General features: G+C 35.4%; 3 protein-coding genes across 6 annotated transcripts; all 3 read left to right on the forward strand.

Moving 5' to 3' along the window:
* The first annotated feature begins 20,050 nt into the window (after positions 1-20,050).
* On the forward strand, positions 20,051-23,463 carry LOC120775792 (kelch-like protein 17). Of its 3 annotated transcripts, XM_040106132.1 has the most exons (8): positions 20,051-20,118; positions 20,173-20,429; positions 21,044-21,489; positions 21,553-21,927; positions 21,991-22,307; positions 22,649-22,853; positions 22,906-23,007; positions 23,059-23,463. In XM_040106132.1, the coding sequence occupies exons 3-8, from the start codon at positions 21,109-21,111 to the stop codon at positions 23,236-23,238; spliced, it is 1,560 nt and encodes a 519-aa protein (XP_039962066.1). In that variant the 5' UTR covers positions 20,051-20,118; positions 20,173-20,429; positions 21,044-21,108; the 3' UTR covers positions 23,239-23,463. The 3 variants fall into 3 exon arrangements, with proteins under 3 accessions (XP_039962066.1, XP_039962067.1, XP_039962068.1); XM_040106133.1 differs by lacking the exon at positions 20,173-20,429 and having other exon boundaries at positions 20,079-20,118; XM_040106134.1 differs by lacking the exons at positions 20,051-20,118; positions 20,173-20,429 and adding an exon at positions 20,563-20,646.
* Positions 23,464-25,293: 1,830 nt separating this feature from the next.
* On the forward strand, positions 25,294-32,096 carry LOC120775814. Of its 2 annotated transcripts, XM_040106168.1 has the most exons (8): positions 25,294-25,571; positions 28,349-29,070; positions 29,140-29,225; positions 29,831-30,516; positions 30,762-31,582; positions 31,641-31,667; positions 31,729-31,802; positions 31,884-32,096. In XM_040106168.1, the coding sequence occupies exons 1-7, from the start codon at positions 25,385-25,387 to the stop codon at positions 31,777-31,779; spliced, it is 2,580 nt and encodes an 859-aa protein (XP_039962102.1). In that variant the 5' UTR covers positions 25,294-25,384; the 3' UTR covers positions 31,780-31,802; positions 31,884-32,096. The 2 variants fall into 2 exon arrangements, with proteins under 2 accessions (XP_039962102.1, XP_039962100.1); XM_040106166.1 differs by lacking the exon at positions 31,884-32,096 and having other exon boundaries at positions 31,729-31,851.
* Positions 32,097-45,225: 13,129 nt separating this feature from the next.
* Positions 45,226-48,037, forward strand: LOC120775820 (circadian clock-controlled protein daywake-like). The gene is made up of 4 exons (XM_040106174.1): positions 45,226-45,401; positions 47,139-47,373; positions 47,459-47,707; positions 47,794-48,037. The coding sequence occupies exons 1-4, from the start codon at positions 45,302-45,304 to the stop codon at positions 47,993-47,995; spliced, it is 786 nt and encodes a 261-aa protein (XP_039962108.1). The 5' UTR covers positions 45,226-45,301; the 3' UTR covers positions 47,996-48,037.
* The last annotated feature ends 24,052 nt before the right edge of the window (positions 48,038-72,089 follow it).

Consider the following 72,089-nt stretch of genomic DNA (forward strand, 5'->3'; position numbering starts at 1 on the left):
CAGCAAAATAAAATTTTTTTAAAAAGCTTTTTCAAAGCTTTTAAACTTCAATCATCTGTTTATATATTTTGTTCCTGTTTTATGAAAATACTTCTAAATTTTTGGTCGCACAGCAAAATAAAACTCTTCTATGAAGCTTCACTAAAGCACATGACAAAACTTGAAAGCTTCGCTATGACATTCAAATAAGAAAAGCTGTCAGAGATATCTTTCACTCAAATTTAACCAAAGTGGTTCTCTCATGCTCCATAATTTATAACTTTTTCAAATCTTTGAGAGCTTTTTCAAAGCTTTTAAACTTCAATCATCTTTTTTTTTATATTTCGTACTTGTTTTATGAAAATATTTCTAAATTTTTGGTCGCACAGGAAAATAAAATTCATCTATGAAGCTTTATTAAAGCACATGACAAAACTTGAAAGCTTCGCTATGACATCTGATTAAGAAAAACTGTCAAAGCTAACTTTCACTCAAATTAAATTCTGTTTCCAACACTCTTGTAACGTGTATTGAAATGAATTGCTGCCCATTTTCTGCACTTCCCTTTTGCTTTTTATCAAGGAACCTCCGACGCGCCACAAAGCATTACGCAAATTTAATTGTTATAGTTCTTATTAGATTTTACGATTCTCATTTGGACACTTAAAATGAGCAAAATTACGCGACGGACCTTAAGGCGCACACGCTCTGCCATTTTTGGCCTAAAACTTTAGCAAAAACTTAGCTTTTCAGGCACTCGGTGGCCGAAATAACTGTACGTGTTAGTGTGTGTATATTTCGTTGGCCTGGTTGTTGGCTTCTGCATATTTATGTATTTCATTAAGTGATTTTGATTATTCGCCTACTAAAGTCTCGGAAATTTTTCATTTCACCAAATAAAAGCCATAAAAGCGACGCGAACGAAAATCTACAAAAGAACACACATTTTAAGTGAGTTGACGACTTTAATATAAAAAGGGCAGCCGGTTGTTGTGTATTATTTATGTGCTTGGGTCGGAGAGTGTGTGAGAGGGTATACAATAGTGAATTGGCCTTGCTAAGCTTAAAAACAATATGCTTAAAGGAATTTCACTCAGCAGCACGGCAAAGGAATGAAGAACTTTCTTAAGGCCTAATTAAAATACGCGCAAAAAATTTATGATGCTGAAAATTAGGCAAACGGGCCAATAAAGTTTAGGAATTTGAGTAAGTAGTGTGGGCGCGCTGTAATGGGATAATTGAGCCAATTCTGCTTACTGCCAAATATGCAAAGTGAAGAGAATAGCGATGTGATGCGCAGGAAAGAGAGAAACAATCAACACATAGAGAAAGATACCACAAAAATTGAGTTCAAGTCTGTCACGTACAGATAGCTTGTAAAAAGATTTAGACACCGCAGATTTCACTCTTCGTAGAGAGAGAAAGCGAGAGCGACTACAAGAGTATAGTTCAAATAGTTTGTAAAAAGGTTTAGAAATCAATCTTAAAGTATGTTTTAGTGGACGTATGGAGATAGTCAGAGAGAGAGTCTGTCTGTGAAGCCAAAAAAATTAGCTTAAATAGTTTGTAAAACGATTTAGAAACTAACCTAAAATATGTTTTAGTCTTCGTTGACAACAACTAGATATTTTTAGTAAAGAGTCGCAAAACAGCTATAACTCTCAGATACCCATCTATCTCCAATTTAACATCACAGTTGTAGTTGAGACTCAGGGAAACATTTGGCTTAGTGAAGTTCAAAACGTTTTCAGAAATCAGCTGTAGTTTACTTACTTTATTGTGTGATAGAACCACAACAATATCTCGGCAACCTTAGACAACAACCAGATATATGTAAGTCAAGACATACTCCCTTATTGATAGCTAAAGAAGATACCAAATAGATATTAACGGAAACTCCCTCCTTGATAGCTAAGTACGATGCTAGCGGGACGTTCAGATAGCCTTGAACTCGAGTTCGTTTAAGTTTATGTTAACTAGTCCTGGCCTAATTATTAGATATGGTTTTCTTAGTAATACTTCCAGCTAAACGTTACCTCAACCATTCATATGACAGTACTTACTCTCTTCATTTAGTTCACTTTAAAGTTCTTCTCAGCATTATGACACTCCTTTCATATAAAGAGGCTGCCTCAGAGCTAAAAATTTCCAGCAAACCAATCAACACTGTTATTGCTAGTGTCAACCTCTTACTTTTGAAAGTAATCCGAGCTCAATTAAAATGTGTAAAGGCACTATTAAAGCTTAGTATAAAGTCTTGCAAAAAGAAGCTCATAATTTTTTTTACCAGATTGTAGGTTATTCAGCATAGTTAAAAAGTTTTTGGTGGAAGACATGAAGAAAATTGGCATACAAAATTGGAAAGAAACCACAAATTACCTAGATATCTGAAAGGCATATGTGCGCCAGGCTAAAATTAACAAGGAGCTGTGGCGCCAGAAGATAAAAAGTGAGAATAATCCAATTGAGATTTAGAAGGCATCGCTTTGTAATATAACTTATTAATGCTTTGAAGGTAGTTTCATAATGTCACCTTCATAGAAACCCTCGTCTCAATCAGCAAAAAACTGGCGCCGTCGATTGTCACCAGCCTCTTTAGAGATACATAGACCGGAACCAATAGTAATCACATTGTGCCACGTGTGGACAACAAGGTGGATGCAGAAAAGCCTCACAATCAAGCTCTCTGAGCTTCTGGTGAGTCGCTAGCAATGTGTGTAGTTAGGCGTTGTCCTGACGGACCTCCCTTATTGGTCAAGCTGGCCGCTTCAAGGCGATTGCCTACTTCAGACGTTCCAATAGCTGAAAATACAGCTCCGTTTCAACAGTTTGCCGTAGGAGAGCAGCTCATAATAAAGGATTTCCTGACAAGCTCACTAAAACACAAAGTAAAACTTTACTAAACATGGCTTGGTCTGCGTTTGCGTCAGTTCACGGCTATTCGAGCTCAACCGTTTTCATATGACGTTGTCATAAGTGTTCATTTTTCAGCACACGTACCACATCTACTTCAGAAGTTGACCGATGCTGTTGAGACCTATCAGCGATTCGCTAATAGATACCAAAAGGTTTTTTGCATAAACTCGTGTGGCATTCACACATCGGCTTCCTTTTTGTGTACAGCCTTTCTTAAATAGTTTTAAATAATTTTTGTGCAATTTTTAGTTCCTCAGCGATCGAAGCAGTGCTTATATGGTGATCGAACTCGACAATTTCCCGAATGTGGTGTGACGTTAGCATCAAAATTACCGGAATGGAATCGACGAAACTGAATTGTGAGATCTGGTAATAAACCTTTTCACATTTGCAAAGCTTAAATATGAATATATTTAAGTAGGAACTCGGTCCTATGAGCTTAACATTGTAGCTAAGGATACTTAAATCAGTTTCATAAAAATTCTGTAAAGGTAATAATTTACTAAAACGCCTAAATTTGACTGCTAGGAGTTCGATATAAATCTGAGAACGTAAATATTCAAATCCTTATCACCCTTCCTCTTTTCTCACTTTAAGTAATAATTGAACTCTAATGGACCCAAGCAGAAACAAACACTTTAAATAATATTAAATTAGCGTGGTTTCAAGTGCTGGCAGTATTCGTATTTGCTTTTGCCAAGAATATTCAAGAAATTAATATTTTCAACCAAATTCACTTAGCCACTTCAGGCCAGACCGCAGAGCGTCTGACTTGTGTGAGAAAACTTTAGCCATTTAAGCTGTAATTGCCATCTTTGTTTTTCCTTTGACAATTTTTTGCCAAATTTTTGTAATATTTTTTGTTGTTGGCTGTAGTTGCGCGCTCTTGTTTTGGCCTTGTTTTTTCGTATACGAGCACAGCGCACAGCCGTCGTTTGTATGCCCTCATTTTCATAATATTTCTCTTATTGATGTTGCTGTTCTACCCGTTGTTGTTGTTGCTCTTATAGCTTTTGCTGCTGTAGTTATTATTTTTGTTGGTGTTATTGTTGCTTCAGCGACATGTTGTTTATTTGAGCAGCCAGCAGCAGAAACTTTTAATCGGATCGAACGCATTCGCATACAGCTGGGCGTATGAGTAATGTGTTGCTGCCAGTATACACATACACATATGTATACACAAACAAGCACAGCCAATTACACATATACTTAGGGCTGTAAGTTCGCATACTTGTAATATAATAAATATGAGCTTTTGTTGTTGCAGCGATTGTACGTCTGTGTATTTAAGTTTTCGAATTTTCAACGTAGTTGGCAATACGTGCACTCGACTGGGAAGTGTGGTGTTGCCAGACCGAAATGTGGACGCATTTTAATTTTGATACTCTTGCCACATGTTGTATACAGTTGTGTACGTCTAACGGCTGTTTTGATATTCGTTCTACTGGCAGAAAAAATATGTTTAGAAGAGAGTCAAGAAGGGTTGAGCGATAACAAGGCGCTAGACACGCCTGTTATAAAGAAAAAGTCAGTTTATGCAGGCTTAAGAGGTAGAGATTCTATGACCGAATCTGGACATAGAGTACCACATACTAGAGTCGGGACACCACTTTATTTCTACAAGAAAAAGTATTAGGTTATCGACGAGCAAAATCTTACCTCAAATAAAAGTCTCCCACTATCCCGCCACTGTTTACCTCGACTATATATAACAAATTTCTTTCCGTCTTCCACCTTCCGACCTTATTTAACAAATTTCTTGCCGCTTTCTATCATATACTCGTACAGCGTACTCGATCTTTTATAAAGTTTTCGTATAGATCTTCAACTAAAGCATTACATTCTGTTATACACCAAATCCCCCCAACATTCAAAGAATCTCCTTAAGTATACATTTTCATCTCACACCGAGTTGTTCTTTCTACGGATTCGACTTCGCTGATAGAAAACACAAATATCTCGATACTAACAGTGAGCTCCAGTCTACCATCGAAAAGTTCTTGTCTAAGCATTGAGTCTTCAAAGGAAAGGATTTTTTATTTCCTGCTTCTAAATATGCTATGTAAACAGTCTTTCCACTACAAGTCCGGAATCAAAATATATCTTTTCTAATCAATCCGAAGAGCTTTGGAACTTCTTGGAACATCGAAGTGACGACGAAGTGTCTAATGCTTTTAGATTCCGGGTTCTGCTCTCCACCAAAACCATCGAAAAATTCTGGTCGGAACATTGATCTAGCCTCCAAAGGAATTCAGTTTGCATTTCCCGGCTCTAAAATACTCTCTAAAACTGTCTATCCATTCCTAGCCCGGAATCAAAAAACGTACTTTCTAATCGAACTAAAGGTCTTTGGAACCTGTTGGAAAATCGAAGAGTACAGAGAATCGTACTCCGAGTTTCTGGTCAAAAGTGAATAAGAAGATAAAGCGGGAGGGCTATTTTTTGTAGTTCTGTAAACAGGGTATGTTGAGCAACATTTACTTCTAAGGTGAAAGACCACAGCAGTTATTAAATTTGGCTCTAAAAATGCTCACTACATAGCAAAAACAAGCCGAACCGACTAATATGGTTTATAATTCATTGAAAAAATGTGATGAGACGGATATTTCAATTGTTAGTATAGAGGATTGAGTCATATGTAGAAGTTCACGCAAGTGAGGAAAGTTTTCTGGACGTCATTCACTTGGGAGTTGCCAGGAACGATTCTTTTACGTATGGCACATGCAGCTCACGACTTCCGGTGTTTAACCTATGAACAACCGATTTGGAGGCTAGCTAAAGTGAGAAGGCGCACCGTCCCTCCCCAGAGATGTGCGCTAAGTTTGGAACTCGCCAAGGGGCTGTTGTTAACTCGGCTAAAACCGCGTAAGCTATCTAAGATTGATATCTTTCTGCATGATGTTTTACTCTATAATGGACCTCCAAATCCTTTCCGGCGGTCTGACTTTATCAGGAAATCTATTAGCTCACATACCTAAACAGTTACAGAATTTTAAGGTAAATTAGATCGAACTCTTGAGTACAGAAAGTGATGCACGACTAGCCCCATCTCTAAAGTTTCCCCTCGCCGAAGTTAACTTTGGCTTGAACCAACAAATATGGCAACACCACACGCGCGTACACATCACTCGCTGGCACATGTGGGTGCCTCATATTACCGAAAGCACAACAACATACAATCATAAATACACATGTGCATAAGTACAGCCTCAAACAAGTGTGAGTAATGAGTCTACGGTGTACGATTTTCGCCGAAACTTTACAACCAACGAGTTTTGAACGATGTGCGGCAATGTATTGTAACTTTCGGAATGGATGAGTCCACAGCGCATGCAACTTAAGTACAGTACACACTCACTTGCCGACATGTACACGCTGCCAAGTAATATGTCGTGCCGAATGCAAGTTATCAAGTTGGCAGGCTGCTTGCTAGCTTTACAACAACGACACAGTGCGTCTGTGGGAGCAGGAACGTCGTTACAGCAAGGATGTGAAAGTTTGCACCAAACGCGAAAGCGTAGTACAAGGATGAGCAACTGAATGCAGGAGGAAAAACAAAAAGTGCTGGTAAACAAGATTTGCCGAAACCGATAGCATAGTTTGGCTGCCAAATGTCCTTGTGGTTCAAAAATGGCGGACAGATGTTGGATCTACTAAGTGGTAGGATGGCGGGTAGATCGGTTGTTAGCTGCATTTCTAATTGTGTGTGTTAGCAACGGAAGGCAACAGAAAAGTTTTGGTCGCACATTGATTGGAAATTGACAGTTGGTTTGGCAAGGATCGAATGAGAGGGTAAGCCAGAAATTTGGTCAAGGTCATGCCGCGGTTTTTCACGTTGTGAGTGGGTAGAAAAATAGTAAGAGGGACTTTGGGAACTACTTTATAAGTGGAAAAGAGTGGATACAGCAGTCTACTAAGAAACATCACATGCCAACGAAATAATTGGCAGGAAGGAAACCATGAAAGCTCACAGTTTCGCATTGAATTCACCACAATAAGGGTTTCAGACCTTTCTTGAGTACAGTTCTTCCTCCACATTCCAAAAAAATGCTAGAAAAAACGATTCAATCTTAAAAACTAAAAGAACGAGTGAAGTTTACCGTAAGCAGAACAGAAAACTGTTACGATTATGCTGGACGTATTTATTGTTCTGAAATACTACGAGTTACCAGAGCTCAGATCGCCAAACCTGTGAAGGAAAAGCGCTCAATTTCAATCTGACACTTTTCTACTGAGGTTAAAGCTAGGAAGCCTTATTATCTAAGAGATTGGTCTCTCCACTCACGTTTAGACTTTTGAAAATTGGCCGTCATTTCATTCTGCGTCGATATAGTTCTCCCAGCGCGATTTTCAAGTACTGAAGGCGTCACGGAAACATTTTCCAGAACAGCCTTGAGAGCCCGATTGCATGCTGCTTGAATCTCCTCTGTCGTCTCAAAATGCTTGCCTTTTAACTTCATACTCAAAGATCCATGACCTGACACCTGTGATTACGTTACTCACAAATTGGGTGTCACCTTCACACAAGTTCAAATTTTCTTAGCACACTTCCACTCGCCGCAATTTCTGCATTTTCGGCTTGCACCACTCCCAGAAACACGAGGCGCGAAAATGTTTTTCCAGACTCTTCAGCTCGGTGAGAACTGACCAGCCGCTCGTTCATTAGTTGGGAACGCCTTCTACCGAAACCAGTCGGTGCGCGCACGTTCCGAAGTACGGTAGCGGCGGAAGAAAATCGGTCGTATTACTTTCCAAGCAATACCCTGTACGACGACATTGACATAGTTCAGCGAATTGAGAGACACCGGTTACGCTGGCTAGGTCGTGTCGTCCGAATGAATAAAAACACTCCAGCTCTTAGAATATTCAACGCAGTACCCGCCAGGGTAAGCAGAGAAAGACCTCCTCTCTGTTGGAAACACTCAGTGGAAAAGGACCTGACTGCACTTCAAAATCGCCGATTGGAGCCAACAAGCGAAAAGGAAGAACGATTGGCGCGCTGTTGTAAACTCGGCTATAACCGCATAAGCGGTATCTGCGTCAATAAAGAAGAAGAATAAGAGCCTATATAAACTTCAAGTCGAAGTCCACACCACAATTTAATTATATTGGACTGAGGTCAGATTTATAAATATGTTGACCAATGATCTGTACTTCCAGGCAGTTAAAATTGGGTTTACTAACTTGGATAGCTAACTACAAAGAAATATTAACACCATTGAGAAAAATTGAACATCTCGCCACCAATTGCTCACGGAAATCTTTCGTCCATCATACAAATTTATTTGCTCAACTCATTGCATGAATAATTCAACAGTCAATTATGGAATCTAATATGAATTTAAATAAACTGATAAGCTAGGTGTGCAGTAAATATGCTAACTATGCAGAAAGGATACCTGCGCATGTTCGGCAGGTCCGTAAAAGCTTATTGATAAGCTGCTGAAATAGAAGCCACGAGCAATAAGGACATATGAAATTGATAGTGCGCCATAGGCGAGGTTGAAGCATGAGGTTCATCACCTATACACAATGCACAAAAAAGAACAGATGTTCAGCTACACACACATAAATATGTTCGGCATAAAAGTGATTTAAAAATGTAATTGGGAAAAAGCATATTTTTTCGTTTTACTTCACACCGCTATTTAACTATGAAATGGGCATTTCACTGCATATTCTCTAAAGACTCGTAGATTGAAAAATGCAAATGAGCCGACGAATGCCCAAATGAAAAGTAAGCCCGCTATGCATAGCTGTGTTTGTATGAAGGTTACAGGTATTATTTCTAACTGTGCTATGGTCTTCATTTCATAAGCATATTCATTGTATGCAAATCAATCTTTTCAATCTCCTCCGGCTTGTTTTGCTTTATTATTCGTTTTCAATTTCGTACACTTTTTATTCCTTATGCACTAATTTCGTTTATTTTTTAGGTTTACTTTACTCATTGGTCTATGTTAGTTTGCAGAGGCACTATGAAACCACAGCAGCGGGTTTAAAGTCTTTAATGACGAAGCAGTTTGCAAACAGCATTGCTTAGTCAACAATTTAGGGGTCTTTAGGATCGAGACAGATGGCGTCTCTGATAGTTTTGATGGTTTTGGAAAACATAGACATTTTTGAGAAACTGAAAAACCACGGAAATGGAATCCCAAATCCTCTGAAAAGCCAGTTCTGTTCCATACCATTAACGCTTATTAAGTTCTTGCGAGGATAGTTCATGAAATATTCAATAAAACACGCTTACTAAGTTCAATCCCGCATGAAGTCCAAAACAAAATCCTTATCAACTCAAGATTTTGTTGCAAATATTTTCGTAGCTGAATGTTTGGGTTAGAAAATGCTTTGTAGTCATTACGGTATATAGAAATTCCATAGCGAATCGACGAACATTGCAAAGCCGATTAGTTTGCAAAAAAAAGCACACATACATAAATGCCAACAGGCTGGGAACCAGCAGAGCTTAACCGGTCTTCGTGCATTCGAGCGCGGGATTTTTGGGCTTCGTGCGAGCTCAACAAGAGCTGGTCAGCAACAAGCACTTGTAGGATTGTGAAAGCCTTCTAGTACAGAGTGAAAATTTAAAGACAACCACTATCTTTTAACAAAACTCTCATCCGTTCCCACAACAGTTGGGTCTACGTAGCCGAAACGAACCCGGATTTTTTATCTGGTCAAGGACTGACAACTCGGCAGTATTTTGCCACTACAACAAAAAAACAAAAAGATTCACATCGCCGCAATGATAGGTATCCTAACGGGATCATTGGGCTTGGCCTGGTAAGCAACCAGCATTTGTGGGGTTATTAAAGCCTTGTAGCGCAGAGTAAAACGTAACAAGACTCCCACGACAGTCGGGTCGTCTAACCGGAACGGACCCGGATTTTTTATCGGGTCAAGACTGTCAACTAAAGATTATGGAGGACCTAACTTTTAAAGTGCCAATGAGGAAGATGAGGTGAAAATATCTAGATACTTTCACCATCACTGTTAATATTTCGCCAGGCCAAGATTGATGCAACTTTGTCGGCATACTTAGTACAAACCCGTCGAATTGGCTGGAATCAAGCCGTCTCACTAAATTTGTGGCAAGCTCTAGACGTTTTGACGGTATGGGACGATACTTTTGATCCTAGGAGTTCTGGGCATGACAACGGACAAGCGTCTCTAGCAGTTCAAGTGGATTATTCGTGACCTCCCGCGAAATGAACCTATTTACCTACCTTTTCATCAAAATCTTTTCCGAGTACAGGAAATAGCTGTAGGCGGTCAATTCCCAACGGTTTTTCTGGAACTCGAGTCCCTAAGCTACTCAAAGTTAAACAATCGTTTTCAAGAAAATGCGACCAAAGTTAATCCAAAATTATGACAGAACTACAAGTTGTAAGTATATTATACTCTGGGTTATAATTAAACTATTTAGGTTAGGTTGGCTTAGATATTAAGGTTGATTTTATGACGCTCTGAGAATTAATGACTAAACTTTCTATGTTAGCTTCGGCGTTCAAAACATAAATGTTGTCGTGTTCGTAAATAGATAGGCAGTTTTGGGCATATAAAGCAAGGAATTTTGCGATCTGAAGACACTGTTCGATAACTTTAAAAAGCCTCTCTTATATTCGTAAAGTAAAGTCTCGAAAGTTCTGCCTTTTTTGCCAAAAACATAAAAAATTACAACTAGAAAAGTAAATATGGTAATATCTCTGTTTGTATTTCTGACTCACCGACTGCGACTGCTGCATGCTCTCATATATATATATACATACAAGTATATCAGTAGACATATAGTTCACACGAAAATTCACTTCTCATTTTTTGTCGTAGCACACATTCACATCATCCCTTTGGGATATTTCATAGCCCCGCTTAGCCATTCGTGCAGCGCTCAAGTTTATTTTTTCACGTTATGCATTCATTGCTGACATGTCCACAGAGAAATCAATAGTGTTCAATGATGGAGTGCAAAGTTGACGACCTCGATGTCATGCCTTTTTGCATCTATTTTGATTTTGTTATTCTGAAAGTAAAAAAGTGGAAATTTTCAATATTAAATAATGTAGTGGTAAAGTAGTAAATAAAAGAATACTAAAATAAAAATAAAAATAGTTGGGAATTTTTTTTGAAGAAAACGAATTTACATTGCTAGTTGTACATTAATTTTCAAATGGAGTAAGTTTGGAACTAAATTTTTTGTTTGCTCAGAATGGACGAAAAATGTTAGGTATAAATAACGAGTGATGCAAGTAGAGGCACTTTTTTCAATAGACTGTTTTTGACAGATCACGCGCAAGTCCTGTCAAGCTGTCATGTTATTTTTGATGAGTATTTTTTAATATTTCATCATGGAAAGTCTTACGGCTGAACAATGTTTACAAATCGTTCAACTTTATTATGAAAATTCAAGTTCTGTAAAGAATGTTTTTCACGCGCTTAGCTCATTTTATAGTCAACATAATCCATCAACCAGAGAGACCCAGCAATCATTATTGGATAATTTTCGACCAAATAGACTACGTCCAGCAGTCAGTGAAGAAAATCGAGCAGTCGTAGCTAGGCGTGGTTTTCATCTGATTTCGTTTCGAAATGTCAAGATAATATTACGTACCGGATTTGGTTAAAATCGGTCGAGTATGGCCCGAGATATGGGTTCTCACTTAAATGTGTGCGGTGCCACACCTCTTGTTCTGTTTCAGATATAAAATTTAATATCTCTGGCGCATTTAATTATTGACTTATTTTACAAGAAGTTGGATCGTTCAGTTTGTATGGCAATTATATGCTATAGTGAACCGAACTGTACAATTTCAACGGAGATTGGATCATTAACTTTGTCTAATGTCACAATGGAAGCAAGAAGATGGCGCTACTTCTCACTATAAATTCCAAGTGTAGCCAGGACCATCTCCGCTTGGTCTTTTCATGGAGTCTTCCTCTGATTTCCACGGCGGGTACTGCGTCGAACACTTTCAGAGCTGGAGTGTTTTCATCCATTCGGACGATATGGCCTAGCCAGAGTAGCCGCTGTCTCATAATTCGCAGAACTATGTCAATGTCGTTCTATATCTCATAGAGCTCATCGTTCCATCGATGGACGGAGCCATGTGTAGAAGTTCACGCAAGTGAGGAACGTTCTTTGAGCGCCATCCACTTGGGAGTGGCCAGAGCCAAGCAACTCACGACTTCCGGTCTTGGACTAAGAATCATCCGGGTAGCCAAAAAAGATCCGTTTGAAGGCGTGCTGAAGTGAGAAGGCGAAACATCCCTCCCCAGGGTTGCGCGCTGGGTTTGCGGCCTGCCACGTAAAAAAACACACCCAATGAAAATAAATTATATACATATAAATGATCAGGATGATAAGACGAATTGACATACGGGTTACTGTCAGTCAGTCCGGCCTTACGTGTGAGCTGTAACTTGACTAATACTGGAGTTAGCTTGATGAAGATTGGTATGCAAAATCTTTACACAATTTATTGAGAACGATTTTAAGTAAAATTGTTTTTCTAAATTTTTAATTCACCAGTAGATGTACACATGGTGACTGAATGGCTCAACGTTGGCTTCTTATACCCTCGTATGCCGGTAGCTACTTTGAAGTAGCTCTAACTAAAATATGATATTCCAATTAGTTTGCGCTGCCAATCAATGTAACCGTAAGCTCTTGAACTCGGCTGGCGCAATGTCAATGTGTGGTCAGCAAGGACTAAACCAAAATTTACGCAAACGAAGTACCCACCGTCAAGCTCGTCTGTCGGCCAGTCAGGCAGTCATTGAACCACGCATGGTCGAGAGGGCACAAACGCCAGGCAAAACTGAACCTAACGTCATTTGTGAGGTGTATTAAGCCACTATCGAAAGCGATTTTCTAATATTAAACGCCCTCAAGCCACAAGTACTACAAACGACCGCTAAGCCGGTGAACGGTAGCGTGTGCTTAGGGATGACGGCGTTAGGTGTTATGTTAACATGACTTTGATATGCAAATTATGCGGTCAATAATGAAAATAATTGCACGGTGACAAGCCAAGCAACGAGCTAGATAGAGATATACGGCTGGTATGGCTGGCGGCAAAATCACCGACGGCGTTGATAAACGTGCAAGGCGTGGCATTTCGCGCAACAGCTGTTCGCTGCCTGACCTGTCATTTGCATACGGCATACAGTGGCTTTGCAACAATAGCAACACAAATTGCAGTCATTTGCGCTCGAATGACGTTTTGTGACCGGTGGCTGCATTTAATTGCAAGCGTCATGGCGTAGTGGTGCAAGGGGGGGCGATGACGTCGACGGTCAGCTGTGCGGCGGCTTGTGGGTGAATGAAACAAATGCGAAGTCATTGCGCTAACGAAAACTGTTTGGTCTGTGTGTATCCGTGTGTAGTCACACAAAGCAGTGGCCAACTGGCGGCGACAAGTCAATTAATCAAGACACAATAGACGAGCCAAGCCAAGCATAAGGTAATGCTATACTGCTGTTAAGGGTTCACAGGCTTTCTTTACTGCTATATGAGTACACAGGCATACAAAGAAACGTAATTTGTCCGAGCGGTTGCCGGTGTCCGCACAACACGTTACAGTGTGCCGATCTAGAGGAACACAGGAAGGTTCTCGGAAGATTTGTGAATTATGAAAATCTCAAAAGCTTTTTGATTTTCTATGTCTTCTCTTCAAGCGGTATTAAAGCAAGCTCGGTCTCGAAGAAGAATCGAAAATTTTGACCCACATTTTTAGTGAACAATCTCAGCGACTCAGAGAATTCGCGGTTAAAATTCTGCAACAAAAAGTAGATGAATCCAAAAACAACGATATCTTAATATTTAGTCAACGTATTTAATTAGCGTTGTTCCACCAAAAACTGGTCTCAACTGCCTTCGGAACTTTTGGTCGTGGCTGAATTCCAAAATGTCTTCACTTCTCTTCTGGCTCAAATTTGAATTCTAGTTATGTCAGCTTGGAGTTGGTAGAGGTGTTGCGAGTCAGCTGCCTTGGTCGCTTATAAGACCAGGTACTTTATGCAAATTTCAAATCAGCCGCCGAGCAATCAGGTATGTTACACGTTTACCGAAATTATATAGAACTGTTCGTGAAAACGCTGAAATCTTTATGTTGGACTTGGTTCGATAAAATATGAGTCGTAGTAAGATTACAAAAAAGGAAGGATTCAGTGATAAGACGTAGGGACTTTATAGTTTCGATCAACCATACTTAAACAGGAATTCCAAAGCTCTTACCATTTTGAAGCGGTAGAAGAGATAAGGGCTAGGTGGCTCTGGAAACGTTATCGCATCAACTCCCTTCTTTCCTAGATATACTAATTGATCACGCCGAAATGACTATAACGACTGAGTGTTAAGCTTGTCGATGGATTTCTTGTGAGTTTCGAACTACTGAAGAATAAAACCAATGCCTTAGTGTCATAGTGGAGTAAAGTAAACTAACCAGGTGAGATGAGTTATACATATATCTGGAGTAAGTTGTTTCGAGACCTCCATTCAGGGGCATCTAAAGAAAGCACATAATATCGTTTATAATATTCTTAATACGATCCACCTTGAGAAGTTCTTCTAGCTTTCTAAAAGGGTCAAATTCTGGGATTCCACTTAAAAAGATCCGAAAATTACATGGAGTTTTCCCTTTGTTAGAGGATACTGGAAATCCTTACACTTCACCGATTTTTGCAGCCCATGAGCTTATGCGGGTTTGCTAACATATTTGCAGCTCTGCAGCGACCCACTGTTTAAACTGTGTCTGCAAGCTGCAGCAACCAGCGTATTTGCATTTCATTTAATTGGGTTAATTTCACGACAAACACGGCTGAAAAGCAACCGCACCAGGTGCACAGATTCCCCGGCTAAGTGGTAATAGGGCTTGGGTAATAAGGGAGTAGACAACAGGTAACAAAAGCAAATGAATATTAAGGATTGCAGCAACACAAAAGGTATTCAAAGCGATGAACACACATACAGACCCGCACTTGGCACACTCTATTGAGCACTTAAGTGTTGGAAAGTAGTTGTGTCCACGCCCGATGACAACTAATAATATAAATGTTGTTGTTGACACCTTCTGCGGAATCCCTGCTATGCCACTTGTTGTTGCCGGTGTTGACACTACTTAATGATCGGTGGATTTGTACAGAAAATCAGTGTGTTCAACAAGCAGATTAATTATCGCGCTGAGAGCAGCTTTGGATGTAAGGACGTCAGCTTATGGATGGACAGGATGAGTCGGGGGCAGATGGGTGTATAAAAACTGAAAGAGAGAAAACTGAAGAGCTGAAAGATGAAAAAGGAAGTGTGTATGAATTTTGTGACCAAAAGGATCTTAGAAAGAAATTTAATACTAAAAAGCTTTGAATTTGCTTTTTACCGAAGGCCAATATATGTATGTATGTATGTATGTCGATTCCAAAATCCCAAAATTAAAATATAATTTCTTAAGAAAAACTATTCGAAGCCATTACTATGTACCATTCTGTTGATAATATTTATTATTTTTGAACTAAGAAACGTTTGGAATTTGTGAAACACATTAACGAAAATGCCAGACGGATTCTTAAAATATTTCTGCACAATAAAACATTCGAAGTTAGATTCATGTATGTACTTATGTATCACTTTGCATATATATATATATAATATATATATATAATATTTTCGAGGTAAGAAACGTTTGGAATTTGCGAAACACTTATATTTTTCTAATTAAATAGATTGGCAATTTCATTTGTGCCTAACTAAATTTGAAGGAAAAAGAAAATTTAACATCAAAACGGTACGACGGAATGTTTTAAATTTTCGAAACGCCACCATTGACGTCTACGAAATATGTATGTATACATTTCAAAGTTATATAAAAAAAAATAATGCATGCATACATACTTGTATGTATGTATGCAAGCGAACGCAGTGAATTGTATTTTGCTTGAAAAATGTTCGCTTTTCACATATTGATGGAAAAGTATGTAGAAACCTTGAAATTTTGAAATATGCTGTAAATCTCAAATGTGGACTTTAGAAAAAATAAATTAAAGTCGTGGGAACTTTAAATAAATTTGCGGTTGCAATAAACGGAAATGTATTTGGGGAACATTTTGGAATTTTCGAAACACACTGCATACAGTTTAATTACTGGCGTATATGAAAAATACCTTAGCCCAAATATTAAAAAAATACTACATACCGAATTATATGGGTATGGAACGTTTCAAATTTTTCTATATTTTATAATATACAAAATATGTATGTATAAACGTTTTAAAGAAATTACATGAATTTTATGTTACAATAAATGTAAATGGGTATGTGGAACAATTCGGAATTTTCGAAACACACATAATTAAAGATTAAAGATTCATAACTTTACAAAATTTTATTTTGGGCGGAACGCTTTGGAATTTTCGAAACACACATAATAAAATACAAAATATGCATAAGCAAGTTAATATGGATTAAATTAATATAAAAACGCTTTTGTATTATATGGAACTTGTAATTTATTGCTTTTAAAAAACTTTTAATTACAATCTATAATGTTAGTAATTATTGTAATATGCTATAAACTCTCTTTGTCGGTATTTTAAATAAATATTCCATCACTCAAGAGTTTTTAGACATGTGTCAGCCATTAATATACATACATATGTACATACATATATCATGCAATTCCAATTATGCCCACTATTTCGCTCACTTCCTAGACACCTTAATAAATCTTAATTACGCGTCGGCTAATAAATCAAAAATTTACCTGAAGACCAAACTATTTAGGGTTATGAATATATGCATATACATACATATGAACATACATATATGTATGTATGTAACTAAGTATGAGTATCATTGAGGAAATTTGCAGCCAGCCACCAAAGAATGACTTTTATAATAAATGTAATAATAATAATGCCACGTGTGCATTAAAATAAACGAGAATGCATAAAAATGAGTTACCACAAATGTGTGCTGTACGCCTCTTGGACTGGTATACACCATCGATGTGCGGCGCCTACTTCAAAGCCAGCAAAATCCTGACCAAAAGTTCGTTTTAAGCCCAAAGCATTCGTTTGCGCATAATTTATTGTTCATAAATTCAATTTATGCAAGAAAACTACACCCACACTCACACATACTCATTTACGCTCCTACACTCAGAGCAAGAGTAGATGCCTATTCACACTCAACGCGTTAGGTGAAAGATAAAGTTTTCCCATGGTGATGTCGTTGAACGGCGAACGGCCTAACTGAGCAAAAGAACTAAGAAAATGAGAGCAAAAAATCTAAACAAAAACAATAGTGGCAAAGGACCAAGGAAATCGCTTTCCAACTTCAGCCAAACACTCAAGAAGAAAAAGCGCGAAGGCGCGTAGAAAGTTGTGGCATAGGGAAATTTCATCGGTGCTGAAAATGTCTTGACTAGTGTGGCAACCGCAAGGTGGCGATGGAGCACTTAGCAAAAGATGTCAGTAGGAATTTGATTACACTGACATTCTTTAATAAGGTCGGAAGTCATCACTGTCTAAGCCTTTCTAGAAAATCAGAGTTACTTATTTCATTCTTCTTAAAATAAAATATGTTGACAGGACATTAGAGAGACTATATAGACATATTTCATTAGCTGGTTGAGAATTGTAGACAAATTTTCACTTTGAAAGGAAAAAATTATATATAAATACAAAACTTATCAAATGATTTAGTACAACATGATTCTCCTCTTGAAATAATGTTAAATATAATATTATCATAGGATAAGGGAAAAAATCCTTTCCGAAAATGTCTAGGCTCTTGTCTCTTCATTTAAAACCTTTGCAGTACCAAAATTTTCTAAAAGGACTACTCCTATGAATAATTCGAAGGTGGCAAAGCGAAATGGTTCACTACTGACATTATCCGTTTTCTGACGGTCTTTTTGATCAATACCTAAGGGTTCTAGGCATCTCACAACGGACAAGCGTCTTTAACAGTACAATTGGTATTATTCGTGGCCTCACCAATAATCAGCCTATTCACTTAATCTAACCTAATCTACTTAGAACCTCAGAGAAAGTTGTCTATTTCGATTTCTCCTTCTGATTGATAACTTTCCTGTAATAATTTTCATTACTGGCTGATTACTTTACAGTTTTTGCCCCTTTTACTCTTAGCCTAATCCTTTCTTCACAACACATAAGCTTTCAACAAATCAGAAGCTTAAAAATCCAGCTTAAATGGAATAACAGAGAACAGTGCTTTGAGGAGTGAACTTCTGACAGTCCACTCACTTAGGCATTTGGTAGGTCTTGACGATGACTCCACAAAACTACCAAAAACAAAGCTAGTAGGTTATCGAGTAAAATTACATTCAAAAACTGTTGTGGGAGCACAGCTTCCACTTTTAGACTGATTCCTACTCCCATCCACAAATGCCGCTATATACTAAAGTTCCAGCAGAGCTTTTATCATTTCCCTACCACGTTATTTCCGCTCACCTGTCTCGACTGGTTGGTTACACACACGCTAATGGCTTAAACGCGCTCAATGCTTTATGGGCTTGTAAAACACAATAAATGCATTTATTTGCGCCAAAGTCGAAGCTCTAACAAGTAAATGTAAATATTTATTTATGAGGCGCCCGCACTAGGTGAGACTCCTATAGGCAAGCCCCTACATATAGGCAGATAGTAAGAAAAGTGGGTGGGTCCAAGCGCATATATTAGAAGTTATTGTGTTGCTGTTGTTTTATTACTTTACTCTGCTCTGCTTTCTCGCATGAGGGGACGACTTAGATAAGTAGACGGCTTTGTTTTCCTTTAGATATTTTGTTGGTGGCACCAAAAGATGTTAGAATGCCTTGATATCACACTGATAATACCCTCACTTATTGGAGGGATAAAAAATATTTTTTTATTAAGCCAAATGAAAGCAAGCGAACATTGCCATATCGAACGGATACCGAAACGAACTGATCTTTATACTCTTGGTCACTTCAGTCCCCCTTCTGTTCATACTAACTTCACCTAATAAGATCAGTCAGAGTGTGCACCTTTGTGCAAATTTTGCAGTGAGAGACAAAGAAAAAGAGATCGAAAAATAAAGGGACAGATATGGTTGTATCAGAGAAAGAGAGAGAAAAAGAAAGAGAGCTGAAAATAGAGATATTCAAGTGATAGGTATATATGTACATGGAGAAGAGAGTGCGTTAGAGAGGAAGGTTATAGACCGATAGGTAAAAGAAGGGTACATTTAGAGTTGGAGATAGTAATTAGTATAAAGTTCTAAACCGAATTGGACTTATAATAAGAATACAAGACGAGTTTATACTTGTATATGTCTATTGCTGGTCAACAACATCCGAAACCTTTAAATAAATCTACAGCGAACCTCAAAATGTAAAACTTGAAATTAACACCCTTTATTACCTTAGCAAAAAAGAGTTCTAATTACAAACGTAATAAAGTATTAAATATGCATATGAGAGTTAATATTGAAGCGGAGACTACAATATAATGAAATGATATGAATTTTATAGTAAGCGTATATATGGTTTAGTGGTACAATGTGGAATTTTCGAAACACACTGCAAAAAAATAAACATATAAATTTGATAACTTTTTGCAAAATTTTGGGGCTAAGGAACGTTACGGAATTTTCGAAACAAACGCAATAAAATAGATAATATGGATATGAGAGCACATTTGATTTATATAGAATAATCCTTAACTTTAAAATTTAAAATCTAAATCGAGCACCCTTTATTACCTTAGCAAAAAATAGTATGTCTCAATACAATCAAACGTATTAAAGTAATAAATATGCATATAAAAGTTAATACGGAAATAGTGGCTAAAAAAGAAAGAAATTAAACGAATTTTTGGTTACAACAAGAGTATATGGGTATGTGGAACATTGTGGAATTTTCGAAACATGCCGCATGAAAGTAAAAATATAATTTCTGTAACCCTCTGTAGAATTATGTGGCTAAGGAACGTTTTGGAATTTTCGAAACAAACATAATAAAATTAAAAATATGCATATGAGCCTAAATATGTATTCTATAAAATAAAACTTAACTGTAAAATTTATAACCCGTATCATACACCCTTCATTACCATAGCAAACCAGAGAGCTCATTATGAATTACCTAGAAAAACACAAACCCAGCATTTCATTGAGGCGAAAATTGTGTCTACAATACTTGTTAGTAAGAGTTCGCATGTTAAGCCGTCAAGTTGTGTACGCTTTGAGCTGTAAGTAATTATTAAACTATTATAATGTCACGATTAAATTAAAAAGTAATAAAGCATTGCAGTGCTAAGGCATTGTGATGTAAATTACAACAACACAAACCGGTCTGAAAAAATCCCCTCAAGCTGCAAACGCTGTAAAGTGAAGACTGAGCTGCTGTATATAGTTGAAGATTCCGCGATTGGCGAACGTATTGTGATTGACTAACGGCAAAAACGTTTTGAGCGTTCTTATCTAAATTTAGATTTTTCTCAAAAGAAGCAATTTATACGTATGTTAACTCCAAAGAGGCGGGAACTATATAATTTTAAATGTAAGTAGTTGTCATGGGATGGACTAAAGTGACTTCTTATAGGTTTGATCTGATTTTAATAATTTCATTAACTTATGTAATATGAATAAGTAGCTCTATCAAACTACACTATAGCTCGCTAGTGCCAGCTTAGAGCTTCAAACAGCTACTTGTGAGTCAAATATCGTATCTCTTTGACCCAGAAATCATTCCTACACTTCGGCGAATAGGAATTTAGGTGAATATATTCCACTATCAAACGTTGGCGGTTAAGTTTAGATCAGAAATTCACACTAAATTGAAGGTCGAAATTCTCCATTAACATATCTCTGGAGAGAGAATATATTTAGACTACAATAATTAGACTACATCAATGCGAGTAGTTAGTTATCATGTATGGAAGTATGTGAAACATTATTTGTACATATGAAAGATTTTATCTGTGAGAGTACTTGGAACAGCAGTGGTGAGAAAAAATTATACCTCCTGAGCTCCGGAAGTATTCCTTTTCAAATTGAGACTGCAGAATTTAAGGAAAAGTTTTTTCCTCTCTCAATTTTGATTTCAGGCTATCTGTTGGTAAAGCTTACCAACTGACCTATATATCAAGCTCTCTAAACTTCTATTTTTTCTAGATTTTTTCGAGCATATATCAAAAGTTCCGTTAATTTAAACTTTCACTGAAGCAACATCACAAATTATGAGCAGTCCATTCAGTGAATGCTCCAGTCACAGTCCTGTGTCTATGTCTCCACGTTTACTTACGCACTCATGTTCCTCGGATGCGGCTAGTACAACAACAGTAGCAAGCTCGGAAGAATCTTTGAATAACTTTATGCCATCGCCTCCTACGGACTCTGCAACATCGGGCATATACTGTGACGGAACGCAAAGCTTGCTGGACTTAAGAACATCTACAATTATATATAGCCAAAAAAGTCTACAAGAAGCAGAAATCACTTTAACTACAGCACCTTCTACAGATTACAGCTTGGCTAGAGCGGATCTACTTGAAAGCGAGGAACAATGCAACATTTTACGACAACGAGTTACAGATTATGAAATCAAAAATTTCATGCAGGTTAGTACATACTGAACAGATTTTTACGAACTCACACACTCCCATTCCAACAACTGTTTTCAGGTGTGCAAAAGTCCAGAATTCTTTGATTTCGACGTCGAACACTTGCTGCGTTTAGTGGAGCATGACGAATTAAATGTGAGCGCTGAGGCGGATGTCTTCTGGGCCATCCGGCGTTGGTACAAATATGACGAGGAGGCACGGAGGTGCCACTTACCCGATTTGGTCGCTTGTTTACGGCTGACACAACTTGATGTCGACTTTATATATTCGCATATCAACAGCCTACCTGGTTGTGAGCTCCTGGTAAACAAGGCTGTGGAGTGGCTGCTACGGCCTTGCGCACGTGGTACAATATCACTGCGCTACACGAAACCGCGCAAAGTGCTACGAACCGAAGACGAGACGTACTGGATCGTGGTGCAAACACGTGGAGATGTGAGTAAATATAGATTTATCAAGAATGTAGGAATAATTACAAAATTAATCTTCACAATACAGCACAGGTTCGCGGACAAATGCGTACTGCGCTATAGCAAAGCTCTTAATGAATGGCAGAAGTGGACCGATATAAAATTGGAACGCAGTAACTTTGCCATAGTCCAATTGGAGAACAGCATCATCTGTATTGGCGGCTTGGGTCGTAATACCAAGCCGATCAATCATGTAAATCGCTATAATTTGCATACACAAGCTTGGGAGCCAATGCCATCGATGCAACAGCGTCGAGTTTACATGAGTGTTGCGCTGTTGGACGGCAAAATATACGTCATCGGTGGACAGGATGAAAAATACCAAGCTCTGAACACCGTGGAAGTGTAAGTGTTTTCCATGATAAGGGCTTATTTATTTTGTGCCCGATTTAAGCGACCAAAGGTTCCAGTGAGCTCGCACTACCATAAGAGTCAAGCGAAGTCAGGTACACGTACCAAGACGTCTCAATTTTTGCTCAAGTTGAGAGAGACAACCGGTGTTCAATTCTCTCGTCATTCTGGTCTTTTTGATACATATATTATTTATGCGGTTCGAGTACGCATATAAATTAAAGATACGAAGACTAACACCAAAAAATTTAAGGAATGCTGAAAAGCGAGAACGTCTCAACTCTACTCTATTTTTCCATCGTTCTGCTTCCCCTTTACTACAATTTTTTTTCTAGGTTCGATACGGTTGCCGGACGCTGGCAGAATATGGCTAATATGTCTGTACGTCGAGCCTCCACAGCTGCTGCAGTTTTGGATGGCAAACTTTATGTGATCGGTGGCTTTAATCGAGCGCATTTACGGTTAGTTGAACGGTATGATCCAGCAAAAAACATTTGGACACAGTGTGCGGAAATGAATGAGGCACGCGGTTGGCCTGGAGTGAGTCCAAAGAACACAAAAAATATATAACATTTTTAATACGAGACTTTAGGTAGCTGTACACAATGGGCATATTTATGTGATCGGCGGTTGGTTCAACGGCGCAATGCGGACAGTCGAACGTTATAATTTATCGGCTAATAAATGGACGACGGTGCGTTTTGTAATACAGGACTTTTTCAAATTTTATAACGCTTCTCTACAGATATGCTCCTTGAATGTGGCGCGTGGTAGTATTTGTGGACTGTCTATGAATGAGACACTTTGGGCGGTCGGTGGCTACGGTGAGGGCATCCTTAGGGACACTGTGGAAGTTTACGATGAGAAAAATGATAGCTGGCTGGAAGAGAAAATATTACCAGAAGCTGGGCGATACGTACGTTAAGAAATGTAAATAAGTATTTTTAAACACAGGTGGCAACACTGAAAAATTATTTTAAGATGTTCTCGCAGTGCGAAGAGCCCCAATTCTTATACGAAAAGTAAACAGGGAGAAAGAAAATTATTTTGTGATATTAAATGGCAATCCTATTCATATTTCTTTACCATGTTTTTAATTATAAATTATATTACCGGCGCACAAAATATAATGATGTATGATAAACTAATATTACTTAACATTATGTTTTCATTTATGCACTAATGGCAACTCTATTTTATGAAAACAAGCAAATGTCTTGCCAAGTTTCTCAAATAACCTTTTTTGTCTAGCCTTTGCTCTTTACAATTAGCAATTAAAATTAACAGAAAGACAACTGATCACAAGAAGTGGGAAATATTTCCGTTACTCGCGCGCTATGTGGTTTAAAAAGTTGCCAAATTGGAAAAATAAATTTAACAAAAATTTAGTAATTCTTGGCTGTGGGAAAAGAAAATAAGAGGGTGGTCCGGTAAATGGTTAGACTCACCGTTATAGAGAAATTTTGGCTGCATTCTCGTAGACGGCTGTTAGAAAAATTCAAGACGAATCGGAGTAACTAATACATATCAGAGACCAAGGAACATTCCAAACAAGGCAATTAACACTTTGAGAAAAGCGAAGTTAGTGCTATCCGAGGGAAAGCTGATCACTACCGTTTTCTAAGATTCATAAGATTAGATCTATATGGAGAAGGGCGAAACGGTCAAAGGACTCGAATTATTGAACCGTTTCGACGACGGATTGCAGTAAAATCGATCGTCAACGTCAGATTGATCTAAGTAGGCTACGTCATCTACTAGTATTGACCCCATTCTCTAGTATTGACCCCACAAGATATTTAATTCCAAACCGAAGTCACCAGATTTGACTGTGTGTGACTGTTTTTGCATACTTCAAGGGCTTTGTATAAATATTATATTATTGGCTAAAATAATTATCGAAGGTCTGTATAAAACAAAAATATAAGAATATAAAAGAACTCAAAAAACCTACCACTAATTATTTACCTAATAATGCTTCAGGTTCTAGCCAGTGTATTTGTAAGCGCTCGCTTAGCAACAAAGAAACAGGAGAAAACGTAATAAAGGGTGATCCAGTTCGACCTTTCCCTTTTTTTAATGAAGAAACACAGAAACTTCAAATTTAATGGGGAATGGTTATTATCATTCGAAAGACCATTCTTTAACATTCATTTTTTTAAAGATTATCCCTTTCGAATGTTGACCGCGGCTACGTCTCAGAAGGTCCACGCGTTGAGTTCAATTTTATCTGATCAGCGAAGTGTTCTCTCGCCAACAGTCATCATTGACGGTTACGTTCTCACCACCATCATTTTAGAAGAAATTTGGACCGATGATTGCACTGACCCAAAAATCACACCAAACCGTTGATTTTTTCTAGATGAAAGGGCAGCTCTTGAATTCGGTCGTTCTTCGTCACAAATGCAGAAATTTTACTTACTTGCATACCCATTCAGCCAGAAATGAGCCTCATCGCTGGACATATGTAATTTGGCTCGGAATCGTCGGATGTTCTTGGAGCTTTTCACGTCAGTCCAAGTTGCTGCGAACGGCGCGGAATCGGCTCTAAACGGTGTTCATGTATACTCTCAGCTATGACTGCTATATTTTCTTCGCTACAAGAACTTCATTTGGGTCGGTCTGTTTGCATGACAGCTATATGCTATAGTGATCCAATCTGAATAATTTATACCGAGGTTGTAATGTAATATATATTTTACAGTGTAGGAGACCACTTTCTTCCTGGATATTACAGGCTTCGCGACAAACTTGTTATACCCTGTTCAGGGTATAAAAAGAGAGCGAGACAAACGGAATCGGAGAAAGAGAGTTCGCCAAACAAAATCAAACAACTTTATTCACAGCATTTTCTATTATAACTCACTTTTTCTAAGCTCTCACTGAAATCGCGTTCATGTTAAATAACTCATTTAAAGCTCTTAGCGCTAGACTCTAGCTTAGTTTTAGAATATTTTACACAGCACAGCGTTAAATTTCTTAGTCGCTAACGAGCTCTTAAACTTAACGGATTGCAATGCTCGGTTTTTTATTCAGCTAGTACTACCATATTTACAGTTGTTTTAACGAGTATGGAGCGTCGCTGTACAAGTGAAAATAAACCGATTTTAGTGAAAAGCGCTTTGAATTCCAGCGATGGCGATGAGACGGAAACTATTATTTTAAGCAACTGTGATCTAGAACAAAGTGATATTGATGTGATAACGACACATTTTGCTTATGCAACATATTTGGATGTATCGTATAATGAGAAAATTGGTAGGAAATTGTTATGAATGTGAAGTGCGAAAGCGCAACGAAGCCTAGGCAATGTATAGTATATATGGTACATACATACATATATATAATGCTAACGGCATCATTGCAATTAAAAAACAAAAAACAAAAACAAGTTTCATTAATGCATATAGTTAGGTTTTAGGTGTATAAAAATAACAATAACAACAAATTTAATTCATTCAGTGTGTTTATTTTAATTGCGCTTACAAGTTTTATTGCTTTCGGTGACTTTTTTATTATCGCTGCGTTAATTGTAAGGAGCTTACTATCGCTGTTGTTATTACTTATTTGGATTATTTGTTTACACTAAGCGCTTTAATTGTTTATTGCTGCTGCATTAATTTGTTGATAATTATTGGCGGCAAAAATGCCGGTACATATTTGTTGTTGAAAGAATGTGCTTAGCGAAAATATTCAAGCGCAAAATTTTTTTTTTTAATTGAATGTGGAATAATGAATATTTTTTTTAATATTTGCATCACATAAAAATATAAATAATTCATTTAAAACAAATTTTTTTTAATGAAGAAATTAAAACTAGTTTGATTAATTAATTAATTAATTTAAAATTTAAATTCTATGTAAAAAATATAATTAATTAAAATTTAAAGTAATTAATTTAAATTAAATTGATTAATTTAATTTATTTTATTAATTGCATTTTTTTCACTAATTCACATTTAATTTGTACAAAAATGAAACTAAAATTAAATTAATTTAACTTACTTAATCTATTTTAATTAAAACAAAATTTTCTACAAAACTTAAATAAAAAAAAAAATTGTAAAAAACTAAAATAAGTTTGAAATGAATTAATTAAAATAAAAATATTTTATAAAAAATTTATAATTAATTTTAATTTAAAATTAATTAACTAATTTTTTAATTTAATTTTTCTATTTAATTAATTTGTAGTTTAAACTACTTTTGCAAGTTTAAACTGCAAATTAATTAAATAGAAAATTTTTATTAAAAAAATTAATTAATTAATTTTAAATTACTTTTGCAAGTTTAAACTACAAATTAATTAAAATTTAATTAAAAAATTAATGAATTAATTTTAAATAAAAAATTTAATTAAAAAAAAATTAATGAATTAATTTTAAATTAATTATAATTTTTTATACAAAATTTTAATTTTATTTAATTAACTAATATAAAAAAATTAATTAAAATTAGTTTTAAAATTTTTATGAAGAATTTCATATATGTACATATATTTACATTATAATTAAAATTATGTAAAATATTTTAATTTTCATAAAATCAGTTTAATTTAATTAATCAAGTTTAGTAAAGTAATTTAGCTAAAATGAATTTAGTACAATTTATTTGATCAATTAAATAAAAATTTCCTGCAAAATTTATATTACAAATTAAATTTGAATTAGAAAAAAAATTAAATAATAATTAGTTAAATTATTTAATTACATAAAATTGTTTAATTAAATGTACTAATTTCAGTAAACTTAAAATTTGTATTCAAAAAAAATTTAAAATAAATTTAAAATTTAAATTTCATAGAAAATTTTGCTCTTCCGATCTTAATTAAATTAATTAAAATTAATTTTAATATTTTTCTGAAAATTTTGGTATTCACTTTGTAATTTTAATTATGTGAAAATAATTTATTTTAAAGAATTTCATTAGTTTAATTTAATTAATCAATATAAATATAATAATATATTTAAAATGATTTTAGTTTAATTAATTTAATGAATTTTAATTTAATCAAGATTTTCTGCAACTATAAATTTCAAATTAAATATGAATAAGTGAAAAAAATAAATTAATTTAAAAAATTTAATTAATTAATTAGTTAAATTATGTAATTGGAATTGATTAGTTAATTAAAATAATTAATAAAACGAAACTAGTTGCAAAACTGACTTATTTCGGAATTAAAATATTCTATGAAAAGTTTTCACTCATGCACTTGGTTCCGATCGTTCAGTTTGTTGTCAGATATTTGCTAAAGTGGTCCGATATGTGCTGTTGTATAGTAAAACTTAACTCGATGTCAAATCAGCATAATAATTTGACATAGAGGAGATCTATGACCCGTTTGTCCTCTTATCCATGAAAATCAAACTTTGTAACCCCGAACACGGTGGCATTTCCGGGTGATTGAACTACCCATGACCTTCTTCAAAGCAATATATTTCTTCGTCGGTTGTGAAGCAACGCAGAGACGTCTTCGCATAAGCAGCATCAATCACAGTTCTGAAGTGATATCATAGTTAGGCCCGTTGTCCGGATTAACCAACGCGGTAATATCCGTACATAGTGCATTCTCATTACCCAAAGTGTTCTCTAAGAACTCTAGTGTCTCAGTTATCTTAAGCAATAGACCGGTGGGTAATAGAAAATCATGAAGTTTTGTCACGTTATCTTCAAATGTAGACTTTTTTCACAGTAGCCGTCTACATCACAGTAAATTTGTTAGGCGATAGACGCGTCGTCGTGCGGTGAAACTAAATACTCATCGGATCACGCTCTTATATTCATATACATATATTAAATTAGCTTGCGTCGTCTTAATCCTGGCCGAGTATGGTATACTGATCCTTTATAATACGTTCAAGATATCGCCCATCTTAATTTTATTTTTATTCTAAACTCCAGAACGTAAACAGTAGTTTAATATCAAGCACAACATTGAGTCTTGATTGAGTCACAAGAAGTAACTAAAACCTAAGTCGACACAGATAAATATTTACAAGTGCTTAAACTTTACCGTATGCTTCTTCTTCCAGCATTCATTAACTTCAAACTTACTCCTACAACGCTCTACCTTAAGAATTGCACAAACTTGCATGAAATAAAGTACAGCTTCAGCTCATGCACGCTGAAAATCCTAGATATATCAGGCTGTCCAATGGACTATGAGGAACACTTCATGAACTATGACTTTCCGATGCTGGAAACGCTCAAACTCAGCTGGCAACCGAAAGCGGATTGGCGAAAATTGCTCGGCAAACTAAAGGCGTTGAAAAGTCTAACAGTTGAAGACTTTGACAGTCGGAACACACAAGTAACCGGCGCTAAAGGAACCACACAGAGCTATGAAGCGCTGTTATTGGCGCTGTCCGATTGTAAACACATTAAAGCTGTCACTTTAGGTGGCATGCTTGCCGTGTTTGATATCAGCCATTTAAGTAAGTTGGCTGACCGAAAACTGTCATTTCATATTAGGCATGAAAGCGGCTCGCATTTAAACAGATTACATAAACTACAGAACTTGGACACGGTCTATCTGGAGCACGTCAACGATGTTACGGACGTTGATTTGCTAGACTTGATAAAAAGTTGTAAAAACTTGTCAAAACTAACGTTGGATTATTGTAATGGGGTCACGAAGGCTTTCATATTTAGCGCTGCCGAGTTCTTGCGCGAGCGCGATAAAGACGAACCACTGAGGGCGCGCCTTAATCTGGAAATGTGTGGCTGTGTTGGCATTACGGAAAGTATACAGGAGGTAAAACACGAAATATTACAAAAGTACATATTAGATTTAATAAAAATATTTATTTTTAATTCACCCAAGGATCCGCAATATGCAAAAGCTGAATCCGCATTGAGCTTGATTCTATTCTTCGAGTGCAAACATCCGATGACCAGCTACAGAAACGAGTGAGTATATGATTTTTCAACTGTGAGTGGCTAGAAAATACACATACCTATTTCGAACTCAAAAAACTCAGAGTTTAAACCTGAAAAGGAACTTATGCCAAAGGTCCGAACTATTTCACTTTGAGGTTCTTACACCCGCCTCCCAAAACGAGAGCCGTTTTCCTTGGAGTAAAAGCTTTTGGAACTCTGTAAACTGGTTTTAAAGATTACATTATCGATCCTTAAGTGCCAAGTCATATTTTCGAAACAGCTTACTACTTAAGAACGCTGCTCTAGTAGTCTGATTAAAACCATTTAGGAAAAGTATTTCGAAACTTTCTAAAGTTGTATCCAAATACATAGGCTACCACAACCAGGTTCCGAAAGATGCAACAGATATACGAAATATTGTGACGCGATTCCCAAAATGTTATCTTCTGCCTACATTTCAAACCACACTTATGGCAGAGAAGGTCGGTGTTCGGGTTGGTCTCCCATTTTCAACGAAACATATTTACGACAACATTTTGAAACCCTAGTTCCGATTCTCAAGATCTTGTCTCCTAAGGATTATTTAACTCTTTTATTGAAATCACTTTACAACTCGCCTCCTTTTCTGCTTTCAGCCTCATCATACCCTATCCACCACCAAATGTACAACTGAGCATTTATGTACTTTTCGAGATCTACAAAAGGCTCATAAACCAACCAGTTTCACAGCGATTCGCTAGCGTTTGTGAAGATTTTGAAAACGCTGCCATCGAAGAAGAGCGACATCTAAAAATAATCGCTTGCCGCAGAGCGAAAATTGTGCACAATGACATCTATGATGCTTACTTGGAGATCACGTCTGAAAGAAAGGACTTTTTCAAAGAGCTGCGCTGCGCAAACGCTACAAAAATGGTGCTCAATAATCGTGCGCTCAACTTTGATACGATACTTGAAGATTTTCCAAACCTGAAACGTTTAAAATTGCTAAATTGCATTATTGCCGAGGACGAGTTTCCGAGAAATAAACAATACAATAATATAAGTGACTTGGATTTATCGGGTGCGAATGCATTTTGTCTATGGCAAAGTATATCGATACTTTTTCCACATGTCAGAATGGTAAACTTAACGGATGCTTCGCTCGAGAATCCTTTAGGCATGGAGATGCTTAGAATATTCCGTTTTGAAGACAGAAACGTTTTTCGAAATATCACAAGGTTCTCTGTAGATGGCACCATTTTGTGCGATGAGGACGTGGAGTTCCTAGCTAATCTAACACGTTTGGAAAGTCTCTCCATTATAAGGAACTCAAAAGTTACAGGTATGTCACTATGTTCTCTCCCTCGTAGTTCGTAGGAAGTTCTGAAAACAGTAGACTGCTTCTTTTTTCGGAAAGTGCTCTGAACTTTATTAACCAATAGAGTTCAGTCCTCTGGTACATATCCTATAGGATAGTCCAGTCTAATTTATTTTAACACAAAGCTAAACTATAAAGTTCGCTCTGTCTTCAAAATATTTCAAGCTTCTTAAACTCACTTTTGTTTCTAATTCACCTTCTTATTTTAGGCAAACATATCGCCGAGCTCAGCAGCGTTAAGGAGCTCCAACTGAGTGGCTGCGAAAATTTAAGCCACTACTATTTAGTAGACATACTGAACTCGTTATCACTAAGCTCGCTTGACATACGTCACAGCACGTTCACCGATGTCGCTATGCACCTCACGAACCTCATGTGGTTGCGCTGTGAAACGCTTGTTACACTCAAACTCGACTGGCGGCTGGAGCATACAATTACGACATTACAAACTCTTCAATCATTAAAGGATATAGAAGTGCGAAATTTCAACACGAATCCCTGTGCTGCTTGTATACAAAACGAACTGCTACCGGTACAAGATCCGAACTTCCAAATTCCACCTCCGCGCTGCACATGTGCTGACGAACCCGAGACACGTTTGATACAACGTTTCTTTCGCACACTCGCCGCGCGTATCAGCATCACGAAGCTCACACTCGAAGCTGAAGTTTTGTGCCGAAATCTCAATTACTTGCCGCATCTGCAACAGCTAACGCACCTCAGTATCATTGCGAAGAAAATTGGACGAGATGGTCTCTGCGTACCACTGAATTTCCCTCTAATTATTGGACAGCTTGCGAACTTGGAGTATTTATATTTATCACGGTTTTACTACTGCTTCGACTACGTAATATACATCGTGAGCAGATGCAGCAAACTAAATGAGGTTAGGCTTAAGCAATGTGTGGGTTTCTCGGACGTGGTGGCTTATGATCTAGTCGAAGTTTTGAAGCGGAAGCGTACTAAGGATCAACTGCCGTTCCGATTTTATATGCTTAACTTGAAGGACGACTCAAGTGAGACGTGCAGTGTGAGTAATAATGATTTTGGCCAAAAAGAATTTTCTATTGTGTCGTTTGAACTTTCAGGAAAACTCGCGGGATAGCCAACAGGAAGTAAGTTGTTTTATTATTCTTAAAAATGTATCTAATAACACTGCTTTACCTTATAAAACAGGTTAACCGCTTTGAGGATATTGCCGATTATATCAAAGTGATCTTTCTTTAAAAATGTGGAATGAAAAGCCCCGAGTAAGAAAATAATTGTATAATAAATGTAAATTTTTGACTGAAAAGACTATAAGACGTTATTAATTTTCATTTGGAGCTTAGAGGACAGAGTTGCGACATTCTCTTCGTCCATGATAAACTATTCCATCTGGACAAACCAGTTTTAGAGCTATATCTGCGGACTCAGTTTGAGTTAGCTCACTTATGATGGAATTATGCGGTGAAGATAACTTTCGGTAGAGCAATATTCTTAAAAGTTTGGCTTCCATTTTAGATTAAAATAATTCAAGATTTTGGCTCGGATGAGATCGAGTTTTATTAAACTAGACAAATGTACGATTCGGTCTCAAGTATTTGATGGAAACAAAATAGATAGCTATATACGACTATAAACAGAATATGATTTCGGACAACCCAAGCATTTTCTTCTTCACGGGTCTCAAGTCCTCCACGTTGGAATCAGACTGTCGTAAATTCTGTTCGACGCACGATATGGTATTGTGAGAAAACTAGTTCTACAACGTTAGTCCCTCACGAGGGAATGTTAAGGCTTCTGAAGATCGGACAGCAAGAATTTAATGGCGGAATGGCTTGGTTTGTTGAAATATGAAATTTGCAACGGAACTAAGATGTTCCGTTCTGTGGCTGAGTTCCAGTGCATTGGAATGGTTATAAATAAAGCTACTGACAACTCAATGATCTTGAGCTTCAACAGCCGAAAGTCCTAAATACATGACTCATACTGAGATGAGACTGGCGCAAATCCTGACCTATGCACAATGTGGAATTGTGAGAAAACTACTTTTACAACGTAGGTACCACACGAAGTAACAAAAAACTTTTGGAAAACGGTGTGCTACGATCTGTAGCTGCAAGCAAAGTTACAGCCAACCAAAGGATCTTGAGGTTCATTAGCAGAGGATCGTTCAGAGCCCAGCCAACCAAAACAAATCTTGATTTATTCTCAATGAGTTTAAGATTTTCACAACGTTAGTCCGTCACCAAATCGAAAATTTCTGCAGATCGGATAATCAGCATAACATTGATGGAAAAGCTTCACCCTTAGAAAATCTGTTTTGTTCATTCGTCGAAGGATTATATTTTCTGAGAATACTGCTGGACACTACGATTAAAAAGAGATTACTTTTTACAAGCTGCTGAAAATTTTAGGTATAGTCTTTGATAATATGTGGTCAATTTTGGGCTTGAGCTTCTAAAATGGTAGTCAATCTACGGAAAACGAAACCGTGATAAAACACTAAACTTTCTCTATCTTTTTCTCTCTCTGAAAGTGAAGAGTGCAATTTTTACAAATCTACAAGACAATTTATTAAAATATAAATTTTTCTAATACAGTTGCCCGATATAAATCTTCTTTGTCAAACATATATTCATACAAATTTGAATATGAAATCTCATTACTTTACTATCTGGCTTCACAAGCCGAGGCGACGACAGTATATTTTCCACTTGAAGGCATTAACAACAATAGCAACACGCTAAAATGAATGAAATAAATCTTCAAAAGGTGCCATGAGCGAGACCTTTCAATTTACCTCATCAATGAATGGGTTAACAGCAATAAAAAGTATACGCAATAACAACAATAAGGGAAGAAAGGCAAAACAAAGATTTACATCTTTTTATGTCACTCATATGGAAATGATATGTGTGAAATTGGTGTGACTCATGCATAATATATTATGCACATATCCTTGGATACCGTGTCAGAAGTGCGTCACCGTCGTAATGTGTGTTCGGAGAGTAAATCTACTTATATTATATTTTTGTATAAATTCGAGTTCACGCGGTTATTTATTGATGCAAAACATGAAAATAGAATTATATTAAAGAAAACATTTCGGTAAGTGCATGTTGATGCATGAGAGATCTTAGAAATAGCGCCATCATTTCTTAAAATTTAAAATTTTTGTTTGAATAAATTTCCAGCTCAAACTTAAATTCAAAATTGAGATTGGATTCATTAGCAATCAACAGGAAATCGAACGATCAACAAGGAAAATAACGCTCAAGATTTATACCCGATAAGAAGTATGCAGAACTGCTTTTCACTCATACTTAGCAACTCCTTGTCTTTAGATTTGTCGAATACTGCTCCTCCGTTGAGTATTCTTTTCGAGTTTTGTGAAGTCAGTTTTGTATATTTATTATCCAACATATTATTGGATTATTCTAGAAAGCAGCAGGATTTTTACCTTCCATTGAACGACGATCTAATGGAAGCAACCAACTAAAGCTAAATAGGAGAGACCTTAATATATGCGTTCACTACACCACTGTACGTCTTCTTCCGAAGCCCCAAATCAAGTGCAGATAAGTTTTTATTCAACTAACCAGATTTGAGACTGATAAAGCGAGCCACATTCAATACTAAGACCTAAGAACTCTAAAGTACATCCACACTATCAATATGACTTATTGGTCCAGAACGAAGTTCAAGGATTTTAGGACGCGTAGCTCATACTCATTTTGAGAGTATAGATATTCCTGCAGTTCGTGTAGTGAATCGACAGTTTTGGCTCGAAATCAAAGACTATTGACCGGAAATATCTCTAAAAGGTGTAGCCGTACTGTCTATAGTTTTAACGGAGGGAGATATCTCATAAATAACATGTAGCCATCTACCAACTTATCGACTCTTGGTACTTTGCCTTAGTTTAAAAGTGACTACTATGTATATAAGATACAAATATGTGCCAAAAGACAAGCGACGAGAAGATAAGACACTCACTCTCACATTGGATCTACTGTTTTAGCATGGTTTATTTAAAGGTCACCGCATTGATAGACGTTAAACAGACTTTCAGGTCGACAACCGACAGCTTCAGTACTATAAACAATCGATAGCAAAGTCTCGCACCCAGCAAAGAAATCATATCGAAGACGATACTGGGAAATGCTTGGATATAGAAGTAAAAAATTATTCAGAAAAGTATGAACGATGTTTTCCTTTCAGTCATCCATATTGAGTCCAAACAGCTAAACTCAATAATATTGAATGAAAGGACATAAATCAGATATTCTTATTTATTAGCATAGACAACGCTTACGCGGTTATAGCCGAGTTTACAACAGCGCGCAAGTCCTTCTTTCTTTTCGCTGTTTGGCACCAATTGGGGATTGAAGTGTAGCCAGCCTCTTTTCCATATAGTCATTCCAATGGAGTGAAGGTCTTAATCTTCCTCTGCTTCCGCCGGCGCTGTAGATGACATGACCTAGCCAGCGCAGCCGCTGTCTTTTAAACCACTGAACTATGTCAATGTCGTCGTATATTTCGTACAGTTCGTCGTCTCATCGACTGTGGTATTCGCCGTTGCCAATGCCTCTGCACAATATGCCAGGACGGGGATAATGAGTGACTTTTAGAAACTGGTCTTTATTCGTCGAAAGAGGACTTTACTTCTCAATTGCCTACTCAGTCCGAAGTAGCACCTGTAGGCAAGAGTTATTCTGCGTTAGATTTCAAGGCTATACCTTCTCAATTCAATTCTCAGCTCTGCAGCTCGAAATTTTTCTCCAGCTGTAGATTGAAGAAGTCGCAAGATAGGGAGTCGCCTTGTCTGAAACCTCGATTGGTTTCGAACAGCTTGAAGAACTCCTTCCCAATCCTGACGGAACTTTTGGTATTACTCAATGTCAGTTTACACACCTGTATAAGTTTTGAGGGTAGCTCCAGCTGCTGACAACTCCTTTTCGTGCTATCAAAAGCAGCTTTAAAATCCTCCTCTCGATCCTCTTTTCACGGGTCTTTTCCAAGATCAGATTGGTGCATATAAAATCTTCGCGGATATATTGAAGATAACGAGATTTGTTGAGTCAGCTACGATGGTAATTCATCCATGTAAGAAAAGTCAGCTACGGCTAGAAGACACAGCCTTTGGTCTTTTTACTGATCTATAACGACAGTTAGTTTGCTGGTGGAAACCGGGAGACTAGAGTGATAATAAAGAGGGAAGGCTCAGCAGATTTTTGGAATCTACAACATTTGCAATAACATTAATACAGGATGGTTTAGCCTTTCGGCCCTTTGACCAACTTTAGTTAACCTTAATAAGTGAATTAATATCTTAGTAGATGAAGTAATATCTACTAAGATTGAAATGAGATCTACTCAGATGGACCAGAGGACTAATCCCTTGGAAAGATGCTTCAACAAAGTGAAAATAGCTCGGTCCCTTTCAAATATAAATCTCCGCTAAAGACTTTTGACAGACTTCTTGGTATCGGCAATGCAGTCGGTGACCTAATATTAGTTATCGACTCTGATTCACGACTAACTGGATATCCGAAACTCATGTAACGACTCCGCTAAGTGGAATATCAGTCAAAGCTTTGAAATAGTTAAGATAACACCACCCATTCCACAATCGAGAATCCAATCATCTACCACTCATAGCTTTCCACAAACTTAAGGAAGAGCAACCCACCCATATTTGGTTATAAATTGTCATTTCCTGCGAATGCCTAAATAATTCACACCCAATTTAGCTATCACCAACTAATATGCGCCTGACAGCCCATCATAAGCTGTTCAGCACTCATAGGCATAACTATTTTCTGGTCAAACGAATGCGAGTCTTACTGCGACTGTATTAGTGCTAAGATATGTGGCATGATGGCTGGGTCACTATGATAGTTTAGGGCTTATAAATATCTCACTCAAGTATGACTCATAGGCCTGTTTTCGATACGATAAACGATGGTTAAATCTCCTGTCAATACACATAAGTGGTCGACAACAACAATACAACGAACAATAACAAATAGTATGCACAACAACAAAAGGCATAACAAAGTTATGTCATGAACGCTTAGAATACATAAATTAAATCAAGTGTTTCATCACTTCAATGCGATCAATGGGTCGGACGGTCGGACGGTCGACCGGTTAGTGAGTATGTGTGTGTGTGAGAGAGAGTATGTGTAGTTGTGCGCTCTGCAGTCGTGCTATCTGAAGTAAAGGAAATTTCATTGCATGAATTTGCGAAAATTCCATAAACCAAAATGAATGGACACTCGGCAATAACAACAAAGCACCTATACCTTTACAAGTGCATAATAAATCAATTGAAGTTGTGTGTAAGCAAGAAGAATGAGCGTAAAAGGGAGCAGAAAAAATTATGAATATATCAAAGCAAATAGTTTTCATGCAACTTGAAACTTGGTGGATTTTTTTGCTTCATACAAAAGCAGTTACACACAAGCATGCAAATGTATGTGTCAACAAATAAACATTAGGGTGGTACTTAAGTGTCCAAAAAATATTTTTAGAGTTGGTTTGGCAAATCTTAAACCTTAGCTTTGTACACTAACAGATACAAATATGCATGAAAATATATGTATCTACAAGTGAATATTAGGGTGGTGCACAAATGACCAAAAAATATTTTTAGAGTATCCTTAGAGAAATATTTCGAAAAATATTATTACGGTAAACAAAGAATTTAAAATTTAAAAATTTTGGCTATATTAATATTAGGGTGGTTCAAAAGTTAAAAATAAATATTATTTTTATATATGCAAATATTTGTGTATTAGAAGGATTCGCATACGAAAACTGAAATATTTTAGATTATATTAATATTAGGGAGGTTCTAAAGTGTACGAGAAATATTTTCAGATTAATTTAACTGCACACAAACATCAGAATGTATTATATGTATATACCATTATTAGTTAAATTAATATATACAATATGTATTATAAATAAAATATATTCGAGGTAGGGTGATCCTAAAATATGTAATAATTGATGCGTTGCAGTTAATGGGAAACCACTTTAGTCACACAAATGTATACATCACACAATACAATATTGTTTTTCATTAGAACCAGGGTTAAAATTTCAGACAGCCCTAATAAAACTCCAACAAACGGCATAATTCGTTTTTGATATTTTATTATTATTTTGATACTACATCAGTCGCATGAGTTTTACACTTATACGAAAAAAATTTTAATTTTCGTTTTCTGAAAGGGCTAATCTTCATTTTGTACCCAATATGTCACACCCTAACTTTGCAGAATACAAAGCAAAAGTAATATATCATAGCTTCAACGCTTGCTTTAACAATTGCTAGAGTGAAAATGAAACTAGCAGCTTATATGACCAATTTTGTGCCACCCTAATATATGTAAGAACTACTTTTGTTGTTCGTTTTTCCACCTATTGTTATAACAAAGTATTGGCATATCCTCGGTTGATATTCATGCTGAATACACTAAACAATCAGTTGGTTACAAAAACAAGCAAGAAATCAGAAATAACAGAAACCAACAACAACAAAGTGATATACATATGAATAAATTATTTGACGCAACCAAGGACAACCATATCATATTCTCACAGAGGTATCATCCACAGATCCACTGCCTTACACATACAATGTACTGCACAAAAGAGTATTTTCTTTAAGTGTATGGCTGTATGCACTTCTTTTGTATCCTAATCATGCTGAATGGACATAAGTGTCTGTATATTTGGCAATAAATAATAAGCGTTGGTAGGACCAGTAGCAGCTTGGACTGCTTACCATGAACAGTAAGTTGGCATATGTATGCATGCAGCTGCAAGTGAAGCATACTTGCGAGTAGGCTGGTCTAAGTTGAGTAGTTACCGGAAGGAAGATAAGTCGGCAACTCAACGAAAAGCTATTAACATTGATATCCTTGATGTCCTGCTGAATGAAATGTGTGCAAAAAGTTTTTTGTGTAAAGCTTTCGTTGGATGATAAGAAGGAAAAGAGTCTACTGTGACTCATATTCGACTACGTATATTCATGGGTTCCAAGCCCGACTGATGTAAACTGAAAAACTATAAAGAGCCAGCCGCCAGCTGGTTCTATATAAGAAGATAAGACACAATGCCTGGCCGCTATTACGATGACTCTCACGCCGCGATGGGATATGATGCTATTTAGAAGTCACAAAGTGACTTCAAGGGCAGCCGGCTGCCAGCTGGCTCCATTTAAGATAAGCTAAACCTACCCTTAGGCAATTTAATATCAAGGAGCTCAAATCAATATTGAACAAGGCAATGAATCAAATCGTCCGGTAATTTAATATAGTGAATCAAAAACCTCATAAAGCAGGTGTCTCTCTCATAACCATACTTTAAATAATTGAAAACCCGTAACCAGAGCTCCGCAGAGACGTCTAACGGATATTCTCAGAATTTGAAGCAAATACATAAACAGATAGCCGTGAACATCTGACTAACTCAGAAATGATCCCATTGATTTTAATTTGTTCTCTGTCTCTCAGTCGGAGCCTGTGACTCGGTGAGTTTGGATCAAAGAGACCTCATAACACCCATAGTGTGTTCATTTAATTGAAGTTCATATAATATTGCTACTCGGAATCAGTTCTAATTACTTTATTGCCCCTTTGCTTTTAAAGTGTATTATCTCAGAAGAAATGGTGTCTAATACTATTGTTATCAAAGCTTGGTTGGTGGAACGGTTTACTGTGAGTAGGTTTCTATCAATTCCAGCTTCAGAAATTTACTGCTCCGGAGTATAGACTCCTTCAGAGAAGTTACCATCTACTCAAATAGCAGAGCAGCGATACTAGCAACTCATTGGTAGTGCGTTCAGGGTTGGTCAAAGAGTGCTTAATTCCCCTATCAATAGCATTGAGTGTCTTTGTGATAAGACTGGTATGGAGGCCACAGATGAATCGCAGGAAATTGTAAAGCTGATGAGCAGAGAAAGGCATCCTAGAACCGCTATCGGTGGAATGGGAGCGGGTCGGCGCTCCTGTATCGTCTTATGTTCTACTACTAGATAGCTGGGCTACGCGGAAGCTTGACCAGCGTTTGGGCCATCAAAGTACATGCGCTGTCGCAAAAGTCTTGTGGCCCAAAATCGATCGCCAGAGATGTAGTGATCTCTTTGCTCTCAGTAAGGCTAGCTTCTTCCTAGTTCTAGGGCATTCAACATTGCCCAGGTGACGTCTGTGCTGTAAGGCTGGGGATCTTACCAGACGCCGTCTGCTGTATGTAAAAAGAAGCGGCGGAAACAATTCAAAACTTCCTTATTGACTGTTCCGCGTTTGGGAGGTGAAGACTTAAACACTTAGAAGCGCATACCTTCAAACAACCTACCAAGATGGCGAGAATGGATATTAAACGCCTGTGCAAATTTGTATTGGCTACTAAAAATTTGCTAATTTATAAGTTCGAACATAGGAGTTCATCTTTTCCATTACGCAAAGACTACATATAGCAGTCCACCTAAGCTAACTATCATTGAGAACCCACAAAGAAGCAGTATAAGCTGCAGATAGAGGTCTTTCTACTGAGTTTGAGAAACATTACTGGAATCTAAGAAGAATGTTGCTGGAAAGTAATATCCATCACTTATCTATGGAGGTCCTATAGAAGGAAGAAACAGCTGAAGTTAGAGGTTTTGAGCACCACTGAATTTGAGAAGTGCCAATTTTTTTTTTCATTTTAGTTGAATATCATTTAAAGCGTATAAGTAAACAAGAAAGTTTAATACTCGAAGTCTACAAAGGAACTTAACGGTCTGATGTAATTTCCTATAAGCTTCCTCCAAAAAAGGAGATATTCCAGCGTAATAGATGGAGTACGTTGGAAAAGAGCGCAGAAATAAAATTGGCATAAAAGAGGTCTTAGCATCCTTTAATGACCTTTAATGGATTGTTGTTAGTTTCTAATTGAGCAGAAAACGACTTATACGCTACTTAGAAATCAATCAAATTTACTTTAACAACTAAATTTTCAAAGGAGAAGTGGAAGAATCACAATCACATACAATTCCTTGAACTCCTTCCTTCTCCTTGAACAAACTGCAATGAACAGTTTACGGCTCATTAAAACTTTCGCGGAGGATATTAATTATTGCCAGTATTTAGTTAAACACACAATCACACATACAGAAATCGTTCAAAATTATTTCAATTCGTGCACTGACATATATACATACACACACACATAAAATTCACATACCACTCCCTCATACTGAAAACGAATAGGTATATGCCGCGAGTGAATGTCTTTCATTTTGCGGCGCTGAACAGCTGTGCGCACTCATACACTCATACTAATACTTGTCATTACATATATGCACATTTGTACAAACATACATACATAGTATATATGAAGCTACTTTGCATAAAACACATTCACTGCCGTTTAGACTCTTGGTAATTATAATTTTGTATATGATTATGCAATGCAAATAATTAATCAGATTTATGACATTTGATATGTTCTAACAGCTCTTCAAAGTTCACTTACACACACATACATATTTATAATTACACAAAATGACATGTTTGTAGTCTTATGTATTATGTATCTGTTGTGCTGATTTACATGCAGAACATAAGGGAATATGATATACGTTTGTATATCTATAACATATGACTGTGTAATTGTTATATTTACACATCCAAATATGTGCCTGTAAGTCTTTATGTGCTCATAATTGTAATAAGTATCACTCTCACTTCGAAACATATTGATGATTTAGTTTAAAAAAAATTCCATAGTTTTTATACCCAGAACACTAAGCTTGTAGCACCCAGAAAGGAGCGTCGGAGAATAATAAGACCTTTTTCATAATTTTAAAATTCCTAATTTGTTGTTCAAAAACTATATCGCCCCCCCTCAAATTAACCCCTCTTAGCCCCAATACATTTGTGCCAACGTTTTTTCCAATCCTCGAAGAAACCTTCGGATCCCTCGAATCCTTGTTAAAGTCAGCTCCCGGATTAACCTTCAATGCATATAGCGATTCGAGTTTAATGTCCTCAACTGACTCAAAACAATTACCCGAAGCAGTCGTTTAAGTTTGCTGAATAGCTAGAAGTCACGCGGAGCTAAATCAAGCGAATAAGGGTACGATATTGGCTACAAATTTGCCGAAAAACTCACGAATAATCAATACAGTATGCAACGGTGCATTAGCGGAGTGCAAAAACCAAGAGTTGTCGGCCCAAAATTGCGGCCTCTTTTTACAAATAGCTTCGCGTAAATGACGCATAACACTGAAATAGTATTCCTTGTTGCTAGTTTGGCCGGTCGAAAGGATTTCAGAGTGCACCACACCTCGCTTACCGAACAAAACTGTCAACTTAAACTTGATTTTAGACCCGAATTTTTCGGTTCCGGGTCTTCTTTGCCACGATATTCAGCCGATTGATCCCGGGTAGTCGAAAAGCATTATTTCAAAGACGATAATGTACCCTGCTTCTCGAACAAATTTAGTGAATTTGGAACCTACCGTGCTTTCACTTTTCTTGAGCCCAAATCATCTTTCAAAATGGTTTTCACTGATCCTTCCGATGCCAGTAAGACCTCTGACTGTTAACGTCGATTCTCAAACACCAATTCCTTTATTTTATTGGCGTGTGGATCATTAGTTGATGTTGATAGCTATCCTGGACATGGTTCGTCGTAAAAACGTTCGCGACTCGCTAATTTATACCAATCAAAAACGCATGCTCGCGACTATCACTGTCATTTCCAACATTCTGAAGGTTTCGCCATCAGAAATTTGATCTCGCAGACAAAAGTTAATGGAACTTCTTTCACCGACAATTGTTACACCAAACCGTTGTTTTTTCTAATTGAAATGGCAGCTCTTGAAGCTCTTCATTAAGCCAGACATGCCCCTCATCGCTAAACAAAATTTGGCTCAAAAAACGTCGAGATTTCTTGGGATTTCGATGTCGCTTGTGAAGTTCGAGCGGCTTCTGTTGCTGTGCAAGCTATAGTTTGTACGCTTTCAATCTATGATATCAACGAAAAATGCACCAAGTCGTTCCAGACGTCAGTCAGAGTTGCTGCGAACGGCGCCGAATCGACTCTCCACAGACTTCGTGTACACTCTCAGCTACGGCTGCTATATTTTCTTTACTGCGAGTATCATATTATCGTCATATTATCCAGTAATGAATGCTACGTCTCAATATGGGTGATGGTGTTGTGAATTGTGCGCCCAGTGGATCGGTAATGTTGAGCATAAGTTGAGCGAAAGACATCCTTTACAGAACGTAAATCTTCGTAAGAAAGTTGATTTGTAAAAGTTGCTCAGGCGTAAGTCTTTCCATGATGAAATGTCAAACAATATTGAACAAAAATAACATGACAGCTTAAAACAACTCACGCGTGATCTCTCAAAAATCAGATAACGGGTGGTTTTCAATATATTATTGCGTAATTCTGTTTAGCATTTTATGTGGTAATAATCCATCATCTCTGAGAGAGAGATTTTCAATCTGAATTTTATAGTTCTAAATATGTTAACGCAAGTTTTATAGTTTTTAGATTATATTCTGCTCTTAACTTCTGTTTCACTCATATTACAGCTTACTATTTTATAATCATTCGTCTGCCTTAAGTTCATGACCCTGGTATAAAATAAAGCTGCTGTTAAACAATGAAGTACAATTAAAAACTAATTGAAATAATAACCCGAAAGTATGTATGTAGTGCAGTGTCTTTGAGCGAGCTTAATATAAATCACTTGCACCATATGCGACAACTAGCACACTTTGACTCCAGCGAAACCGGTTTAAGTGATTCCCGTACTTTATGCGTCATCTATAGTATATGTAGTACACTTTCTATTTCCGATGTAACAGCGCGCTGAAACATACTTAAACGCTTAAGTTACAGTTTAAATGACAACAAAGTTGCAAATTATTACTGCATCGCGCCATTTAAATACAGGCTTAGGTATTGAGGCTTGGTGAACCATTACAAATAGCTTACGTACCAGATTTATGATCGGTTATTGAGTAATAAAAAATTTTAGTAGCAATAATTTTAGAGAAGAAATTTGCAATTATTTTTAGGAAGAGTTTGCAATTATTTTAGACATGAAATTGGCAATAATTAACGTGAGTAAATGAATTACAAGTGTCCTAGGAAAATAACCGGTTTGCAACACACTATCTTTGCCCTACCTTGTATGACCGTATGACCACAAGCTCAAAATTTTAATAAAAATCATAAACTGATACACAAACAGGTGGCAGCTTAATAGAAAAGCGCTCAACCCGAGTTCAAGCTGTGTTTTTAATATGCATGAAGTAATTAATTGGTTTGCAATTCACAAGACTACCTTTAATTATTGACATACATATACAAGCGGTGAACTCAGTGAGAGAGCATTAAGATAAGAGAAATAAATAAATGCATACAAAATTAAAGATAGTAAACTTCCGCGTGAAACATCAATTATGTGCAATTGAAATCGAAACGCAGTAATCAGTATTTTTATACCCTCAACAGGGAATATTAAGTTTGTCATGAATTCTATAATACCCAGAAGAAAACGTCGGAGACCATATAAAATATATCGTCATCTAAGAAGCAAAATAAAATTTTCATAAGTTTATAGGTGAAGGAAAAACGCTATAATACATAGAAATCACGCTTTCAAAAAAAAATGTAGTTTTGGTTATAAAATGGTTATATATTGGTTATGTGTTGGTTATATATAATGGTTATATATATTGGTTATGTGTTGGTTATATATTGGTTATGTATAATGGTTATATATTGGTTATGTATTGGTTATATATTGGTTATATGGTTATATCTGAGAGCTAGGGATCGTAAGCAATAAAAAATTCTTAGATTTTTTTCATGACACGTTGTTTTGCATTTTAGTTGACGATATTTATAAATGATTAGCATGACGAGCTGAGTCGCTTTAACTATAACTATCCGTGTGTCCGCCCGACCAACCATCTGTCTGTCTGCATACATATACGCGAACTACTCGCTCAGTTTTTGAAATATCGATTTGAAACTTTGCACACGTTCTATTCTCCTCTAGAAGTTGCTCATTTGTCGGAACGACCGAAATCGGACCACTAAAGCATATAGCTGCCATATAGAAAACTCTTTTATTTGACAAGATATCTACACGAAATTTAGCTCGGTTTATTATCAAAGACAACGGGTATAATCTGCGAAGAAATTGTTCAGATCGAACTACTATAACTTATAGCTGCCATACAAACTGAACGACTAAAATACAGTGCTTGTATGAAAAACTTTTCAATGCGACGAGTTATCTTCACTAAAATCGGCAGGGGTTATTATCCAAAACCACAGCACAACATCTGAAGAAATTGTTCAGATCAGACTACAAAAACATATAGCTACCATACTTACTGAACGATCGAAATTAAGACAGAGTTCATTGTATACCCGTTGATGCTAAAAGAAATGCACTTGTGATGGGTATTATAGCTTCAGTTCAACCGTTGTTAAGTTTTTTCTTATTATTAGCTCGTTTAAGCCGATTTTATGTGCACTTTTTGCGCAATACAATAATAAATATTTTAGAATATTTTAATTTGCCATAATTGTAAAACAACTCTTGACAACTCAAAGTTCACTTTTTAGACTTATAAAATGAACTGGACGAAGCATCTTGCCGTCAGTAGTCGTTGCAAAGTGCGCGTGTAAACTAAACGAGTACAACTAACGGTATTAAGTGCGAACAGTGCGAACAATGATTCTAAAAACCATTTTTGGTTCAAGCCACAAGCTGGTGTTCTTGGCTTTTGTGGCGTTGTTTTCCATACAGTCGTGCGTTTTGGCGGTCGAGTTTCGTAAGTAATGGTTGTGTTGTGAAGAAAATTTGCACTAAATTTGAGGAATTGTAAAAAGAGATGATAAGAAATATAAATAAAATATTAAAAACTAAACATTCGACGAAAATAATAATAAAGAGAGTGAATATATAAAAGGAGATCCGCTGCTGCAGGTTTTTCAGACTCTCAGTTATAGTACCCTACCACGCACAACGTTCGCAGAGTTAGATTGACTTCAAAAGTCCGCTTTCCGAAGAACACATGAGCTCTACATACATACTCTATTGAGTTCTGTACATATGACAGAAACTCTTTCAACCAACCAACCAACTATATAGGTGTAAACTCGATCAAATGAGTTTCTCTTAATCACAGCATTAAGCCCCTCGATATTGGCGGAGTTTATTGGATAGATTCCTGACAATTTACAATTTAGGAATATGCGAACTGGGAATATCGCGATTTAGATGTTTTAAACAAGGCTTTCAGTTGTACTAGGAAACCAAGGGATACAAACTATACAAACTATATATGACTAGCCTCGAACAAATTAAACCGTTGAAAGTCAATATAAGGAACTCAACCTGCTTTTAATCATAACTGTTTTGAGAAACTTTCGGGGCAGACGAATAATTTTATAATTTTTAGAGTTAATGAGTGTCCGAATTATAGAAACCAGAGATGATGAGGGACTAAGAACATTATACAATCTCTACGGTATATTCCCATTTAAACCTATTTTGAGAAACCATCCTGGAGAAACTATTGATTTTATGATTCCTAAGACTTCTAAAAGTCTTAACTTTAAGAATCCGTCAAAATGAATGAGAGACTAAGAAAAGGAATACAAAATTATAGACTTATAAAGGGTCGGATTCAGGTATATATTAGGGTATTAATAAATACTAAGCTTAGATGAGCCTGACGTTAAGTGAAACCAGAAAACCGACCAAGTGATACGGCAAGAAAAAGTTCTCAGCATCTCTTTACTCTACTTTGGTAAGGCGTCTTAGAGAAACGAACTTTAATCAACGGTCAGATAACACTTGGAACGTTCTAAATTAAAAAGGTCTTTAAAAAAACAGAAGAAATGGTTTTTTCGGCAAAATCAATTTATTTTATTCAAAATAGTCTCCTTCTGCTTCAATACAGTACATCGAACGAGTGTTTTAGCTCGTTGGCCGGTGTGGCCGCCAGTATGCTGGTGCAAGCCTTTTGAGGAAGAAGTCGCACGGTGACAGTCAGGTGAATACGGGGTGTGGTTAATGGTTAAAATGTGATTTTAAGTCAAATAATCGTCCTTCGATTGTTGGATTCTGAGCAATTTTTGGTCGTCAGTCATAGCGATAGTGACTTATAAGGCAAAAGAAACCAAAAACCAAGTTCAAACATGAATTTCAAATATACTTCAATGTTCTTTCAAATTCTTCCCAAAGATCAAAGAAAAATTAACAGATCGAACCGAACTTGCCGAAGATTTAGAATACATTCGCTTGGCTCGCCATTATGCCAGAACATCACAGCAGCCAGAAGCTCTTTACGTAGTCGCAATTTTTTTTCATAGTCACCTTTGGACTACCATTATATGAATTCAATCTGTACATATGTATATCTTTATTTTTTTGTTAAGAAAATGTAAATAATTATGACAAATTTGAACTTCTTTTCGAGGTTATTTAATGGGAATTCGGTTTGAAAGATCTTCTTTATAGTAAACACTAAATAATTTCATATACCTTTATTTTATATTCTCAGCCGAACCCGTAGCGAAATGTCACTTTGCCGATGAAAAATGCATGATCGAGCAAGGGCACAAGTTAATGAAAAAGGCGGCTACAGGTGTACCCGAAAGGGGTATACCAGCTCTGGAACCACTGAAGTTGGATAAAATCGAAATGTTGGGCGATAAAAATAACGCATTAAAAGTGGACCTGGTAATGAGCGATGTTGAGTTCCATAATTATACGAAAGCGCGGATCACAGCAATTAAGTAAGTGGGAAGAGCAGCGGCAAAGTAATGTACTTCTTATGAAAAAACTTGGAATTCTCCTAAATATTTGTTTTTAAATCTTTAGAGGCTTCAGCAAAGATCTCAGCAAACCCATGAAAATAGTCTCGCAAAATGTCAACCCCCGCATTACTATAAAATCGAAATATAAAATCAGTGGCAATATACTTGTGTTGCCTATTAGAGGCGAGGGTGAACTCACGATGGTCTTGGACAATGTGAAAACTCGCTTTACGACCACACTTAAAGCGGAGGAACGTGATGGCAAACATTACTTGCATGTAGATACTCTCAAAGTCGAAACACAAGTAGATAAGTAAGTAAATGAAAACTTTCCAAGTATCGGTTTATACATTTTTACGATATTTTGTCAAAATACTAATCCCTTGCCATATTTTCTAGTGTTCACACCGACATGACAAATCTCTTCAATGGCGACAAAACACTCTCTGACAGCATACTCCAGGTAATGAACGAGAATTGGCGCTTACTCAGTGATGATCTAACGCCGGTAATCAACGAGGCTTTAGGAAATAAAATGAAAGAATTGTTAAGCAAATTCTTCAAAGATATACCATATGAAGATTATTTTTTAACGGATTAATAAGAGTGTGTAATAAAAATCTTGAAGATAATACAAAAATTAGTGGTGTATATTTTTACTAAGGTAATCAAAGGTTTAAGTAAGCAATGACGTAAAGTATATTATATAGACTAAGAATATTATGAAAGTTTTTTTTCCTTTTATTTGGGATAGTTGAAGAATGATTACATATGATTACTGGTTTACTGTTTTTAATTATAAAAAACAATACAAATCCAAAGATTAGAGCCACGTTTTTACATTATTTTTCTGTAATATGCATTACATAATATACACTTTAGGAATGATTACATGTAATGCAAAGTAATGATTACTTATATTTTATTTCTATACAAATCATTATAATCCTAATATTAGGATCACACCTTTATCATTTTTTTTACCGACTTTGCGACAATTCAAGAATGATTACATGTAATGCCTACTACTATATATTTTGTTTCCATACAAATCACTATAAATCCAACTATTAAATCAAATTTATGTTTTTTTTTATTGAATTGGCCATACTTCAAGAATGATTACATGTAATGCAAAGTAATGATTACTACTATTAAATTTTACTTCTATAAAAATCAATACAAATCCAACGTCTGAAGTCATTTAATGCACAATAATGATTACTACTATTACTGCTTCTTATTACTTAGTGAGTTTAGAGTGCGAGAGCAGCAACATTTAATCGCTCTCGAGCATTACTAGGAAAGTATTGCTATTGACCAAAGAAAGCTCGAAACTTGAGTAAATACTTGAAGCTGAATTGATTGAAAATTGTCGAAAGATGTGTGTTATTGTTTGTTTGTTGGTATTTGCAGAGCATATAAGTCAAAATAGCATTAAAGAAATGCAAATATCAAGAGTGTAAGAGAACAAGGGCGAAAGGAAGAGATGCACTTATACTTAAAGTAAATATATAGATATATATGCTATGTACCCAATATCGAGTAAATATAACAACTGCTACCAAACAAATCTACTCGGTATATACCAAGGGTGGGGCGGAAAAAGGTTGTGTGGTGGCAAAGGTATCGGCAAACAAAAGCTGGCGGGCACGTAATCCATTGCTTCGACAAATACCATTAATGGAAACAAAGCGAGTCACATCAAATGCAGTGAAATGCAAACAAATGCGACTACACACACTATCGAGAAGCAGGTCGAAAGTAAATCGCATAGACAAAATCGGTGGTGAAAGGATATGCATGCAAATCATGCGGCAAGGAAGGCACATACGCATACATAAACACAAATAAAATATATACTAACACACGGCTACACATTTTTAAAAAATATAAGGAAAGCAAAAAAAAATTGAGATTTAAATGAATTCGATCAAAAAATATAAAGTAAACAAGTCAATATGACAAAATGTTGCAGCTGCAAGGACATACATACCTACTCATATGCCCATATGAGGGACACACTTCAGTGTTGTGCTCCCAACAATGATACAAAAACAAATAACAATACGCATTACAAAGGCAGGCAACAGAAACCAGTGCGCATATTTTTCTAGACTGGAATTTCATTTTTATTTTTTACTCTTACGGAAATGGGCATGGAGGCGAAAGCCAGATGGCAAATAAAAAAAAGCAAATAAGAGTATGCGCAAATAAAATGAAGTAAATGGAGTGCAACGGAGCTGACAGGAAATAATAAAAAAAAATTTAATTAAAAATAACTGAAAATACAAATAAAAGTATAAATATTCAAAGTACTTGAAGTCGTGATAGTAAGTAATGCAGTTCAGTGCATACGAGTAATGTAGAAAGAGAACATAAAAATGTATATAAAATGTATATTTATTTCAATTTTGCAGCATTTCAGTAATGATTACATTTATTGCCAAGTAATGATTACTGTGTTAAAAAACAAATATATACATATGTATATCCATCGATTAGGGTATATATGTATATATATTTATTTTTTAAATTCAACGACCACAGTCGCTGCTTTTCTTTATTTTTATCTGATTTACAACAATTTAGTATTGATTGCAATTAATTATAAGTAATGATTACCACCATTTCGGCATTTTATGAATTTTAGTATAAACCTAATAATTCCAATACTTGGTTTTTATTCAAATTACAACTTTAAGCAATGATTACTTTTAATGCGAAGTAATGATTGCGACTATTACCTCATATTAGAATAAATCCACTCGGCAGTTGGAATGATTACTATTTTACTGTGTTAAAAAAAAATAAATTTATTTATTAAATTTAACTGCTTGAGCCGCTTTTATACTTTATTTTTACTTAATCTGGAACACTTTAGTAATGATTCCAACTAATGCCTTGTAATGATTACTGCGTTTACTATTTTTATAACAAAAACTACATGAATTCAACGACCATAGTCGCCATTACTCTTTATTTGTACTTGATTTATAACAATTTAGTAATGATTTTAAATAATTAGAAATAATGATTACCACTATTACCGCATATTAAGAAATTTGTTAAAACCTAATGACTGAAGACTAATATATTTCATTTTTGTTCAAATTACAACTTAACGTAATGATTACTTTTAATACAAAGTAATGATTACCATTACTACTGCATATTAGTAAAAATCCGACGACGCTATTCTATTTTAATCGCTTAATTTGCAACTTTTAGTAATGATTACATTTAAGACAAACTAATGATTACTGCCTATTTTAAAATTCTGTATAATTCGTATGATTAACGGCACTGCCTTATGTTTAGAATAAAAATAGTTGATTAAAAAGTAATGACTCCTACATTTAATTTTTTTTCAAATTACAATTTTAATTTTATTAGTAAAAATCCAGCGACACTACTGTATTTTTATTGCTTAATTTGCAACTTTTAGTAATGATCACATTTAATGCAAAGTAATGATTACGACTACTACTGCATATTAGTAAAAATCTAACGACGCTACTGTATTTTATTTTTTTATTATTGTAATTACTTTTAGTAATGATTACATTAAATGCAAAGTAATGATTACAATTATTACTGCATATTGGTGAAATCCAACGACGCTACTGTATTTTAATTGCTTAATTTGCAACTTTTAGCAATGATTACAACTAAGGCAATGTAATGATTACCACCAATACTGCATATTTCAAATATCAACATAATTGTAATGATTAAAGACACTGCATAATGATTAGGATGAAAATAATTGATAACAAAGTAATGACTATATTGAACTAAGCATACTAATATCTAATGATTACAAAGTAATGAAGTATGCTAGCATGCAATTGGTGATGTTTACAAAGTATTGGTGATAAATTTTGGTTAAATTTTTATAAATTAATGACTATACATACATTAATCAACAAATAAATAATAATTCTGGAAAGAATTTCTAAAATTTAGGAATGATTACACTTAGTTCAAAGTAGTATTTACTATTATCACCACTTATTTTAAAAACTGTCAGTTCTTATCAAATGATGAAAAATATTACATTATGTTTCCAGTTAATTGATTAATTACAAAGTAAAGATTAGCGTAATGGATTAGTTAAATTTGTCATATTACTACATTTTGCTATTATATGTTTTTTTATAGTTTAATTACGTTTGCTTAAAATAATCATTATTTTGCAGTATTCACGACTAATGGCTCATTATAATAATTTATGCACACAGAGATTACCATCATCAAATTTTAGTCAACGATTATGACTGATTTTTGCTTAGTACAAATTAATTATTCATAATTACTAGCCAATCACTATTGATTTTGTAGGAACAACTATTAATTGCAATACGTAACTAATGAGGCTCGTAACAAGCGCTTAACGCTTCAAGATTCTAAAATTAAATTATTTTGATGTTTAATATATGTATGTAGGATATAAGTAGCTAAACCGGTAAAGCTGTAAAATTAATTTCAGCTTTGTTAGTATAATTTCAGAGAACTACTGCTGATTGCCATTAACTACAATAACTATTTAATATTGGATACTGATTAAGGAGGCAGAATATATATTATATATGTATATTTAATGAAATAAATATCAGAGACTAGTTTGGATAATTACTAAAAATGAATTCATCAACGATGACTTATTCATATTTATGAGAACTATTTATAACTGAACTACATATGATTACCGCAAACTGCTCCCGAATAATTACTAAAAATGAATTCATCAACGATGACTTATTCATATTTATGAGAACTATTTATAACTGGACTACATATGATTACCGCAAACTGCTCCCGAATAATTACTAAAAATGAATTCATCAACGATGACTTATTCATATTTATGAGAACTATTTATAACTGGACTACATATGATTACCGCAAACTGCTCCCGAATTACTAAACTACAGATATATGGATCAATGAGTAATCTTCAATAACGTTATCGAGTAATCATTACTGAGTACTAAAAATCTTAAATTCTGGATACACAGATCAGTCTTTGACAATGGGCTGCTTAGCTGTATCAAACTGATATTGTTGAGTAATCATTATTGAGACAAGGGAGCAATCATTATACTGCAGACCTTAAACTTTTAAATCACAGAATAGTCTCTAACAATAAGTGAAGCTAAGACTATCGAGTAATCATTACTGAGATCACAAGACAGTCTCTAAAAATAACTGAAGGCGACTCAACTGAATCAAGCTTAGACTAGCTAATAATTATTGAATACTGAATTAACTGAAGGCTGTTCAGTTGAATCAAGCTAAAACCATAGAGTAACCATTACTGATATTTTCGAGTAATCATCATTGAATAAAAAATATCTCAATATCTGCTGTCACAGACAAATCTTCAACAATAACTGATGGTGGCTCAGGTGAACCAAGCTGAGACTATCAAGTAATTATTACTGAGTTTATCAAGTAATCATTATTGAGTACTGAAAACTTTAAACTCTGAAATCACATACCAGTCTCTAACAATAACTGAAATAGGCTCAGCGGAATTAAGTTAGCACCATCGTGTAATCATTACTGAAATTATAGATTAACCATTATTGAAATAATGTTTAAAACTAATCCTCAAGGCGGAAGTTTAATACCACAAATTCTGATTCTGACCTTTTTTAATATAGTTTAGGAACTTTAAATGTATGAAAAACTATAAAAGAAAATCTAAACACAGCAACGGAAAGAATTTCTGAGAATGTAATTCTGACACACACATCTACAAATACATTGCCATAATATATACGGCTCTTATGTGGCACCACCGAATGATTGATGATGGTCAGCGCGGATGAATTGTAAGTGAATAGCGACAACAACGGAGCCAACCTTCTATGACTCCAATGAAATTGCGAGAGAAATTCTTCTATTTTACTCACACACAGTTTGTGTATGTATTTGTGTGCAATATGTGATTACATTAAATGCATGCATGTTGAACGCTTTCAGCTCGGTCTTGACGAACAAGCGACTGATATGCAAGCGGTAATAAATAAACGCCAGCAAACCGCCCTCAGTCCGTTACACCACGGTTTACGGTTCAGATGTGGGTTGCACCATTGCGGATCGGACTGAGCATTCTGCCATTGCAAGTCATCTACACCCACTTTTTACTCATCACAAAAATGCATTTAAAATGCGACAAGCAGCTGAAGCTCTGGGACAAAACATGCTGTGGCAGCGTAAGCGTTTCATATACTTTTGTATATGTGAGAGAGAGCGTGTGTGGCAGACTATGACATACAACATGAGTTTTAAATAATGCAACAAAAGAGTTACGCATATTTTTAATAAACGTTACAAAAGAACAACAAGAGCGCCTGAGAATATTTCAAACTAAGTACAAGCCAAGGGAAAAGCAGAGCTCTAAGCTCCACAGATCCATAGAAAAAGCGGAAAAGGATGTAGAGGAAGCTGCTAGGAATACTTATTGGAAACGTCAGAAATTTAATGAGAATTTGCGCTTGAGAGTTTCATTAACGTTAGTAAAATCGTTTAAAATTTTATTTTACTTCGATAAACAGTATTTTCTTAGAAGTCTTTAAGTCTCCACTAACATCTGCTATATCAATCAGATAAGATAAAGGCGAAAGTTGAAAAATGCTGTAAAAGAACCGATACATATTACAGTATACATATGTGATATATAAGGGTTATCAGATAGAACGTAAAATCTTGATATGCCAGAGGCTAAGTAAGGAAAATTCCATGGAGCTTTGCCCGGTAGATAGCAAGATGTGGAGATGCCAGAGACTTATTAAAGAAAATTCCATGGAGCTTTAGGGGGCTTCCTTCGTCAACGGCTTTTTATTGTTCATAATATTTAAAGAGTCAAATGGCACTGTCCGATAGAAAACAAGATCTTGAGATTCCAGAGGCTTATTAAGGAAAATTCCATGGAGCTTTAGGGAGCTTTCTTCGTCAACGACTTTTGTTCATAATATTTACAGAGTCAAATGGCTTTGTTCGATAGAAAACTAGATCTTGCGATGCAAGAGGCTTATTAAGGAAAATTCCATGGAGCTTTAAGGAGCTTTCTTCGTCTAAAGCCTTTTATAGGTCATAATATTTACAGAGTCAAATGGCATTGTCCGGTAGAAAACAAGATATGGAGATGCTAGAGACTTATAAGGAAAATTCCATGGAGCTTTAGGGAGCTTTGTTCGTCAACGGCTTTTTATTGTTCATAATATTAAAAGAGTCAAATGGCATTGTCCGATAGAAAACAAGATCTTGAGATACCAGTGGCGTATTAAGAAAAATTCCGTGGAGCTTCAGGGAGCTTTTTTTCGTTTACGGCACTTGATTGTTCCTAAGACAGAGTCAAATTGGTTCAGTACTCAGGATCTTAACATGCTATCGGACTACTCGAAAATTTCAACTCAAATAAAAAAATACTGAGGGAAAGATAGGGGACTATTAAAAAAATATAGAATATTGTCAACAGCTATGGATACTTTTGTGCAAAATAGCACTTCAAAACTGTGATATTATAAATAAACGAAGCAAAAATTAAAAAACACACAAAAGTACGCAGTCTAAAGGCTCTATTATTTTTTATCTAATCCAAAACTTTTCAATTGCCTCCATAAATGGGCAATGTCATGAAAAAAGGAGAACATGACATATTGGCAACGCGTTAAGAGTCTTCAAGTCAAATTAAACTTTTGTCAAAGAAAATTTTTGTGAAATTGCAAATCTTCAAAAAAAGAAGGTGGATATGTATACATATAATTCCTAGCTGTACTTATGTATGTATCCGTATCTACAGCACCACTCTCATTCCAATAGCATTTGTCGTCACGCTTGTTGTCACTCAAACTCAAAGTATTATGTCTGTATGTGTGTGTTTGGATTTTCTTTTAACACTGCAAAACTTTATAACTTTTCAAATTATCGAGTCTCAAGCAGCGAACGTTGTGTGTAATTGGAATTGATAACTACCATGATGTGCTATCAAGGCGTGCACTTGTACGAACACACACCCAACCACATATACACACATACCCACACAGATTTGCTTAAGGCAAACAAGCGCACAATTCAAATTATTGATTTCTTCTGCATAAGCCGAATATGCAGTTATATAAATATTGTCATTTCGTGGGAGAAAATTTCAAAAGACAGGAATAAACGCAAAATATTGCTGAACTTCTTGAAGTTTGAAGTCGAAAAATCCAAAGTTGGCGGTAAAAACGTATTAGTGGGGATAGTGCTGGTGAGTTTAAGGTATCACTTTATTTTTTTAAGCAAGCAAGCAAACTTTTTTTTTATATTAGAAAATATGTTCGGAAAATGTTCGAACTGTGTTTATGCCAAATTTCAGAAATTTTGATATAAAGGATTTAAAAATTGTTAAAAAATATTTTTAAAAAAGTTAGAAAATATGTTCGAAAATTTTTTGAACTTCTTTATACCAAAATTTCATAAATTTTGAAATAAAAATATTTAAAATTGTTAAATTTGTAATCGAACTTTTTTTTATACCAAATTTTCATAAATTTTTAAATTAAAAAGTGTTATAAAATATTTTTTAGAAAAGTTAGAAAATATGTATGTATGTTCGAAAAATCTTCGAACTGTTTATACCAAAGTTTTACAAATTTTGAAATAAAAAATCTTAAATTGTTATAAAATATTGTTCAAAAAAAGTTAGAAAATATATTCGAACCATTTTCGAAATTTTATTCACCAAGATTTCATAAATTTTAGAACTCAATTTTTTTTTTAAATATTTTATAAAAGTGCGGTATTATATTTTTATAAAAATATTTTAAATTGTTTAAAATATTGTTTAAGAAATTAAAAATTATGTTCGAAAAATTTCGAAATAATTTTCGAACATCGAAAATTCATAAATTTTGAAATTAAAAAGTGTTACAAAATATTTTTTAAAAAAGTTTGAAAATATGTATGGATGTTCGAAAAATTTGGAAATAATTTTCGATGTGCGAAAATTTTTCGAAATAATTTTCAATTTTCATTGCATATAAATTTTCATACGAAAACAAAAGATAATTTTAAAGAATTTGTTTTTATCACTGAACTTACAAATCGTAGGTACTGAGTTTCGGTTCTCCTTCTCCAATTTTCAAACACCACAGCCATGGAAAATTTTTTTTTCTTTTCTTTTCCGTTTTTGCAATCATGATTATTGGTTACGTTTTTGTAATATTCCAATAACATGCAATTTAACAATTTTTTGAAAGAAATGCGCCTAAACACACCCACACACGCCGAGAGACACACACACGCACACCAGTACCAAATCAAGTATGCAGCCAGATGAAAAAAGACAAAGTTGCAAAGCGCAAAAGTATAAACACAGATGCAAGTAAGAGAGTGGCAGCACACACACAGAAATATGTACATAGGTATTGATGTATATGTATTTATGTATGTATATATGTATGTATGTATTTGTATAGCCAAGAGTAAAATAACTTTGCGATACTTTCAAATCAATAACGAAAAACTTTGACAGCAAAAGTTGAAGTACAACGAAAAAGACATGAGTGAGCGTAGGAAGACATGAACACATACACACGCACATAAAGAGAAAAAATAACACACGATTATGCTCATATACATATGTACATATATGCAAGTGCGCACTTGAAGCAAAATATGCTTTTGTGGAATTACTTCGGTTAAGCATTTTTCGTTATGTGCGCAAAGTATATAAGACGCTTTTGTGATATGTATGTATGTACATATGTATGAATATAGGTTTGAGAATATGAGAATTGAGAAAGTGAGTTCAAAAGTGGATGTAACAGATTTTTTTTGAACATTCACAATGTGCATATCCTGTCATAACAAATCAGAAAATACCAAGTAACAAGCAACAACAACAATAACAGCAGCGAGCAGGAAGGTCATGATTAGTACGAAAATGTGTTTCGATACTGAAAGACAATATCAAAAGCAAGAATGATAATAATGTTTCATACATTCATATGTATGTACATACAGACCAACATAGGCAATCCCCAAAATTAATGGAATGTTACAGTCACTGTGCGCATAACTGAGCCGGTATATGAAGAGCTCGAAAACTCATTTAGACAAGCTCTGATAAGAAAAAATTAAGTGCTTTACCTTCTCTTCTTCGCTCTATCTTTCTCAAGTATACATTAGTTGAATCAGTCTTCAAGACTACTTAAAGTCTCTATACCATTATGTACCTTTTCAGTAGCCTTAGGACTTAGATATCTCTATCGGTGTTGATCGAAATTAGGATTTTGAGCTGAGAAGTTTTAAAAAAGCTCCCTTCTAGGTGGTTCTTTCCTTATCCGTTATATAAGAGACAAAAGAAAATGAGTTCGTTAGGTTAGACCCGAAATTTAGGAAAGAAAGAGCTGGTAACCTCTTCGTCTGTGAAAATTTACTTTCTGTTCTTCGCTCTATCCTTCTCCCATAAATGTGATTTGAAACAGTCTATAAGACTGCTTTTCATTGGGTTGGCAGCCCTCATATGCGGAAAATATATGCCATTCAGACATCGAAGGTTTACATAAAAGTCGAGAACAATGTCAAAGCTAGCGATAGTGACTCAGTATTTATATGTAAAGCGAAAGATGAAGAGCGGAAGTAAGAAGTGTTAGTATGAGAGAACAAAAAAGCGAGAGAAGACAAAACAAATAGAAATGAATTCCATCACCTCGTTTCAAGGTTTATTTTAAGATTGGTTAGGGTGGTCAGGTAGTCCAATGAGCCACGCATAGACCAGTTTTCGTCCTTCGCGATTGAGTTCAGGTTACTAGGTCCATGAGGAGTAGTCATCCTTTAGAATACTTGCGCCAGACGCGAATCTTACAGATTCTGTGGCCTCAGTATCGATACCTCTTCCAGTGTATCATACCTTGGGGACTCCAGATTGGCGTAATATTGCCAATGCGGGACAAGTGCAGAAGATATGCTCCATTATTTCCCTTGAGTATGCTCTAGACATTTCCTGCAGTCTCTCAATCTGACAGTTCCATTCTGCGGGCCTGTATAGCTAATACGCAGTGAAGAGTTAGTATTCGGATCATGATCTTTCAGTCTCTACTATTGAGTTCATTTTACTCTAAGAAGAATAAAATACTGAGTCAAACTATCCAGAAGAAGGTACTCTTTATTTGGACGTCAAACGTGCTCTCCAAACTTATTAAAACCGCATGAAGGACACATAAGTTATAGATCTTTCCGGAAAGGTAATCAGTTGTTCAGTACAAAGCCACACAAAGGACACATGAGATAGAGAACTCTCGGAAATCACATCAGTAGTTCAGTCCAAAACAATCAAAGCTCGGATTTCAAGTTTTAAAGCATGGTTCCAATGTCACAGCAAATATTTTTTGTAGACTTCTGTGGTTTGACATATACCCATTAGAGAAATCAAGGGTAAAAGATTCTAGAATTATGAATCGAGACGACTTAATATTATCAATACAAGTCGCGATACATACATAATTTTAGAATATTTACCGAAGATTTTAAATTTTTTTTCTTGTGACATGGTTTTATTTCTGCATAAAACCTCTTGAATTTCTGCAAAATTTCAATATAAAAGAATATATTTCGAATATTAATATTTTTAACTGCAGAGCCGAGTCAATAGAAAGAAAGTATGAGTCACTATTAACCAGGCTTATACTATATTATCCCTCCGTGCATCATAGAAAAAAGAAGAGGGCCAAGAATCAAAACTCAAAGCACCAGAAGGACCGCCAGTAAGTCTTAAAGGAATGTGAGAACAATATCTCACGGCTCTAGTGTTAAACATCAACTTTTAAAGCTCCAAGCTAGACCTCTAATAATCGTTCTATTAAAGCATTTGTAAATTCCGCCTCTCAGCAGCGACTTACAAAATTATTTGCGTTTCCTTTTTATGCACGAGATGAACACAGTTGTTTGCACACGCGCAAAAAATCAAAAAAGAAGCCATCTGTATTTACATATCAGAGCTTCGGAGGCTAACATTCGTTCTCCGTTGCACGTCCATCATTGTCACAGCTGCATGTCCGATGGCGGCGCCACTCGTTGCAGCTAAGCTATATACGCATATGTGTGCCTTATAAATTGCTCCCAAGGACACGCATAGCCAACCAGACATTTATTGTCCCACTAACTGACATTCGAAACTGTGGTTATCGCTTTGGCGCGCCCGAAGTTCACAAAACTGCGTAGAAATTGTCGGTGGTCGTACAATGAATTTCGTCTGCTGATACTTCATGTACGACGACGACTTCTGTACGTATGTGTATGTGTGTGCATTGCAGCACAATTAGTTGGGTCAGGAAAAGACTATTGTCGTTGTTGTGGTCATCGGCTTCTAATGGTTGCTAGAATGGATGCGTTTTCTATGGTAAATAATGCCGGACGTTGTGATTGTGGTAAGAGACAGTTACAACTCTGATTGGAATTTAATTGATAAATGAGGAGGACTCTCAAGCGAAAAGTGCTTGCAGCAAATGGGTACGGAATAGAGAAGGAAAATACAATCAATTAGAGTAGAAATTGCAAGGAAAGGAATAAAAGGAATAAAGGAGTAAAGTCCAACCGATCTAGCTTGGTGGCTGCTAAATGAGGGCTCAAGTCTACTTCCGAACTAGACCGGTCTACCGACAAAATTAGCACACGTTTAACATGAAGACCTCGGACTTATAATGTCTACTGTTTGACCCAGATAGTGCAGTACTGCATTTGAGTCGATACGCAGTCTCATTACGAATGTAGGGAACTTCCATAGCACAATTGGACTTTATTCAAATGTTACTAACTTCGAAACGCTTCTCTGACCTGAAGACTGAGAGTCAAGTATTCGAATGCCGAAGCACTTTATGGCTCCTCAGTCAAAGTGCTGTAGAAAGCATTGAAGTGTAGATCAAAATTCCCTGATCGGTTATTCGAGCTGTCCGGTGAATTCAAATTCAGTTTAAAAGAAGGTTAGAGCCCTTGGTTCAATACCAGTGGGAAGAGATCAAAAAAATACTATCGAATTTTTTCAATGCCACTATAGCGTTGCTCACCACTGGACGCGAGTCATTCATAAACCCTACCTCTTTAATAAATCAAAAACCTCACTTACTTCGAGTCACAAAGTCGAAGAGTCACAAGTTTCTATTTTTAAGTAAAATGAGTTTCACTTACCACAAAATCAAACGGTAAATACACCACGCTCTCTTCGTTGCATGACATTTCACTCTTTGCCTCTTTGCCTGTTAGTTCAAGAGAGCAACTGTAGTATAGCATGCATGCAATGTTAGCTGCAAAGAGAATAGAAAATGTCAAAAGTGTGGTGAATATATTAAATTAAATGTATAGAATACAGTTAAGCTTGTATGAAAAATGTGTAGAAATACAGGTGGTGTGGTAAGATGTGGTGGCTAACAAATGAAGAAGCAATGCCTAAAAGTAATACATTGAGTAAGGGCGTGGATATGTCAAAAAATACCAGTGATTTTGTAAGATCCTTTTGAAAATAAAGAACCAGTATATATGGTGGCAAGAAATCCACCTTTATTGCACAACAGATTATAGATAATTGTTTCATTAGTCTTGTATAACATTAAAATCACATGAAGAAGATATAACTTAGAGATCTTCCCGGAAAGGTAAGCAGTAATTCAGTACAAAACCACATGAAGACATAAGGTAGGGAACTCCCGGAAATCTCATCAGGAGTTCGGTCTCAAAGAGCCAGAGGTAGTATTTCAAGTTCTACCATCGACTCACTCCAGCTTGACTGGACTCCCTGCAACAAATAAGGTAAGGAGCGACGAGAGAATCTTGCAAGACCCATAACTAACATAACTCCTACTTACCTATATGAAACTTTTTGTTTGTTTCTTCATGAAACTATAACTTAAGTATTGAACTAAAAGTGTTGTAAATCTTTTATTTGACACACGTTGCTCTGATTGCCTTAGAACAATGACCAATTTTTATGAATAATAACTCTATGACTGAATTGGCAGTTATCGGACCAACTCTGTGAAAGTCTCCTTTCAAACCAGACCCACAACATCGCTAGATTTTCTACAACAGAAGTAGTTATTAGGAAATGTGGCCATATAAGGACGGACTGTTCGCATTAGATAAAGAAAAGGGCTTAATTAAACACCTTCGACCTTGGAATAGCCCATCAAGTAATAACTATACAGTCCTTCCTTACTTGATAGTAACCGCTGCTGGAATTCCATTTTTTGGCTGGACATAAATTCGGGTCACTCCTATTAAGCCATTCTTCTTGTTTCAGAACTGTCTTAAACAATCGGAGAGTCTTTCCACAGAAACTTAAAATTAAACAAAGAGTGTTTGTTATCATTTGAAAAAACATTCTCTGACAGTCATTTTTTGAAGATTATCTCTTTCGAATGTTGGCCGTGGCTACGTCTCAATTGGTAAATCCGTTGAGTCGGATTTTCGATAGCTCGTTCGAGCATTTCCACTGGTAACTGACGAATGATACGCGTGATGTTTTGAAGATGTGATGATATCTGTTTACCGAATTGTTCGCTCAATAAAGCCATTGATTGATGTGAAATGTGGGAAGTGGCGCCACCTTGTTGAAACCAAATTTCGTCGAGATTACGAGCTTCATTTTCAGTCATCAAATAGTCGGCTAAAAAAGCGTGATAAAAGGCATCATTTTCGAAGAAATATGGACCGATGATTCCACCGGCCCACAAATCACACCCTTTATGAAATGGCAGCTCTGGAATCTCTTTCCGTTGCTCTTTGTCCAAAATACGACAATTTTGCTGGCTCAATGGGTACGACCCAGAAATAGACCTCAACGATGAACAAATTTTGGCGCGAAAACTCTTGGAACTTGTCAAGAGCCCATAGAGCGAGGCGATGTCGCTTAGGAAGATCAAGCGACTTCAGTTCTTGCACAAGCTGTATTTTGGACGCTGTCAATTTAAAATTTCGACGTAAAATGCGCAAAGTCGTTTCCATTCCTCAATCCGAGTTGCTGCGAACGCGCGCCGAATCGGCTCTCCACAGTCTCGTGTACACTGTGTATTTCATTGCGTGCTGGACGTGGTCTATTCGGTCGATTATTATCTAATAACGAATGCTGGGTTTCAAGATGGGAAATGGTGTTGCGAATAGTCCGCTTTGTAGGCCGATTATATTGACCACAAGTTGAGAGAAGCTCGCGAAACATATTCTTTTCAGAAGGTGGATTTTCGTAATAAAGTTGAACGATTTGTAAACGTTGTTCAGGCGTAATCTTTCCACACGGAAATGACAAAAAATACTGAACAAAATAACGTGAGAGCTTGACATGACTCACTCGTGATTTGTCAAAAAAAAGTTATTGAAAAAAGTACCCCTACTTGGATCCCCAGTTACAGAATCGATAGCCTTACATATTGAGGACTCGGCTAAATAAAAGGAAGTGCATTGGTTCATTTAATTCGTGGTTTAAGACATCCCGCGTTATGTTTAACTCTCCAGTAGTTCCAGTATTATTACTCGTGTTATCATTAAAGTTCAGATGGACTTAAAGCCACATAGACTTCGCTTCTCGAATTTGTGTATTTTTTTCTTAACACGTTCAACATTTGTAGCTTCATACATTTCAAGGACACTCAGCAACAAAATTTCAATATTAAGCCCAAACAACAATGCTGTAGAGAAAGTGAAAGTAAAAACCGAACAAGCAAAGTATGTAAGCGACTAGAAAAAGCAAAAAAAAGTTGGAAACAACAAGTATAAAATAAAAATTCAAATAATGTTGCATTTCGCCTTGAAACTTACTTTGATGTGAATTTGCCTGTTTGTCTGAAATGGAAAACTTTCAAGTGTCCATAGTCATTAGAAAGTGTTTACTGCGTTCCTTTTTTTGCCGCACTCACTAAGACTTTTTCTACAGGATATTAAAATTAACTTTATTACCTAATTCAATTGTTGTGTTGCGCCAATTATAAGTGATGAGAAAGTAATGGGCATCAACGGAAACGAGAACGGAAACGGAAACATTTAAAAATTGAACATTCAGCATTGAAAAGTTTTCTATGTTCTTTCAAGTGAGCACAAAACTGAGTACCAGGAAAGGAATACGATGTCATTCAAAAAATACTGGAGAAAAGAAAGAATTGACCTTTCAGGGAAGGAGAGATACTGTGTGGATATTTTAGGTAAGCGGAATGCATTAGCATTTGGAGGATAGCGTGATGTGTAGAAGTTCACGCAAGTGAGGAAAGTTCTCTGATCGCCATTCACTTGCGAGTGGCCAGAAACGATTCTTTTACATATGACTCAAGCAGCTCACGACTTCCAGTCTTGGACCAAGTATCCTCTGGCTAGCCTAAGAACATCCATTTGAAGGATAGCTAAAGTGAGAAGGTGAAACATACCCTTCACAGGGTTCCGCGGTGAGTTTGGGGTCAGAGACCACCTTTTGATGACGACCATGGTAAACGAAATGAGGACTACGATTCCGGTCCCTTAATTGGGAAGGTGTCGCTGCCCAGCTGATTGATGTCTTCGTTAGAGTGAAGGCTGACATCACCGCCGTCCAAGAAATGCGATGGACGGGAGAAGGACTGAGACGAGTAGGTCCTTGTGGTATTTACTACGGTGGCCATATAAAGGAGCGCAAGTGTGGTGAGGGATTCGTAGTGGGAGAGAGACTCTGTCGCCGTGTACTTTCATTCACCCCGGTGGATCGACGTCTAGCCACAAGCCGCATCAAAGCGAGGTTCTTCAAAATATCGCTGATCTGCGCCCACGTCACGACGGAAGAGAAGGCCGATGTGGCACTTACGCTCTTCATCTTTTTGAAGTTAGCGCGTCACCTTAGGAGCGTTCTCTTCTGCTCTCATTATTAGTAAGAACTGTTGCCGTGGAGACTAGTATCTTTTTTGCGCGATGTGATCGGTAGCCGAGTACTATTTTCTGTTCCCTCGAGGCAGCCAATTAGAGGTTATGGAACCTAGGAACTCAGGCCGTCAACAGTTTCTCAAGCTGTAGTCTTTGGTGGCTTAAGTTTTGGTCATTTATAGTAAGAAAAAATCTTAAGTCACTTTTTGGATTTGACATAATTTGTAGCAGAACAATCTTCATCACCGGACATCTTTTTTCGCAGATCCTTCTAGTCTTCTGGCTACAGGCTCAAGGGAATACAATTTTGTTTTTAAGGAAACACCGATTATTAAGCTTCAGTTAGACCCCGCCAGTTAACTTTATTGGTTCAAGTTATGTCGAGAAACCCGTTAACTATAATTCCAAACATTTATTAGACGTTTTTTAAAATAGTTAACATTTTTTAACCTGACATTCAATGCCCACCAAAACTGATGGCAAAAAAATGCTCATGAATTATTAATTCGAATTCCCCGCTGACTGACAGCACAAAAATTGAGCACAACTTCACATTTCAAGTGTTTAATTGAGGTAAAAACATGTCAACAACAGCGTGAGGCCGGGAAAAATGTCAAAAAAAACACGAAAAAGTTGATTGAGCTGCAACAAACATTCAGTGGCCGCAATATTTTCAAATTATTATATATAGTATATATCTGAAAATCCATATTTGTTTATGAATGATTGAGCACGTCACCGCACATACAGCAGTGTCCTTAAAGGACTACAGGACCCACGATATCAGTGGTCAGCTGGCCAGTGTGTGTGACGCGCTTTAGGGACCGCCAATAATAGTGCCAATTTATTGTGTGTCATGCGTCATATGTATGCCGTTACATGTGGAGGGAAAACTCAAATAGCGAAAGCAAAAACAACTGTAACAGACGACAACAATGACCCGCAGTTCTATTTAATTGCTTGTCGCCTGTACGCGTTGACATACACAAAGGCCCGACGAATGGCACTGCTAGTGCATATTCATTTCAGCATATATTTGTATATAGAAGAGGTGGCAACACTGAGCACAAAGCGGAAAAAAATACAAAACATGAAATTTTCAGCAGTCATTTTAGCGCAACACAGCGGGATATGAGCAACTCATTTTGGCGCAAAAGCAATCTTGTTACGTCATGGCATACAAGTATAATAACGCTACGTCGAGTCGATGACAGTTAAATTTAGCCTGTCAAACTTGGCAACGTTATCGCTTGCGATAGACGGCTCATTATTGGCGCGGAAGTGTTGCAATTGATTACAGGAGAGAGGAGGAGCTTTAATAATGTACTTTTTTGAGCAGTTTCCAGTTTCACCCCTCGAACAGCTTCCACAGATTTGCCATATAATAGCTGCTCAAAAGCTTACTCAACTATCAATTGTGAGTTTCCATCTCCTGAAGGTCTTTCACGTCAGAAGAAGAGGAGTAGACTAAGGTGTATACTCTTTATTCATTTATGACTCGGGCATCAAATTGTCATCAATAAATCCAGTAGACGTCGATGGCCGAAATTCAAAAAATAGTCAAGAAAGAAAACGCGAGACTAAAACTGAACAATAAACAAGAAAAAAAAGCCTGCAAAATGAACGAGTGACCATATATTGAATATGCACCAAATCTTGAAATAGACCCGTGAAAAAATGATCCACACGCACCACATCTACCTCGATTTCAAAGCTGCTTATGACAGCACGAAAAGGAGCTGCTTATGACAGCCTCGAAACCCCTAGCAGAATATCTCTTGCCAACAGGTGCTACTTCGGACTGAGTAGGCAATTGATAAATAAAGTCCTCTCTCGACGAATAAAGACGAATTTTTACAAGTCAATCATCATCCCCTTTCTAATATGTGGTGCAGAGGCACGGACGATGGCATTATCTGATGAGTCGACCTTGCGAGTGTTCGAGAGAAGGTTCTGTAGAAGTCTTGCGGTTCTTTGCACGTTGGCAACGTCGAATACCGCAGTCGATGGAACGATGAGCTGTGCGACATATAGTATACGTGGCCATTGATATAGTTTAGCGAATTAAGAGACAGCGACACGCTGGTCAGGTTGCGTTCCAGGTCTGGGAGTATTTGACACAGTACCCGTCCAGAGAAGAAGAGGAAGACAACTACTTCGTTGAAAAGACCAGGTGAAGAAGAGCCTCGCTACACTTGGAATCTCCAATCGGAGGCAAACATGGAATGGCAAAAGGTAGAACGACTGCCGCCCTGGTGAAACCTCAGCTAAGCGACATCTACGCGAATAAAGCAGAAGATGAAAGTTGGAAAAATACAAATATAAAATAGGCTTGGAGTTTCCAGAAACAAGTTATTCGAAAACCAATGGTATAATAATCAGTTTCAAATTGCCGAAAAAGTCTTAAAATAACAGAAATGCCGTCCCAGAAAACCATTTTAAGGTGTAGATTGTGAAATTTTTAGAACAAAATCTGAGATAATAGAAGACCAAAGCTAAGCATTGAAGTTGGAGTAGTTTCATCCCATAACCGCATAGACTGCGGGATCAGTCGCTAAATCAGGAAACAAAAAGGAACTACGAACTACTAGAATGTCTATCTCTATAAGAAAAGACATAAGTCATATAAGACGTCCCGCACTAGAGCTCGTCTTCTTAAAGTGAGCCATACAAACAATGATGGCACATTCTCTTTTACTTTTGCAATTGTGCCCATTGAACGTCTATCTTCCCTGTTTGCGAATGCAGAAACCGCCCTTTTTGAGTTGCAGAAGCGTAGAATTTCAGATCAACTCACTCAAGATCAACCAAATGGAATAAGTTGTATTCAACCAAACTTTTATGACGTTCTTCTTTCTACGCTTATCTAACTGCCAACTTCTCTTAACGCTTATTATATTAAACCAGTTAAGTAAGTCGGCCGCAGGCATATGATGCCACTGACCTTGTCTGCAGCGAAGCATAAAAATCAATGTCTACTTTGCCACTTACTTTTGGGGACAAGAAAAAAACGGATACAAGCAACGGCGTAACAATGCTTCATAAATCATCTCTAGAGCAATCACAATCGCGCTCATTTATCATCGAGATTGCATGCTTCCTGTCACACTTTCTTACAAGTACTTTGCTGCTTGTAGAAAAGGTAGGCACAACGGAGAGGAAAGAGAAAATTGATGTCCAAGGGTGTCAACTAATGTCGCCTAATTAACCAGTCTCGCAACAAGCAAAAACATTTGATGCAATTTCTTTTGTAACTTTGTTTGTATGCGTGCGACTATGCCACTTGTTTTGACATTAATGTGTGCAGCGCCTAAAGGTAGGCCAACTTTTTACGCTTCCATAGGTACGCAAACAAATGGTTAGCTGCGCTTAAAGCCTGCTGGATGATAAATTAACGTCAATTTCATGTTATGCCTTTACGACCATGGCTTAGTAAACAAATTCTAAATAAAAATTTAAATATTCAACCGCTGGCGATAACATGCATACTTTCAGGCTTATGTCTGGCTTAAATGTGTTGCATTGCACCTGGCTTCTGAACTTCATACGAAAGAAGATAGCTGTGTATATTTATTAATGTTATTTTTAGAACTACTTTCAGGAGATTTATTTTTGTTGCAGCGCCGAAAAATATGCAACATGGTATTTTTAATATATTTATATGCGAACATTTCTTTGTTTTTAGAGGAAATTTTCAAATGAGAAAACATAAAAGTAGGCACAAAATCGATATTTGAAAGCGATAATAAGAATTTTTAGGCAAAACAGCTGTGACAGGTGAAAACATGAAATTTACATCAAAATTCAAAAAAAAATTAAAATTGTTAGTAAAAATAATACAAACGCGAGGATTGATAAAAATATTCACCGTGCTACAATAAACAAACTTAAGGTAAACATTATAAAAATGTTTACTTTTTAGTTACAAAAATACTAAACCAACAGGGTTGCCATATTAAATTAATTACAAATACATGAAAATATAATTTTTTTTTTGTTAAATCAAAGAAAAATGCTTTTGATGTCGTCTTATATATAACTTCAAGCAGACATTATTTTCTATAAAAACTAAAAATTTTTTTAAACAATATTTGCTGAATACTTGTAGTATTACCATATGTTTTATATGAAAATTTTTATTATAACATTCTACTGCCAACTTGGTTCAAGTATATTTAAAATAAAATCAAATCTTGGTTTTACCAAAAAAACATTTCGAAATAATGTTGCCACCTAAAATAAAAACAAAAAAAACCGAAAATATTAGCAAAAGCTAAAAACAAAATAAAGTTCAAGGTTTATAAATTGTTGTATGAGATATGTTACAAAATTTAGCAATAATTCAGTGTTGCCACATTAAATGTATTTATGTAAAAAACAAAAAATTTTAAATATATATTTAAAGTGAGGATTAAAAAAAATAATTGTCTATATAATAATTCAACTGAAAATTTTACATGCAGTGTTGCCACATTAAACAAGTTTTTAAAGGTAGGGAAATGACTGACTTAAAACAAAAATTTAAAAAATAATGTTATAGTATATGCAAAACGAGGAGATAATACAAAATTGTGTATTTATAGTGAAATTTTGTAACAGGGTTGCCATCTTAAACTAAATATTAGTGCTGAATTATTAACTTAAAAAAAAAACAATGAAATAGTATATTAAAAACTCGGAAATAAGAGAAAATGGTTGAATTATAGTGAAAATTTGTAACAGGGTTGCCACTATAAAATGTTTAACACTATTCAATATAGTTGATGAATGCACCATAGAGATAATATAACAATGAAATGAAATTATAAATTTATGAAAAGTAAAAATCGTAGTTTTAACAGTAACTATAGTAGGGTTACCACTTAAAATTATCAATCGCTACTTAAAATAGTCAATTCAGTATAAAACTTGGAGAAAAAGTAGTGGTAAAATATAACAAGCAAAACCATAACGAGACAGGTTCAAATTATTTTTATAAAGAGAAAAAATAGTAGAGTTTATAAAGAAAATAATACTAGAGTTGCCATTATAAATTATCTATCGTCATTTTATACAGCGAATACTTTAAATTGGAATGCTGTTAAATTTAAAAAATCCTAAATAAAGTGGAAAAATATTTTTTCTAAAGAAGAGACTGGACCAAATTACTTTTATAGAATGAAAAATTTGGGCAGGGTTGCCACTAAAATTATTTACAATCTAAAATCAAGCAATCGATATAGCAACTTTAAAATAAAGTTATTTTTCTTCAAGTTTAGAAAAATTCAATATTTATTCGTTTCAGAGTTGCCAGCTTTAAATTTACAAAATTTAAAAAATAGTACATACTAGATATCTCGTCTATGTTCGAAAAAAAAACAGATTAATTTTTATGTAAGAATATATTAGAATTTTTCAGAGTTGCCAGCTTCATTTAATTTAATAAAATAAAAAATATAAGAATTGTGTCCATTATTTATGCTACAAAAAAATGATATTAAAAAACTTATGAGCAAAATTTTTATTTTTATATAATAAAACATTCCAACAGCGTTGCCACCCTATGCTGAAAAATACATATAAGTCGCTTTTTGTTGTTTTTAAAATCGGAAAATTTTGCCAAACGACTTGTATTACGATTTTTGGTTTTTGTAATTTTATTTATTTATAAAAATTGCCTTATTTAACAATTTGGCTCTTACACTAAAAATGTAGTCATTTTTGAATCTATGTATTTTCAAATTTATACGTACATGTTTGCATATGTTTTTATGATTACATGTGGAATTATGTAAGCGCTTGCATTTTTTATATCTATTTTTAATGTAAATTTGTATATCCTGTATGTTAAGGATTAAATTCAATATGCATCAATCATTGCTAAATTTTAATAACGTTTTCTACATGGCCAGACAAGCATAAAAATTTGATGTGAAAAATAATACAAGTCAACGCACAAATATACATATTTGCATACCTACATACCTCGTATAACTGTGTATTTAATTTTTTACAAATAAATGCGCTTATGTTTCTATGTATGTATGTGCATTTTTTATGTACACACAAACGAATCGACACATGACTGGTTTGCTGACTCAATTTAACCTGAAAAAAAGATTGTTGAATAATCAAACACGGGATTAGCTGTCAAAGCTGACATGACAAAATCATTCAGCAATAAAAAAAATAATACAGCCTTTGGCAAAATAATTAAAGCGCGTTATTTAAATTGAATTTTACCACAAAGAGTTTACAGCGTTGTATATACGCAATTCTGTGAAAATTTCTGAATTAAAAAATTAAATTCTGAAATTATTGAAGCGAAGTTTAAAACAAAAAAATTTACATTAAAATATAATTAATTGCCCAAAGCTATTAGCTTATTTTGGGGAAAATTTTAAATTTAAAAAACTTAATTTTTTTTAACTTCAAAATTTTTCTAAAAACTTTCATTCTGTTCTTAATTTTGAATTTTTTTAATTTTTTTTTAATTTTAATTTTAGCTAATAAAAAATTTAAAAAAATTTGATGAAATATTTCAATTTTTAAATTCTCTAAAATTTAAAATTTTTTTATTTTTATTTTTAAAAACTTTTTATGAATGTAACTTTTTAAATGTTATTTGTATATATTTCAGTAAACTTGTATGTATATTATATAACGCTGAAAATTTTGAAAGAATTTTTTTTTTTAAGCTTAAATTTCAAAAATTTTAAAAACCCAAAATATACCTATGTTCGTAGCTATTTTGGAAAAATTTTCAATCTACTTTTCGTTAATTAATAAAATTTCTTAATTATGTTCTTAATTTTTTTACTGGTATAAATTTTTAAATTTATATAGCTTTTATATTAAAATATTCAATATAATTTTCGTTAATAAATTTCCCATAATCTCTTAATTACGTGCTTAATTTAGTTAAACTTTTGTAAATTTTCTAAATTTTTTAAATTTCTAATGTTTTTTATTTTATTTTTACATTGTTTCTACTTAATTTTAACCACAATTTTAAGCCTAAAAAAATTAATTTCAGAAATTATTAAAAAAAATGTATGAAATTAAAATTACAAAATTTTAATCAATCAAAAAATCATTAAAAAAATTTTAATTTTGTAATTAATGAAAAACAATTTCTTAATATAAATTTTAAATCACAAATTATTTTAAGTTCGAAAACTACTTTTATTATTAAATTATGAATATTTTTCAGCATTATTTTCGTTTAATTCTATTGTTAATTTTTTTTTGTAAATTTATTAATTCATTAATTTTTCTTAATTTTTATTATTAATTTTTATACCAGTTTATATTTATATTCAGCCTAAAAATACAATTAAATTTCAGAAATTACAAAAAAAAACACAAATTTTGAAGTTAAAATTACAAAAAATTTTCGATACCAATTATCTTTGCACATAGCTAATTCAGCAAAATGTTTCAATATAATTTTCGTAATAAATTTTTACAAGCTTTGAATTTTATTTTAAAAATTTTTCTAATTTATTTTATTCTGTCTTTAATTTTTTATTAGTGCTTTTTTTATAACAAAAAGTTAATAATTATAGAATTTAATAGGAATAAATTAGGAAAAATATAATTCTCGTTACTAAATTTTCAACAATCTTTTAATAATATTTTATTTAAAATATTTCTGTATATTTTTTATTATTTTTTTTTTTAATTTCAACTGCAGCTTACATTTTTATGCAATAAATTCCATCAGTTAAAAAAAAATTTAATTTTGATATTAATGAAAAACAAAAATTTAATATAAATTTTAAATTACAAATTATTTTAAATTCGAAAACTACTTTTATTATTAATTTTTAAATATTTTTCAGGATTATTTT

Source organism: Bactrocera tryoni, chromosome 4, assembly GCF_016617805.1.
Source record: "Bactrocera tryoni isolate S06 chromosome 4, CSIRO_BtryS06_freeze2, whole genome shotgun sequence".
Classification (NCBI taxonomy): domain Eukaryota; kingdom Metazoa; phylum Arthropoda; class Insecta; order Diptera; family Tephritidae; genus Bactrocera; species Bactrocera tryoni.

Coding starts and splice junctions, on each gene's coding strand:
- LOC120775792 (XM_040106132.1), top strand. CDS start 21,109: ATGAGCAGTCCATTCAGTGAATGCTCCAGTCACAGTCCTGTGTCTATG. Junction 21,928..21,990: donor TGGTGCAAACACGTGGAGAT/GTGAGTAAATAT, acceptor TTCACAATACAG/CACAGGTTCGCGGACAAATG. Junction 23,008..23,058: donor CGGCTAATAAATGGACGACG/GTGCGTTTTGTA, acceptor GCTTCTCTACAG/ATATGCTCCTTGAATGTGGC.
- LOC120775814 (XM_040106168.1), top strand. CDS start 25,385: ATGGAGCGTCGCTGTACAAGTGAAAATAAACCGATTTTAGTGAAAAGC. Junction 25,572..28,348: donor ATCGTATAATGAGAAAATTG/GTAGGAAATTGT, acceptor TTCTTCTTCCAG/CATTCATTAACTTCAAACTT. Junction 29,071..29,139: donor TTACGGAAAGTATACAGGAG/GTAAAACACGAA, acceptor AATTCACCCAAG/GATCCGCAATATGCAAAAGC.
- LOC120775820 (XM_040106174.1), top strand. CDS start 45,302: ATGATTCTAAAAACCATTTTTGGTTCAAGCCACAAGCTGGTGTTCTTG. Junction 47,374..47,458: donor GCGCGGATCACAGCAATTAA/GTAAGTGGGAAG, acceptor TTAAATCTTTAG/AGGCTTCAGCAAAGATCTCA. Junction 47,708..47,793: donor GTCGAAACACAAGTAGATAA/GTAAGTAAATGA, acceptor CATATTTTCTAG/TGTTCACACCGACATGACAA.